The sequence below is a fragment of the Peromyscus californicus genome, unplaced genomic scaffold, assembly GCF_007827085.1.
Source record: "Peromyscus californicus insignis strain IS unplaced genomic scaffold, ASM782708v3 Scaffold_9__1_contigs__length_137607984, whole genome shotgun sequence".
Lineage (NCBI taxonomy): Eukaryota > Metazoa > Chordata > Mammalia > Rodentia > Cricetidae > Peromyscus > Peromyscus californicus.
The window spans coordinates 17,129,944-17,190,891 of NW_026294617.1; the positions used below are offsets into that span (position 1 = coordinate 17,129,944).

Genomic DNA, 60,948 nt, shown 5'->3' on the forward strand with positions numbered 1-60,948 from the left:
TAATTATTAATTTGAAACCTTGTAATTAAGAAATAAATCAGGAGGGCTCAGCTTAGTCCCCATCCCTGGGCACCAGTCACTCTGGGGAAGACCTGCCCAACTTGGCCCCAGGTTCTGGCCACTGGGCAGGTTCCCTTCTAGCCCTACCAGGAAGGCTCCACTTCTCCAAGACCCCTGGCAGACCCTGCAATCTCCACACCCTGCCCCATGCCCATCAGGCTGAGACCCCAGCCACTTCCTGAGACTTAGAGACTGGCCCCCAGCTCCCATCCTGCCCCTGGACTTCCCTTCTGGACAAGAGCTCCCACCCTACCCCGGACTTCCCTTCTGGAAAAGAGCTCCCATCTTACCCCAGACTTCCCTTCTGGACAAGAGCACCCATCCTGCCCCAGACTTCCTGTCTGGACAAGAGTTCCCATCCTGCCCTGGAGTTCCCATTTGGACAAGAGAGCTCCCATCTGGACAAGAGAGCAAGACTTCCTGATTCTGTCAGCTCTGTCTGAACCAAGTGCACTGATAAGAACAAGAACGAACCACAAGGAGATGGGCAGATGTCAAGGCAGAAGTACATACAACAAATTTAAGAGCAATACAGCATCACCAGAACCTAGCCCACCTCCAACATCTAGACCTGAACATCAAAAATTGGAAGAAGCAGAAGAAAACAGCCTTATGAATAACATCATGAAGAAGGTAGAGGCTTACATAGAGGAAAAGACAAAAAAAAAATGGGAAGAACGCTATAAAAAACTAGAGGAAAGGACAAATAAAGTAGAAGAAAACAATAAAGTCCTGGAAGAAAACAATAAAACACTGAAAGAAAATCATGAAAAAGCAATGAAACAAATGAAGGAAACAGTCCAAGACCTGAAAAGGGAAATAGAAAAAATGAAGAAGACACAAACAGAGGGAATGTTGGAAATAGAAAATCTGAGTAAACGATTGGGAACTTCAGATGCAAGTATAACCAACAGAATTCAAGAGATGGAAGAGAGGATCTCTGGCGTTGAAGATACGGTAGAAGAAATAGGTTCATCAGTCAAAGAAAACACTAAAGTCAACAAAGTCATGAACCAAAATATCCAAGAAATTTGGGACACCATGAAAAGACCAAACTTACGAATAATAGGGATAGAAGAAGGAGAAGAAAACCAACTCAAAGGCACAGAAAATATATTCAACAAGATCATAGAAGAAAACTTTCCCAACTTAAAGAAGGAAATGCCTATGAAGATACAAGAAGCCTATAGAACACCAAACAGACTAGACCCACACAAAAAGTCCCCTTGCCACATAATAATTAAACAACTAAATGTACAGAATAAAGAAAGAATATTAAGAGCAGCTAAGGAAAAAGGCCAAGCGACTTATAAAGGCAAACCCATCAGAATAACACCTGATTTCTCAATGGAGACTTTGAAAGCCAGAAGGACCTGGACAGATGTAATGCTGACACTAAGAGACCATGGATGCCAGCCTAGACTAATATACCCAGCAAAACATTCAATCATCATAGATGGAGTGAACAAGACATTCCAAGACAAAGCCAGATTTAAACAATACTTATCCACAAACCCAGCCCTACAGAAAGCACTAGAAGGAAAATTCCAACCTAAGGAAGTCAGATACACCCTTGAAAACACAGGCAATAGATAAAACCACAGCAGTAAACCCCAAAGAAGAAAGTACACACACACTACCACCAAAAAATAACAGGAATGAACAATCACTGGTCATTAATATCCCTTAATATCAATGGACTTAATTCACCTATAAAAAGACATAGGTTTACAGAATGGATTGGAAAGCAGGACCCATCTTTCTGCTGCATACAAGAAACACATCTCAAATTCAAAGATAGACACTACCTAAGAATAAAAGGCTGGGAAAAGACTTTCCAATCAAATGGTCTTAAGAAACAAGCGGGTGTAGCCACCCTGATATCCAGCAAAATAGACTTCAAACTAAAATCAATCAAAAGAGATCAAGAAGGGCATTACATACTCATCATAGGAAAGATCCACCAAGATGAAGTTTCAATTCTGAACATTTATGCCCCAAACACAAGGGCACCCACATATGTAAAAGAAACATTACTAAAGCTTAAACCACATATAAAACCCCACACATTAATAGTGGGAGACTTCAACACCTCACTTTCACCACTGGACAGATCTCCCAAATCGAAACTTAACAGAGAAATAAAGGACTTAACTGATGTCATGATTCAAATGGACTTAATTGGTATCTACAGAACATTCCATCCTAACAAAAAAGAATATACCTTCTTCTCAGCGCCCCATGGAACCTTCTCTAAAATCGACCACATACTTGGCCACAAAGCAAATCTCAAAAGATACAAAACAATTGGAACAACCTCCTGTGTTCTATCAGACCACCATAGTTTAAAGTTAGATTTCAACAACAACAAAAACTACAGAAAACCTACAATCTCATGGAAACTGAATAATGCTCAACTGAATCACCAATGGGTTAAGGAAGAAATAAAGAAAGAAATTAAAGACTTCCTAGAGATCAACGAAAATGAAGACACCACATACCCAAACTTATGGGACACTATGAAAGCAGTGCTAAGAGGGAAATTCATAGCACTAAATGCCCACATAAAGAAGTCAGAGAAATCTCACACTAGTGACTTAACAGCACACCTGAAATCTCTAGAACTAAAAAAGCAAAGTCTCTCAGGAAGAATAGACACCAGGAAATTATCAAAGTGAGAGCTGAAATCAATAAAATAGAAACAAAGGGAACAATACAAAAAATTAATGAAACAAAGAGTTGGTTCTTTGAGAAAATCAACAACATAGACAAGCCCTTATCCAAGCTAACCAAAAGACAGAGAGAGAGAGCATCCAAATCAACAGAATCAGAAATAAAAAGGGGGACATAACAACAGACATTGAGGAAATCCAGAGAATAATCAGGTCATACTTCAAAAACCTCTATTCCACAAAACTGGAAAACCTAAAAGAAATGGATAATTTTCTGGATAGGTACCACATACCTAAGTTAAATCAAGACTTATTTAAATAGTCCATTAACCCCTAAGGAAATAGAAACAGTCATTAAAAGTCTCCCAAGCAAAAAAAGCCCAAGACCAGATGGTTTCAGCGCAGAATTGTACCAGATCTTCAAAGAAGAGTTAATACCAATACTTTCTAAATTGTTCCACACAATAGAAACAGAAGGAACATTACCAAACTCCTTCTATGAGGCTACAATTACCTTGATTCCTAAACCAAACAAGGATACAACAAACAAAGAGAACTACAGACCGATCTCCCTCATGAACATTGATGCAACAATACTCAATAAAATGCTGGCAAACAGACTCCAAGAACACATCAAAACAATTATCCACCATGATCAAGTAGGCTTCATCCCACGGATGCAAGGGTGGTTCAACATATGAAAGTCCGTCAATGTAATACACCATATAAACAAACTCAAAGAAAAAAAAAAAACGCATGATCATCTCACTAGATGCAGAAAAGGCATTTGACAAAATCCAACACCCCTTCATGATAAAGGTCTTGGAGCGATCAGGAATATAGGGAACATATCTAAACAGAATAAAGGCAATTTATAGCAAGCCAACAGCCAACATCAAATTGAATGGAGAGAAACTCAAAGCAATTCCACTAAAATCAGGAATGAGGCAAGGCTGTTCACTCTCCTCATTCTTATTCAATATTGTACTTGAAGTTCTAGCCAGAGCAATGAGACAACATAAGGGGATACAAATTGGAAAGGAAGAAGTCAAGCTTTCCCTATTTGCAGATGACATGATAGTATACTTGAGTGACCCCAAAGATTCAACCAAGGAATTGATACAGCTTATAAACACCTTCAGCAACATAGCAGGATACAAGATCAACTCAAAAAAATCAGTAGCCCTCCTATATACAATTGACAAAGAGGCTGAGAAGGAAATCAGAGATACATCACCCTTTACAATAGCCACAAATGACATAAAATACCTTGGGGTAACACTAACCAAGCAAGTGAAGGACCTATATGACAAGAAATTTAAGTCCCTGAAAGAAGAAATTGAAGAAGATGTCAGAAAATGGAAAGATGTCCCATGCTCATGGATAGGCAGGACTAACATAGTAAAAATGGCAATTTTACCAAAAGCAATCTACAGAATCAATGCAATCCCCATCAAAATACCAACACAATTCTTCACAGACCTGGAAAGAATAATACTCAACTTCATATGGAAAAACAAAAAACCCAGGATAGCCAAAAGAATCCTGTACAATAAAACAACCTCTGGAGGCATCACGATCCCTGACTTCAAGCTCTACTATAGAGCTACAGTAATAAAAACAGCTTGGTACTGGCATAAAAACCGACATGTGGAACAATGGAATTGAATAGAAGACCCTGATATTAATCCACACACCTATGAACATACAATTTTTGACAAAGAAGCCAAAAGTGTACAATGGAAAAAAGAAAGCATCTTCAACAAACAGTGCTGGCATAACTGGATATCAACATGTAGAAGGCTGCAAATAGATCCATATCTATCACTGTGCACAAAACTTAAGTCCAAGTGGATCAAGGACCTCAACATAAATCCAGCTACTCTGAACCTGCTAGAAGAGAAAGTAGGAAGTAGTCTTGAATGCATTGGCATAGGAGATCACTTCCTAAATAGAACACCAGTAGCACAGACTCTGAGAGAAACAATCAATCAATGGGTCCTCTTGAAACTGAGAAGCTTTTGTAGAGCAAAGGATACGGTCAACAAGGCAAAGTGACAGCCTACAGAATGGGAAAATAGTCTTCACCAACCCTACATCTGACAGAGAACTGATATCCAGAATATATAAGGAACTCAAGAAATTAGACATCAAAATGCCCAACAGTCCAATTAAGAAATGGGCTATAGAACTAAAGAGAGAACTCTCAACAGAGGAAACTCAAATGGCTGAAAGACATTTAAGGAATTGCTCAACATCCCTAATCATCAGGGAAATGCAAATCAAAACAAATCTGAGATACCACCTTACACCTGTCAGAATGGCTAAGATCAAAAACACTGAAGACACCTTGTGCTGGAGAGGATGTGGAGCTAGGGGAACTCTCCTCCACTGCTGGTGGGAATGCAAGCTTGTACAACCACTTTGGAAATCAATATGGTGCTTTCTTAGAACATTGGGAATCAATCTCCCCCAAGATCCAGCTATACCACTCTTGGGCATATACCCAAGGAATGCCCAATCATACCACAAGAGCACTTGCTCAGCTATGTTCTTATCAGCATTGCTTGTAGTAGCCAGAACCTGGAAACAACCTAGATGCCCTTCAACAGAGAAAGGATAAATAAAATGTGGTACATATACACAATGGAATACTACTCAGCAGAGAAAAATATTGACATTATGAGGTTTGCAGGCAAATGGATGGATCTAGAAAAAAATCATCCTGAGTGAGGTAACCCAGACTCAGAAATGGTATGTACTCACTCATAGGAGGACACTAGATGTGGAACAAGGATGACTGGACTGCTACTCACATCACCAGGGAGGCTACCTGGAAAACAGGACCCCAAGAAAGACACAGGGATCGCCCAATGACAGAGAAATGGATGAGATCTACATGAACAGCCTGGACATGAGTGGGGGTAGTGAAGGGCGAGGGTCAAGGGAAAGAGAGCTTGGGGGAGCGGGAGATCCCAGCTGGATCAACAACAGAGAGGGAGAACAAGGGATAGGAGACCATGGTAAATGAAGACCACATGAGACTAGGAAGAAGCAAAGTGCTAGAGAGGCCCACAGAAATCCACAAAGATACCCCCACAATAGACGGTAGCTAGAGTTTTCCTGCCTGGCTCACAGTCAGGACAAATCTCTCTCACCTGCCAGTCCCACAGATGCTCAGACCCAACCAAGTAAACACAGAGACTTATATTGGTTACAAACTGTATGGCTGTGGCAGGCTTCTTGCTAACTGTTCTTACAGCTTAAATTAATCCATTTCCATTAATCTATACCTTGCCACATGGCTCGTGTCTTACCGGCATCTTCACATGCTGTTTCTCATCGTGGCGGCTGGCAGTGTCTCTCTGACTCAGCTTTCCACTTCCCAGCTTTATTCTCCTCCTTGTCCCGCCTACACTTCCTGCCTAGCCAATGGCCAATCAGTGTTTTATTTATTGACTAATCAGCAACACATTTGCCATACAGAACATCCCACAGCAATAGACTGCTGGCAATGGTCAAGATACAGCCCGAACTGCCCTACTCTGGTGATGGGAATGCCAAACACCCTAATTGTCATACTAGAAACCCCATCCAATGACTGAGGGAACTGGATGCAGAGATCCAAGGCTAGGCCTCAGGTGGAGCTCCGAGAGTCCAGTTAGTGAGAAAGAGGAGTGATTGTATGAACGAGAATTGTTGAGACCAAGGTTGGATAAAGCACAGGACAAATAGCCAAACAAATGGAAACACATGAACTATGAGCCAATGGCTGAGGGGCCCCCAACTGGATCAGGCCCTCTGAATGGGTGAGACAGCTGATTGGCTTGATCTGTTTGGGAGGCATCCAGGCAGTGGGACTGGGTCCTGTGCTCATTGCATGAGTTGGCTGTTTGAAACCAGGGGCTTGCTTATACAGGGTCACTTGGCTTGGCCTGGGAGGAGGGGACTGGACCTGCCCGGACTGAGTCTACCAGGTTGATCTCAGTCCTCAGGGTAGGCTTTGCCCTGAAGGAGGTGGGAATAGGGGATAGGCTGGGGGGAAGGGGAGGGGGACAGGAGGGGGGAGAAAAAAGGAATCCGTGGCTGATATGTAGAACTGAATTGTATTGTAAAATAAAATTAAATTAAATTTAAAAGAAGAAATAAATCAGTATCAAAAATGTCTACATGACAAAGAAGATATAGAAAAGGCAGCACTGAAGATATCTAATGATTTGTGTTGACATCGTTATATCATGTTCATTGGGTATATACATATATTTACAAACAATTCATACAATTTGTGTATACATGCATTTCCATGTCACATACACAGAGCTTATTGTGCTCTAGTGGTACAAATGCACTTCATATGTGCTCACTTAGATGGAATTTCATTGGAAAATACAAGAGCAGTGGCCATATATAGACTAATGTAATCTGTCAGATGACTTCTGAAAGTGGAAGGAGATAGAAATTTTTCATACATAGGGTAATCAGGTATTTCTCTATGATGTTTATTCATTTATTTAAATATTAATGGATCACAAAAAGACATTGAATAAATAAAAAGAGTTTTCAAGTCTCTTGCAGGTATTTCAGCAATGGTCTTAACTTCTTGATGATGTCATTCACTGTGTCCAATTGTGCTGCTCTTACAGTGAGCAACTGTAGAAAACACAGAGAAAAATGTTACTAATTAATAATGTCCATGAAATACCTGATTTGATAGCTATTACTCCCAGCATAATACACATCACATAACCAAAGATCTAATCAGATACTGGCAAAGAAAAACACATATAAGGCTCAAATCATGAGTATGATTTTCCTTTCCTTTGCATAACCTGAGGGAAATAATAGGGATTTTAGTCTAATATGTATCTCTTTAAGGATTTGGATCAGTCAAAATATAATAGGATGGGCACAGATGAACTGGATTATAGGGGATGATAAAACAAAAGTGCTTTTTCCCCCCAAGCCATATGACACTAAATAGAACCCCGGAATATTCGTGATAGAATGAGAGAAGCAATTATGGCTGTATTCTGAATTATACATCACACACACACACACACACACACACACACACACACACACACGCTGACATGCATAGACATAAAGATTGAAAATGAGATTATATTTTCAAAAGAGACACAAGCTCTGATTCTCAGCTATACACATAGCATACACTGCTTTCACAATGGGAGGGAGGTAATCTGAAGAGATGGGGAAGCATTTTCTTGTTTTAACACAGTGTGTTTATAAATTGGTTTATTTCATTACACACCATGTATTCAGTTCTCACAAACTCATATGAACTGCTACAGAATTTAAAACACTATGCAGTGATGATTTCTCTGTACTTGACTTCATGGTTAATTTGGTTGCTACTGTAATCTATTGATGAATGAAGATTTTGGTCATTAAAATTCCATCCCTAAACATGACAATGACTAAGGTCTCTATAGTAGGAAATATCTACTGCACATTACAGTTAGAAACTGTCCACAGAAAAAAAGATATTTCCAGAATATTACTATTGTACACAGCAGTCAGTCAACAAGAAAGTTAACTATGTTTACAGATTTTTTATAGCCGATGCATCTGCGTTTGCAGATGTGTCCTCTGGAAAACAGCACTTAGAGAAGAAAAACAGCAGAAATGACCCTTTCTAAAAACAGTAAACAGTACTAAAGGGAAATCCTTTCAGAATGAAGTAATCTTACATTAATTTTGTGACATTGAACATGCTGCACACCACAGGCTAAAAGATAAAACTACTAGGCCAAAGAATGGATGACTTCTACTGGAGTTGTTGGACAGTGTGGCCCCATAGTCCCCCTAAATACTTGGCTATTGTCATTGCTCTTGATTATTACTCAGAAATGAATGGCAAATACCTTTGGCTGAAGATACTACATACTTGAGTCATACAACAAAGAGGTAATAAATTTGGTATTGATTTGGAAATTCATGCCTATTGTCTAACTCTAACAATACTCGAGTTTGGGATACATGCTACTGGAAGACAATAGCAATCTTCACTCTAATCAAGCTGTGGACCCTGTGATCCACAGTAATGACTAGCCTTCCAAGACACAGTCACTGGTGCAATGGTATCTAAGTAAAATTGACTTCCTAAGATATCAAGGTATTTTTCTGTACACATGCACAAATGTTAAGCATTTGCCACAGATGAAATCAAGTAGGAAGGAAAGAACTTTCTTTCAGGAAGATCTGCTCACCTCTGCCTCTCTGGCACTCTGGTACCAAAATCAAGTGAGAGCATTCTCCTTGCTATTGGACAAGATACACTTTAATTCTTCCATTTGTCTCTTTCACTGTGATGTTGTCTAGCATAGAAAGTTTGTACAGAACTAAGGATAGAATGCTTAAAATATTTTTTTCATCATGAATATATTAGTTACTATACCACACTTTTAACACCCCAATTCAATGCATTTGTATATGAAAATCAAGCACATGCATATCATTTTATAGTAATGATTCCTTTTGATTCAATAATTCCTAGGGGTCTCATATAAACAAAGACCTCCAGATTTCTGAATCTCACATAACAGATAAGTGCAATACCTGACCCACCAGTGGACTGTTCTCTAGAATAGATGGCAACTGGAACTTGAGTGGGAAGTTGAAATTCCATAACAGATAGAGGTGTGCTTCAGTGAATAGGCAATTGGTTAAATTACAATTATCATAACCTTGATCCATTCAAGGGACAAGAAACTGTTTTTGCATTTGAGCTGCTCCAGTCCCTGAGTACCAAATATTAGCAACAAAACCTTTCTCCCAATGCCTCCTCATCAGTTTAGGGGGCCTCTTCAGTTTCTCCAATTTGATTTCCTGACCAATCTAGCGCATTACTTCTAATACTGTTCAATTGCTCAAATGAGTCTCTATCCCACAGCAGGGAAATCTCTGAGGCAGCTGTTCACCAGGTCTCCTATGTCATATGGGCTATAACAGATTAACACTATGCTAGCAAAGGTGACCTCTACATCCAAGATATAGTGTAGATAAATGGCCAAACACCCAGCCAAAAACAGATAGGCATTCCTTGGCTGGATTCAGAATAATTAGAACTCACAGAGGTCTGGGAAATTTGTGCAGCAGGTTTATCAGGAAGCTGGGAATCATTCTTTCCATTCCCAGACTGCAGGATGTAACATTGGAGGATCAGGAACACAGGTTCAGCAAATCTCACTCCAGTTCCTCTGGGGAGCATCAGCAGCTACAGTGTCATCAGGGCCAGCATTCCTCTGTTCCACACACTGCAACAAGTGCTCAGGCAGCCATTGAGCCTCATCTTCCTGTGAAAAAACACAAACATGCACTTGACCCCATATCAAAACAGGGTTGAGATCCTCCCATAATCCAGTGCAAGGATCATTTTATTTCACCTGAGCAAAAGTCACTCTGGCACCATCATGCCAAAATCTTTCCACAGCAGATTGCTCATGGACATCTACATTCAAAAAATTCAAAATGAAGAGGGCATGATTATTTATGCATTGACTGAGGTTATCACTCCCCCCTCTTTGTTTTCTGAAGCTGTGTCTTGAGATTGCCTTGGGCTCACTCAATGATGCTTTGTCCTTGAAGATTATAAGAAATACCTGTTTTATGCTCAATTTTCCATTTGGAACAAAATTGCTGACATGCTTTACTAATTTATCTGAATCCATTATCTGTTTTTATAATTTTAGGAATCCCCATATATGAAAAACATTTTAAGCAATGAGCTATCATGTGCTTGATGGATTCTCCAGTTTGTACAGTGGTTTATCAAAAATTCTGAATAGGTATCAACTGCCACATGCACATAATTTACTTTGCCAAATTCCACAATATAAATAACATCCATTTGCCATAAATGATTAGGAGGAAGGCCTCAAGGATTTATCCCTAAGTGAAGGCATGGGAAAATACTGTGGGCACACATTGCATTGCTTAACAATCTTACAAGCAACTTCCTTGGTAAGGCCAAATTGTTTTCTTAAACTTCTGCTATTTTGATGATGAAGGGCATGTGACTGTTGAGACAAATCTACCTGATATAAAGTGACCATCAGTGTCAAATTATCAGCTGATGTATTGCCATTAGGTAGAGGGCTGGGAAGACTGGAATGAGCTCTAATATGACCCACAAAGCATGGCAACTTTCTTTGATGAATGGCATCTTAAATTTGCTGAAACAGCATCCTAACCTGACCATACTAGTCCTAATGCAGGTTAACAGTTTCTATAACTTGAAGGGCTCTGAAAATGTAATGACTATCTGTGTACAAATTAAATGAACTATTTACAAGAAATTGGAAAACCATAGTTACAGCTCACAATTCTACTATCTAAGCTGAAGCTGGAGTTGTTTATTTTCTTCCTCATTTTTTCCTCAACAGAAATGATCACACTATGACTCAGCTCTCATTCATGAATTCCCCTTGCCTACTACTGTCTGCTTCTTCCCAGTTAGAGAGGCAATGCTTAAACTAATACAGCAAAGCACTGACATCCTTGACTCCTCCTTCAGTGCCATGTGAAAGATGGAGGTGTGCTGTGGGATAATGTTCTTGTACAGTGTAGAGATTTGTCACTTGAAACCAGAACAGCTTCAGAACTGTTGCCTGAGATGATCCAGCCTCAGCGACTACTCCAGCCAAGAGTTAACCATTATCCTAAATTTTCTCAGGGTCCCCCAAAGATTACCAGCACCCCCAATCAGCAGGAAGTAGTCTAGAGAATTATGTCCACATTCCCAAAAATAAATTATGGATATTTGTCATTGTTTGGGGGGGGTTGTTATGAGTTGTTATAGATAATGGTCAGGAAAAAAGCTAAAAAAAGAAGATTAGATTTGGAATCTTGTTCTGAAAAGAAAAGGGGGTATAGAAATAATAGGATAAAAGGGTAGATTATTGAATCTACTTTAATTCAAAACACAACTATCAATCTTACATATTTTACATTAGTAAGGATTTTGGTTTATTGTTAACTTAAAGTTTTACATGAAAATGAGACACATCTGTTCCTGGCAGCACCAATTTACTTTAGAGAAGAGGATGGACATTGAAGATACCCCTTACAGAGTTTGCTTTCATTGTGACAAGTTTAGCCACTGGGCAAAGAAACTATTCTTGCCTTTGACTGCTGACAATATGCTGTGCAGACTGGACATGAAGGACACATAGGAAAAAAGAGGGTTGAACTTTGCCAAGACAAGGCAGGACAGTCCTTCACAATTTCTGCTTCACAGAAGAGTCTGTCAGCTATTCTGCAGGACACAAAAAAAAGTGACTGACAACCTTTGCCAACATAGGTGACACAGTCCTTCAAATTTCCTGCTTCACCAAAAAGTCTGCCTGATATCCTAGGCCTACAGGCTGAAGATGGATGCCCAAAAATTACAAAAGAACTTTCTGTGACTGCCCAGGCAGCCAGATGTCTCTGTAATTTCTAGAGTTTTGGAAGTTGCTTGCAATGTACTTCCTGTTTACTCAGGTAATATTACATCCTTATGAGGTCTGATGGAGTTGAAGACTAGATAGTTATAATTATAGTTTTCTTTAGTTATAATACAAAACTTTAGACTCACCAAGATAAGATAGATAATTAAGTATTTTGTCAAATTTTGTCAAATGAAAATGGATTGGACATTGTTACGGTAATTCTTGCTTGATAACTGTCTTGTTACATGTAATTTTACTATGTTAAATTTAAAATCTTACTTTTTGATTAGATAAAAATGGGGAAATGCTGTGGAATAATGCTCTTGTACACTGTAAAGATTTGCCACTTGAATTGGTTTAATAAAACACTGATTGGCCAGTAGCCGCCAGGCAGGAAGTATAGGCAGGGCAACCAGACTATGAGAATTCTGGGAAGAGACACAGTTGCCAGCCAGATGCAGAGACTGCAAGATGAGAATGTTGTACTGAGAAAAGTTGGCTAAACATAGACACGAATTATGGCTTAATTTAAATGGAATAGCTAGTTAGTGATACGTCTCAGCTATTGGCTGAGCATTAATAAATAATATTAAGCCTCTGAGTCAATTTTTTGGAAAGTGGCTGCTGGGTATTTTGGGGGTTGTGGCAGGACAGAAACTTCTGCCTACAGAGAAGGTAATATGTTTCTGTGGTATTGAATCTCTGTGAGGCACTGTTGTTTGAATTTTTAAAAGTATTACTAATTGAAAATCCTGAGCCAGATATCAGGGTGAAAGCTGAAAGACCAGAGAAACAGAATAACCAGACACTAGTTCTTACTTCTATGAAATCTTCAGCCAAAAGTGTGTGAGTTCCTGTTTCCTCACACCTTATATACCTTTCTCTGCCCTGCTGTATTACTTCCTGGGATTAAAGTCATGTGTACTTCCCAAGCAAAGGCATGAGATCTCAAGTACTGTGATTAAAGATGTATGCCACTACTGCCTAACCTCTATGTCTAATCTAGTGGCTGGATCTTTCCTCTGATCCTCAGGAAAATTTATTAGGATATACAATATATCACCATAAGGCACACCTGTGAAGGCATTCAATCCCTGAGCTATATCTCAAGCACTTTTTGAGATAGGGTTTTAAGTAACTCAGGCTAGCCTTGAATTTGGATTTAGCTAAGGATGAGCTTGAATGGTTGCTCCCCCCATCAAAAATGCTGAAATTGCAGGTGAGCACCATCAAACTTAGTTTATGTGGTGCTAGTGATTGAACCCAGGGCTTCAGTCATCCTTGGTAAGCAGTTACCAGTGGAGCTACAGACCCAGCTCCAACTCCTGTGGTGACTTTCATAAGAAGTTTTTACTTTGAGACAGGGCCTCCCTTTGTAGCCCAGGTAGGCCTTGGGTTAAAAAAAAATTATTATTTTATTATTTAAGTGTGTGTGTGTGCATTGCACATGCATAGTTACCTGAGGAGGTCAGAAGAGGGTATTGGATTCCCTGCAGCTGGCATTACAGGCAATTGTGAGCTGCCCAACATGGGTGCTCATAATCAAACTCCAGTCTATTAGAAGAGCAACAAATATTCTTAACTACTGAGCCATCTTTCCAGCCCCCAAAGCCTTGAACCTTTGATTCTTCACCTCAGTGTCCCAAGAAGTTTGGATTACAGGCCTGCACAGTAAGAACACCTTTGAAATATATTGAACACATGTGCCCATGTATCATATAGAGACTGTTCAATAGCTCTCAGCTAGTGTTTCCACAGGCTAGGGTACTGTGGCTTCTTACTTCTTACCCTGACACACCTTTTGTCTGACAAAGTACTATCCACTTTTTCTAATGCTTCAGATCCACTTGGTTTACAACTTACACTTTATTAAACTGAAGTCCTTGTTATCTTCCAAAACTTCTTGGTCTGTTCCTATACCATTGTTCTGCTCATGTGATACCCCATTGTACTGGCTACGTTCCTGTTGCTGTGATGAAACATCCCAACTAAATTAATTGAGGAGAGAAAAGGGTTTATTTGACTTTGAATTCCAGGTTACAGTCCATAATTTTGAGAAAGTAAAAGCAAGAACTTAAGCAGCTGGTCATCTTGCATCCAAATCTATACTGTGGAAATAAACATACAACCCTCTCCTCATACACATAATAAATATGTCCTAATGGAAGGAAGTTTTGTCTAGGGGAGATGGTTCAGAAGGTGCTAGGGGCACAAGTCTGTCAACTTGAGGTCAGATTTCCAAGAACCCATATAAATGCCAGACCCAATAGCACATCTATAATCTCAGCACTATTCCTATGACTAGACTAGAGGAAGGACAAGAGACTCTTCAGAAGGTGGAGGGCCAGCTAACCCGGGGTACAAAGCACATAAACCAACAATGTGGAAAATCCTGCCTCAAATATGATGGAAGGTGGCTGTTGCCCTCTGATCACTACACGCAATACAAACTCACACATGAATGTGTGAACATATACACAAAGTAAATATTTTTAAAAGGATATTTGGACTCAAACCCCATGGAGCAGACAGCATATGAGGAGTAAGCAGAGGCTGGAGTAATGCATGTACAAACCAGAAGATTTTCCCTCTTGGGCTCCAAAAGGAACCCACTTTGCAACCCCCTTTTTTGGGACTTCTGTTCTTAAGAACTGTGACCCAGGAAGCCTTCATTGTTTTAAATCCCCAGCTTGTCTTCAGGTGTTATGAAAGCTCTAGGAAAAGCACACCTGCCAATCACAATGAGAAGTATGAAGGAAAAGATGGTATCTCCTTTTCTAAACCACTCCACCCCTCACTTTTCAACTGCCTAAGAATCTCTCTCTCTCTCTCTCTCTCTCTCTCTCTCTCTCTCTCTCTCTCTCAATTTACCCACTGTTCTTTCCTTCTATTCTTAAAGGATAGATGAGGGTCTCTCTCCCATGAGAGAAGCCACTCCAATTTAGAATCCTCCATCCACACACATAGGGGCACACACATTCTGTCCACATATGCTCTGCCAGCCTTCCCTCCTTACATCCACTCAGGATTGGGGTTCACATTCCCAGAGGTCCTCCTTTGTCCTTTCTTGTCTTCTCATGGGAACAAATCATTGATTCATCTTGGGACCTGTCAACAGCACTCCATGGCTGGCATTTTACAACCTAGCTTCTGACAATGGCCCACCACAGAAAATGATTCTCTGTGCTGGCAAAATGACTCAGTCATTAAGTGTGGAAGCTGCTCTTGCAGAGGAACTAAGTTTGGTTCCCAGGGCCTGCATCAGACTGCCCATGGCTGCCTGTAAGTCAGCATCAGGACATCTGACACCCTTCTTTGCTTTGAACAGGCAATGTCATAAGAATGAAAAACACTACTCTTTCACATTAACCTGAAACCACCTCAGAGGTCCTGCCATGGTCCCTCTTCCAGCATCCCCTTGTTCTGCCTCACACCATCTTCCTGTCTTTCCTCTTAACACACCACACTGCAGTGGCTGTTCCATCTCCAGAGCTACCTCTAGTCTTGTGCCTATCTCCCCATGCAGTTTCTCTCCTTCAGAGAAAGTGTTTGGGAGCCAGACTAGACATGTGCTGCCTCTGTCCCTCAGCTGCTTACTCACCTTTCCTGAGCATCCAGTTGTACCACCATGTACCACCCACCATGGGGGTACACATCACTCTTCAGTAGAGTCCTTAGAAAAATTAAGTAATAGGACTTCTCCAAAGCCCTTGACCATACCCAGCATCTTGCAGGCAACGAAACTCACTAACACAGCACTCTACAGGCAATTTCTGATGCTTAGAGTGCTTGACTGAAATGCTGGCTTTGCAATACACCAACTGGGCTTCCAGGGGCCAGTTTCAGCAGGTGACAAGTTCAGACAGGGTGCAAGGTGTCAGCAAGGGAAGAAGTGAGTTAGGCACTGTGGCCCGGAGAATCTTGTAGCATGACTGACTAACAGCCAGAGTGTTTATTTATTTATACAGAATTCAGTAAGCATAGATCATATCAACTTTGTTTGGACGTGTTTCACTTCCTCTTGCAAATCTTTTAATCATCATTGATAAACTATGATAGTACAGAGTCATTTATTTACAATTATTTCCCCCCAAGTCTAATTGTCATTAATAAACAGTTATCTTTTATAACCATTTTTACTCAGCTCCATAACCCATTTTTTAAGAATCTAGAGGCATATGACAGCCTGTTCTCAGGCTAGTAGCTTTTGTGTCTTCAAAGGTGCTAGACCAATACAAAATCTCCAAACCATCCCAGGCAGATTGCCACATGCTATTATTAACTCCTAGTGGCCAGAGTGCCCGAGAAAAATCCTCAGACCAAAGCTGCTGCAGTTATTATTCAAATTCTTGCATAATACAATGCTTACATTTTATGTCTTTATAAATTTTGTTTACATGTCTAGTCCTGGAATTCTTTTATTCTTTGGTCATATGACACCACAGTGGCTCTGCATGAGCTAACTTTTGTAAGAAAGGAAGGTCCTGACATCTCATTCTTTTGTCATCTTTCTATATCTTTATTTGCCCATAAATATAAGTCTCTGTGTCAGGCAGAGGTAACTTCAGCTAATCTAACTTTGTTGCTGTATATGCCACTTAATTGCCTGAATGTATGGTAGGAAGAGGCTTGTAATCTGATCTATGGCCAACTCCTCTGGTCCATTGAATCTTGTTGACCTTTTAAAGTTTACTTTGTTTTGATTATCTTGTTCCTGATTAAGTACAGGGACAGATATTTCAAAAATATCTCATAGCCTCATAAAGAGACTTCTGGCTTCGTTACGTGTCACAACCTCCAAGGTGTAAGAAAGACCTTCAAGTAGATAAGGATAGCTCCCTAAAAGTGGGAGGGGCAATATGTTCAAGACTTTCCTGGGAAGCTTAGAAGCAGTAATCTTGGGAGAAGGCATAAATGATTGTGGTTGATATATTGTGCACCCCAATAAACTCATCTGGGCATCAGAGAACAGAGCAGCCACTACAGTAAACATGGGTTTAGGCAGTGGTAGCACATGCCTTTAATCCTAGCATTCCAGAGGCAGAGATCTGTCTGGATCTCTGTGAGTTCAAAGCCACACTGGAAATAGCCAGGCATGGTGACACATGCCTTTAATTCCAGGAAGTGATGGCAGGAAGCAGAAAGGTATATAAGGCGTGAGGACCAGGAACTAGAGCCTTGTTAATCTTTTAGGCTTTTAGCACAGTTCAGATGAGATCCATTTGGATGAGGACAAAGAGGCATCCAGTTTGAGGAGACAAGATTAGAAGAGGAATTGGCAAGGTGAGGTTAGCTGTGGCTTGTTCTGTTTTTCTGATCTTTCAGTGTTCACCTCAATACCTGGCTCCAGGTTTGTTTTTATTAATAAGACCTTTTAAGGTTTGGCTACAAATGATTCATAAGAAAATTTCCATCAACCCAATATCCCCAAATAGTACAAATATTAAAAGTGCCCCAAGTATACAACAGGTGGAGATCACAACCAGAACTGGCATGGCAGCCATCGTGCAGCTCAGTTTGCTGGGTCTTGGACAAGCAGCTGTGCCGGCTTTCTAACTTTTGCCATTCCCATCAGATGTGGCTGTGCCACTGGGTAATGTTGTCTAATTTAGATTCCATGACTCAGATTTCTGTGTGTGAAACAGAGGCGACGATGACAGTGGTATCAGACTGGTGGTCAGTCTGAGACAGGTTATCTGCTGGTCTCCCTGAGAGAAGGACGGCCTAGAGTCAGGCGGTGTGCAGGAAGGTTTGCACAGATGATTTCAGTTTCTTGTGGGAATAGTTACAGCCTCAGAACTGAAATCTTTCCATTTAGCTTGTGTTCAGGTAGTAAGTGTTGGGATGGGACTATCTATCTTATTCTCTGCTCTATCCCCCTCCCATTGTTCCTTTAGGTGTGTTAAAACAAAACATGAACTGGTCACAAGGAATGATGGAAAGGAATAAGGGAATGGGTATGTGGGATGTGCAGTACATGTTATGTACCAATGGATTTTTGAAATTACTCAAGGAACATCTGAATAAATGAAAAAACAAAATTGTTTTCCATTGAGACCATCTTTTGTGGGACAAGGCAAGCAGCTTAGTGGTGAAGTATGGGCTTGGTTTATAAGAGGCCTTAAGTTTGATCCCTAGGATCATGAAGAAACAACAATGACAATAAAAATAACTAGTAACTAAAAACCCTAGAAGGATTATAGGAAAGGAAGCCACTACAAAATGGAGCATTAGATGTGGGGAGCCAGACCTACCCAGAGGCCCTGAGGAAAGGACAAATAGAACTTTATTTCTGTCTTTACCAGGAGTGGACATAGCAAGGCTGGGGTAGGGTTGAAGCCAGTGTCTCAAAGGACTCAAGGTTGTGGTTTGTGGGGAACTAACTCTTCCCCCTGGTTATCAGTTCTTAGGCAGCTGTGTCTGAGGTAGCCCATGTTCTCTTTGCTGACATTGTCTGACTTAGCTCGCTGCAGACCTTAGTCATTTCCCCCCTGTTCAATAGTCTATATGATGATGTAGTTCTTAATAAACCTGCTTGGCATAAGACACGTTTGTGTAAGCCCTAACAAAGAAGCTTTTATCTTTTCTGTCTTCTATCTTCTCCATCTTTTTAATGCCCTGGCACCTCCCATCATGATCCTGTCACTACAGTATGACCTGCTTGTCCATGTTAGTCAGAAGCAACCCTAGTAAAGTTCGCAAACATTCTCTGATGACCCAGAATGCGGTGGCAGGTTGGGGGCTTGGGACAGCAACAATAATTATCAGAGCAGCCACCCCTGGGGTGCAAGGCAGCAGCTGCGTTCCTCTTCCCTCCCTAGCCGTGAAGTGGCTTGGGGACAAGCTCTGTCCTCCCATGTCATTTCTGATCTCTGGGTTCAGGGATGGAGATCTGCACCCTGCCTCTCTGAGCCTCCTTTCTTCTTGAAGGAAGCTTCTCCCTCCAGGAAGAATCTCACTCAGACTGTCGTCCAGCACAGAGGAGCACAGGGGACCTCAAATCTCAGTGCTAGTCCAGTCTCAACAGCTTCCCGGCAATGACTCTCAGTTCTCTGACATATGTGTTTTATCAGCGTGTCTGCTGAACGGTGGGGAAACTGAGTCATGCCAAGGCCAATTAATGTGGTGAAGGAGAAGCAGGATGATAATTCAGCTCTGTGGTAGAACACTTGTCTATCATGTTCAAGGCTCTTGGTACAGTGTTCAAAACTGAAAAAAAAAATCCAAACTAAACCAAAACACATGCATACACAGAGGTGGGGGGCAACAGAGACAGAAATAAAGACAGAAAGTAAAGACTCACCTGCTCAAACCACAAATCCCCAAACCCCAAGTCAAGCTTTTTCCCTTCTCAAGGTACCTTCCTAGGATTTTTCCAAGGGAATTTATAAACTGAATCTCTGGGGTGCTCCCAAGTAGAAAAATTCATTTACATTTCAAAGGAATGAGGGGTTCTCATCTAGTCTGCATCCATTTGGTTCTTACAAGCAAGTAGGGCTTCCCAGACAATGAGATATACCTTACTTCAGCACAAAAGTGATGTATCCCCAGACTATGCATGTGACACTCAGTCTTGTTGACATTCAGATACCTGGGCCTTGGCCCAGATTCTCTGCCCAGGCTCTCGGGGATAATAAGCCTGCTTCAGCACACTGGTCAACTTATCAGTAAGACTCAAGTGAGCCAGGGTACCATAAAGTTCCCACTAGAAAGAGTCAAATAACCTTCTGACTGACTGCTTGTATTCAAGCTAGGAGAGTTTCTACCACCTTATACCTAAGGCCTTTATGTCCCCAGGCCCAGCAAGTGTCTCCATGGCCTTGGCTGTGCTGGGTGGTGAGGGAAGTGTCTGCCTCCCTCTGTAGGAAATCTAGGCTGGTCTATTAAACAGAAAAAGCTTTCAGCTTCCCAACTCCTACATCTTCTGAAAGCCATGTCCTGAGAGCACACAGGGCCAAGCCAGGCCATGTTTCCACAGATTGCTCTGGCAACCCTCCCACCATTATGGAGACAGGTTCACTTTTATTATGGTTTTAGATATGGTGTCATGTAGCTCAGGCTGGCCTCAGACTGCTGATCCTTCTGCCACAACTTCCCTGTTGCTGGGATCAGAGGTATGTCACCACACTGCCATGCTTAGTGTCTTCTCCTTTTTGAATTTTCTCCTAAGTGATATCCCTCCTTGCCTGTGGAGACTTTGGAGACATTCTGTAATTGTCAGCTGAATGAACAAATTAAGGGCAGAGGAAGACAGACTTGTTCACGGCTGACAGCAATTCAAGCTGCATGGGTAAGTGCTAGGTGGTCCTGGAATGTGCCTCAGCAAGCAGGAGGGGAGAGGGGAGAGACATTGTCTCCCCTCTGTTGTCATAACACAGTCACTGCTCCCTCCCTTAAGGTCTCTATCCATTCAGAAATCATCAGAGTGGAGTCTGTATACCGTCATGCACAGACCCAGGTTTCACTCCCTCCCTCCTCTAGTCCCCTGGCCCCATCTCCCCCAGATCCACTACACTCCTCTTTTTTCCTGCAGAAAAGAGCAGGCCTCCACTGATATCAACCAAACATGGCATAACAAGTTACAATAAGACTAGGCACAAACTCCATATCAAGGCTAAAAAATGAGGCAGCCCAGTAGAAGGAAAAGGATCCCAAAAGCAGATAAAAGAGTCAGAGACACCCCCACTCCCACTGTTCGGAGTCCCACAAGAACACCAAGTTACACATCCATAATATATACTCAGAGGACCTCGGTCAGACCTGTACAAGTTCCCTGATTTCCAGTCCAGTCTCTGTGAGGACTTACAAGCCCTGGTTAGTTGATTCTGTGGACTGTGTTCTTGTGGTGTCCTTGACCCCTCTGTCTCCTACAATCCTTCCTCCCCACCTTCTGCAGGACTCCCTGGTCTCTGCATCTGCTCCTATTATTTTCTGGATGAAGCCTCTCTGATGATGATTATGATAGGTCTACGTGTATAGCAAGTAGAGCAGAATATCATGGAATCATTTCATTGATTTTTTTTCTTTTGCCAGTTGTATTTGGTTCTATCCAGAGAAGACTCCTAGAAATGGGAGAATACAGAGCCTGACCTAGTCACCACACCAGCCCAGCCACAAAACTTTTGACCTATCATTTGTCCTGCCTGAAAGATGTGCTGGGGAAAAGGTGCCACAGAACTCGTGGCAGTGGCCAACCAAGTGGTCAAACGTGAGACCCATGCTGTGAGGGGAGCCCATGTTTGACACTTCCTGGAGGGCCAGTAACATGAGGCTGGACAGCCCAGAGACCTAGGAATAGAATATTCTTATTTCCTGAGAGGTATTAGAAAACATAGGTATGTTCTCAATTAGCTGGTCTGCTTGATCTTGTCATATACATTTGTGTGTAATATACCGTATTTATAATTAGCTAAGTATATGAAGTTAGGGATACAGTATGGATATGAATTCTATCATAAGGTGGGTATCCGTGGAATAGGCAATGCCATATCCCCTCAAGACACTATTGTACTATGTAACCTTGGCTGATGGGGAAGTCACAAGGGAGCCCAAACCCCCCTGGAACTTACATAAATACTTCTGTTTGTGCATTTGGGGGTTTCAGAGGTATGACACAATATATGAATAAAAAAAGATGGTCTTAAGTGTACAGATAAATGCTTTTTCATGCATAAAAATACAGTCATTTAACTTAATAGGGAATACAAAATGTCAGTCAGTATATACCACCTTAGCAAATATCACATTGACAAGAACAAAATAAATTTTAAAATAAATAAATAACAAAACCTCAAACCAAAAAGCAAACACCAAAAACCCAAACAGAAAATTAAGCTAAGGAGTATTCTCTTGTGTCAGACTTAGTGACACTCACCCATAAGCCATGGCTGCCCTTGGACACCTGATAGGAAGGTAGTTATGGATTGTAATAGCCTTTTCAAAAATATAAAGTGTAGCTATGCTTCTTTAGGGCTTTGTAGGTATGAACTTCTGGGGATAGAGTGTGGGGCTCATGATAAGGGGCTCATAGGCTCAGGGTTTCAGGGTGCGGGGCTCATGGGCTCAAAGTGCTGGGCTTGAGGGTCACAGGTATGGGGATCAAGCACTCAGGGCTCCGGTAAATGTGCATGCATGTGGATCTGCTTGGCCTGACAGAAGGTGCCACTGACGTGCAATCCTTGGAGAGGAGGATAAACACCACCTTGTGTGTGCCCAGGCAGAAGGGGCAGTCCATGCCACCAGTGCTCTCCAAGTCCTTGAGTCCCTTCCAGCTCTCATCCTCCACGTGCAGGACACACACTGCTCACAATGCCAGCTCTGGAGTTTCTTCAGGTTCCTGCAGGGTCAGGGCCTCAGAGAAAGAACTTGTGGGCTCTGGAGGCCAGGGCTATGAGGACTGAGGGCCACCCACAGCCCAGCATGCATGACACCTCATCCTCCTAACCCCCTTTACTGGAAGTTACTCCAAGCAGGGCTGGTGGTTCCTTCTGCTCCCTAGGGGTGTGGGGATGGCTTCCTGCTGTCCAGAGATTACCACCTGCACTGTATCCCTCCCCATGTCGTATCTCACTGCACACCAGGCTCTGGCAGGTGTATTTACTTCTGCAGTAACGTGGGCTTCAGCAGGAAGCCATCAATGGGCGAGCTGAATGCACCCTCAATCCCCACTTATTAGGAGCCAAGTTCTAGGCACCGAACAAACACAACCTATGACTGTCTAGGATAAGGTAGCCAACCTCTTATCCTGGATCCCAAAAGAAGAAGCTTATGAGAGTTTGTACCCCAACGTGAAAACGTTAGGAACCAGCCATGACCATGGAGTTCATGTGCAGTGCACACAAAACCCCAGACAGACACCTCCAGCAAAGGTTCTGCTGTGAGAAGACACTACAGCCTGATGATACTTAGGTCTGGGGCCAGCATGGTATGCCTGCATGGGTAAGTCTAGGCAGTCATATGGTGTCCTCACTTGGGAAGTACACCTTAGTACTGGGTTTGAGTCAATAAAAAGTCTGGGGTGTGACCCAGGGGTAGAGCTTCTACCTAGAATCTCCCAGTGAGGGGCTTGTAGAGTGGCCAGTGGGTGGAGCCCTTGCCTGGAATCTTCCAGGGTGGGAGTGTAGGCTTGTCTACCATGCACAAGGTCCTGGTTTCCAATCCCAACACTGCAAAGAAAAAAGGAAAAAAAAATAGTGTAGCTGGTTCTAGGAATGCATCATGGGCTGACTGGACCCCAGCCAAAGTCCAGTATGGAATACCAGGAGAACTGTGGGTGTCTATTGGCCCAGACACTGCTGAGTGACCTCATTTCTTGATGACCAAGGACCACAAGGCTGTGGGCAAAGCATAGGAGTGTAACATCTAGCCAGAGCTCTCAGTGTGAGCCCACATGGAGGGCACCATGGGCCAGTGTGGAAGTTGGTTGAGCTGCTTGCTGGGATCCACACCTGCTGGGAGCCTTGGAGTATGAAGCTTTTTTGGAAGAAGGTTTTAACAGAAGCCAGGGAGTAAGAACATATCATAGGAAGTTAGACAGAACAAGCTCTAAATATACTGTCTGGAAGTCTTAAAAGACACAAGGTTGGCATGGCTGCACAGTCATGTGTTCACAGCACAGTGAACAAGCCTGGGCTTTTGCTCCTCAGCTTGTGTGGGTTCCTGCCCTTCCGATTGAGTGTGTTGAGACTCTGCCATTCCTGCATGGAGACACTGCAGGTGCCCAGCAGCCGCCGTGCTCACTGAATCCATGGTGTCTGTGAGAAACTTGACCTCCTCCTGGGCACAGCTACTCCTCATTCTGTACAGGCTGCCCAATGGTGCTGACCACAATCAAAGCAGACGAGCATAAGATATACTTCTTTTCCAACCTGTAAGACAGAAAACCAAGTTTGAACTGAGGTGAATGAGCAGGAATTCCTTGACTCCTCATGCCAATGAGGGATTCGTCACTGTAGCACTGAGAGTCTGACTTGGGGCTGGAACCTACCTCACAGTCCATCTGAAAAAGAAAAGAATTTACTGGTTAAGTCCATAGTGCTGAAACTTTTGCCTATGAACGCAACTTCTCTTCTTTCTTTTAAAAATACATGGGCAGTTATGGCAGATGTGTTGCTACATGCCTTTAATTCCAACATCTGAGATGCACAGGCAGGTGGATCTCTGTGTCCTAAGCCAGCCTAGTCTACATAGCAAGTTTTGAGACAGTCTGGGCTACCTAGTGAGATTCTGTCTCAAAAAACAAAACAAAACAAATTACTTCCAAAAGGTAGGGCATGGTGGTACCCTCTTTTCCTGCAGCTCCTGGAGGCAGAGTCAGTTGGATACCTGTGAGTTTGAGGACAGCAGGGTTTACAGACAAAATGAGTTCCAGCACTGTCAGGAATACAGAGAGGGAACCAGGTTCAAAATACAACAAGAAGAAAATTACCAGAAAAGCCATAACACATGAACTCACACATGAGAATAGGTTGTGAGGGTGTCAGTAAAACATAATACTCGACACATTTAAAATCTTCATTTTTATTTTATATGTGTTGCTATTTTGCCAGCATGTCCATCAGTACAGCACATTTTTGCAGTACCCCGAAAGACCAGAAGATGGCAAAATATCACCTGGAATTGGAGTTAGGGTAGGTCGGGAGCTACCTTGTGGAATGGAAGCTGGGTCCTCTGCAAGAGCAATCATACAGTGAACGTTTTACTAATGTATTCAGTAATGTATCCAAAGTTGCATCTTTTGTACTTTGAATGACAAATGCCAGAATATTCCAAGTTCAGTGTTCCTTGCACTGTGCATTCAGCAGATGTTACATTTCTACTGGGAGCAGTGCATTCATTAACCACCTGAGAAATTAGTATGTATACATTGTGCACATGCACACTTTCAGATATTAATGCTTCCTATCTATGTGGAAGCATGCTGATATTCATGTAACAGTGTTGATACCAGGCTAACATTTTTATTTTAAGTATTGTGATAATCTAGTTTTATATGCATATTTTTATTTCAGTTGTTACCTGAGAAAATTCTGTTCCTGGAAGGATGTCCAAAGTTCAGCCAGAGGTGAGGGCTGCAAGCCTCAAGCAGGAGGAATTTGCTCAGACTTAATGGTAAATGTTCACAGAACACATAGACTCCTCTTTTAAAGCCAGAGAAGGACCGGGCAGATAATTCTGTTGGGATGTTTATAACTGATGTCAATGCAGATCTCGGAAAGCTCAGATCTGCTTTGTTTTGTATTTTATTTAGAAAATAAAAGTGCAGGTAACATAAATGCCTGTAGTTGCTAGGGTGCATCACTCAATAAAGTTAAACACAGATGATGTCTGCATTAGCCCATTTTTCAATGGTTTAATAAAATCTCTGGAAATATGAACTATTGAGAGGAGACTTTGAGCAAATGGAAGCCACAAGTTGGTTTTTACTAAAGAGTAAACACTAAGAAGAGGAATCTGTTGCAGTCAAAGAGATCAGAAGTTATGTTGTGGGTATAGGAGTTTTCTTTGCTAGGCAAATATACAAGCAGAGATAACACATTTACCCAGCTCACAATCTGAAAGGCTTTAAGAGGCAGTGGACAGGGAAAGAGCATGGGTCCTTCCTGTCAGCCCAGGGCTGATATCAAGCAGGATGGTTTGCTTAGTCTGGTGACCATGTTCTGGCCCTGCATGTCATCTCCAGCAATAGCAAGGCTCTAGAATGACAGGCAGATAACCTGGGAATCTTCACATCACCTGAGTGTGAACTCTGCCAATTTCCCCCCGGCTTCTGAGGACAGACTTGAGGGCTCTGAAGTGAAGCTGTATCCTGTAGGGTGAGGAGGCTGTCCCCTGGGTCACCTGGAGCCTGTGAAAGGAGGGAGAAGAAACCAGCTGACCAGGGAGACACTCCCCACCCTATACAGAGATGAAAGTTGACATCTACAGAGGGGTGAGTCTCAACTCAGAACTTTGAGACCAGCTGAGCAGAGTCTCATCTGTCAGTCTCCTTTCTAAACACAATCCAAGTGCCAAGGGTGGGCTGAGATGAAGTGTTGTGAGGGGCAGGTGCTGTCTTTTGTCAGCTGGACTTCAGGGTGTTTGGAAGAACATTAAGATTCCTCAAGTATAAGGGATCAGTGGGATACCTGACAGGAAGATACAAGAGGGTTTTCTGTGTATATTTGGCTGGGGTGGATAACTGTATCTCCTGGGATTGGGACTTGGTTCATGAAAGTGTGATGTCTCAAGAAATACTTTAGCCCTGAACCCAGAACCCAAGAAACACACCCTGAACCTGAAACCAGAGCAAAAGAAACACAATTTGGCTTTATAACCAGACCAGTGAAAGAAATACTCCCTGCCTCTAAAATTGGAGGCACAAAGTGAAAAATGCCTAGTGAAAGAAACACAGTATGGCCCTGAAATCATAGCCAACTCTGCTCCTGACCAACTAAACCAACCAATCCCTGGGCAGGAAAAGTAACCAACGCTTGAGCAGAAAATCTTCTCCCTGGAGAAACTCTGCCCCAAGAAGCCCTATATAAGCCCCTCTGCCTGTTCAGTTGGGGCTGTCCTTTCCCACCCTGGCAGAGGCAGCCACTCTCCTGGATGCCTCCTTCCCAAATAAGTCTTTCTTTCTTTCTTTCTTTCTTTCTTTCTTTCTTTCTTTCTTTCTTTCTTTCTTTCTTTCTTTCTTTCTTTCTTTCTTTCCTTCCTTCCTTCCTTCCTTCCTTCCTTCCTTCCTTCCTTCCTTCCTTCCTCTCTCCCTGCCTGTCTGCCTTCCTTCCTTCCTTCCTTCTTTCTTTTTTTTTTTTTTTTGTCCAGCTAGGGTTTCTCTGTGTAGCTTTATGCCTTTCCTGGATCTCGCTCTATAGACAAGGCTGGCCTCAAACTCACAAAGATCTGCCTGCCTCTGCCTCCCAAGTGCTGGGATTAAAGGCATGTGCCACCAATAAAAACTCTTTCTTAAAAGAGTTTTGGGTGAAAATCTTCTTCAGTGGATGTTCCCTTAAGGAGGCTGAGCAGAAAGAAAGTAATATTTTTTTTCCTGGAGCCAGAGGAGATTGCTACATTTCTGCAGGGATTTTTCCTTTAGCAGAGTGAAGCAGAAGTAACATCTGGGGCTGGAGCAGAAGGAGAAACATAGAGCTCTGCTAGGATATTCCCATAAAGGAACTGAGCAGAGCTCAGTTGTAATGGCTCTCTCTAGGAGAGGGCCAGGATTAATACATACTTCAGGGAGACCATCCCCCCTGTACCCCGCTTCAGATACAGCCTGACTTCCCTATAAGTCAGGATACCATTTCCTCCAGAGCAGTAATGCTCACAATAAAGACACTTTTCATACCATTTGAGGCAAATGCTTTGCTCCTCCATTCTAGTGTAGCCTCAACTTGCTGGACTCTACGAGACCATATTCAGAAATAAAGTTGTCACCCCCCTTTACTGGGTCAGGGCTTCAATGTCTGAAAACATACAGATCACCAAGCAGCATCCTCAGGCCTAGGTTCCAAGGAAAACACTTTGGAGAAAAAAAATCCAGATCTGGAGAACATGCACTCCAGGTTGATTATGTGCCAGGTCCACTTTACAGGGCCTCTCAAGATAAGTAAGAAGGTGAGGTGTGACTTAAATAAAGCTTTGTGTTGCATGAACCCTGAGCCTCTCCTGTTGCCTGCCCCTGGCCTGTCCTTTTCATGTTCTAATAGATACTGTACCCAGAAATACCAAGGCCACTTTTAAAATAGCATGGAAATTGTCACCAGTGGTTCAGACTAGGGAATTTGGCTTTTGTTGATTGAAACACCACAGCAGAGAACTACATCATGTTCTCCCCTTGACAGAGTGCTGGTTGGTGTATGTGTGTGTGTGTGTGTGTGTGTGTGTGTGTGTGTGTGTGTGTGGTGTGTGGTGTGTGTGTTCTTTTTCCTCCTGATGCCTCTACACAGTCCAGGTTGATCTCTTACTTACCACTATTCTTTTCCTCAGCCTCTTGGTTCCAGGTTTGGGCCTTCATAAGCTTTCTGGGAGTGTTTGCGTTGACATCTGAGGACTCACCTTGGCTCAGGTGGCTCCAGGCAAACCTGTCAACAGCTCCTCACATTGTCACTAACAGCTTTATGGCTGACATGAGCTCTGTTGAAGCTCTACAGGAAAATTTTTATCATTACATATGTGATATCTCTTTGGTTTGATGGCCCCCAGCTGTAAGAGTTCAATGATCTTGCCCAGGTACTTGTTCACTTCAGGAGATGCAGCTTTCCTCAACTGCATCATCCTGACCTACTTTTTCAGGATCTTTTATTTCTCATCCTATTGAGTATGGGTCTTAAGGAAAGAAAGGGTAAATCCTGGGCAGTGTTTTGAAAGTGAACCTTCAACTCCCCACAGATAAAAAGTTTCTAATGGAGCAGAGAGTTAGATCTCTGGCTTCGGGAGGAGGAGATACTGAAGTGTTTACCCTGGAGAGTCTCCTTGAAAGGGTACCTGTTGGGGTCCTGGAGAAGTCCCACAAAGGACCACCATCCATATATGCAATTAGCAAGAGCATTTTTATTATTCTAGTATACTGGTAGTCCAAAGGCAGAATGTCAGCGACCCCGGGGAAGGGGTGATGGGTCCTTTTAAGCCTAATTTTGGGGAATGTCTAAGGATGTTACTTTGTCTTAGGTATAATTAGTTTGTGCGGGTGGCAATTATTGTTATTAATGTCTATTGGCTAAAAGTTAGCTAGACACTGGTCAGGGTTATAATCTTTTTCTTTGGACAAGTCTGGATGTTTTTCAGGCTTTGTACTTATTTGGTTATTTGTCTAAGCCTGTGTACTTGCTGTTCCCCTTGTCCCTGTAATCTGGAGCTTCAGTGATTAATGGCTTTTTGTTTTTTGAGAAGCAGGAAGTGGGGTCTAGTGAGGCCTAGTTTTTGACTTATGTATCTAGACTAGATATTTTTCTGGCCTTTTCATACCTTGGATTAAGGTCAGTTTAGGGTGAGCTAGTTAGCAGGGAGGCAAGGACTATACAATATGGCATCAGCAATCTCTTTCTGAAACATTCTATTGTATCCTTGAGAGCCCTGGCATCTCCTGTGATGTCACCAGTGTTGTGACAACACCAAATGCCAGTGGGGCATTTGTTCAGTGCCTTTACCATTAATCCATAGACATGCTTGCAAGACTGTGCAGGATGCTTTGGAGAGAGAATGGAGAGCATAAGGAGACCAGAGAGAGTCAGAAGGAAGCTGGCCTTCAGCCTCAGTGTCAGACACTGGGAAATAAGTGGTCATGGAGAAGGCACAGTGAATTCTGGGCAGGGGATGGGTGCTCTTGGAGGATGTGGGACTCAAGCTGGCTCTTCCAGGAGTGGGGCTCAGGAACTGGCAGCTTCTGGTGAGCAATGAGCCTATCCTGCTTCTCTAGGTTCCTAAAAAGCAGACCCATAGTCAAGGATTTCTTTTTTTTTTTTTTACAGAGCTGAAAACTGAACACAGGGCCTTGTAATTGCTAGGCAAGTGCTCTACCACTGAGCTAAATCCCCAATCCCAGTCAAGGATTTCTCATGGTTAGTTTGTTAATGTGTCAGGGATAGTCAATGCTGAAGCTGCAGTTCTGGGGACCCTCTGCTTTCACAGTAAGTGGGAAGGATGCACTGAAGGACTAATGAGGTTTCAGTACCAGCACTCCACTGGAATCATTTACATTGTGTGTCATTAATAACATGGAGTTAAAAGTCCCCTGGTCAAAGCTGGAGGTTCTCATACTTTACATTATTGCCATCAGCAGACCAGGAAGCACCAAGTACTGCTGCATGCCAGTGACTCCTAAGGCTTCTGAGTTTTCAGCTGTGAGTGACACAAAGATCTCCACTGATGCCTAAGAGCTGTTAGAGGCAGTGGACTATGACAGAGACTGTCCCCTTCCTACCAGCTCTGTGCTGTGGAATGCCGTTCTATATGCTGTGAATGTGTGTTGCTGATTGATTGATAAATACAATGCTGATTGGCCAGTGGCCAGAGAGGAAGTATAGGTGGGACAAGCAGATGAGGAGAATTCTGGGAAGAGGAAGGGTTGAGTCAGGAGTCTCCAGCCAGACACAGAGGAAGCAAGATGACAAACCAGAACTGAGAAAAGGTACCAAGACACGTGGCTGCATATAGTTAAGAATTGTAGGTCAATTTAAGTGTAGGAGCTAGTCAAGAATAAACCTGAGCTGATGGCCAAGCAGTTTTAATTAATATAAACTTCTAGCGATTATTTTATAAAAGGCTGTGGGACTGTGAGTGAGAGATTTGTCCTGACCGCAGGCCAAGGGGGACATATGAAAACTTCCAACTACAGCTCTGGTAGTCCTGGGCTGTCAGTGAGGACGGCTTTGTGAATCTGGTGACCATATTGTGCCTCTGCATGGCTTCTCTATCACAACATGAAGGTCTGAAGCCCCCATCAAGTGACTTGGGCATCTGAACACCATCTGAGTGCTTGTGAACAGTACAAATATTTTCCTGGCTTCTGAAACTACATGGCCAAGGACTTTGATGCCAAGTTGTATCCTGTGCAGCTGTAAATAAGCCAGAGGAGGTTGTTTTAACCACTCATCCCAATGGCACAGGTTGGGGTGGGTGTAGATATTACAAGACAGGAGTTCTAGAACCTCCCAAGACCCTGAGGATATGCCATCTTGATAGACCCAGTGCAATCAAGGCAGAACTGCATACAGATGTCTTCACAGAGCGGCTGGAATCTCAAGTGAGAGTGTAATGACCATCCTCAATCCCTCTTCTGAGGAAATGTCAGCAGTCCACAGGCTTCTTCTGTTGGTCTCTTGCAAGTGGGCACAGATAATCTGATCATGGTAGCTGTTTTGTTTGGAGGACCATACTCCAGACTATTGTCTTGAAATGTTACCTCCCATGTTGCATCATAAGTCTTAAATTTGATTATCTAAGGCTTAGATCATACTTGACTAACAGCCTATTGGACCCCTGCTTTGCTACAATCCACTAGGAAAGAACTCTTCTGGTTCATGAAGACCATTTGGAGCCCTGCCCCTTGGAGGTCACCTTACTGGTATCTGAGAATGGCTTGGGCATGATGCTATAGCCAGTTTCTGTTGAGGACCTGGCCACTGGCTCTATCAAGATGGATGAGGTCTTGTTGACTGAGCCTGGGCTGACAAGACACTGGCCTGTCAACTTGGCCTTGAATGGACTACACATGATGTGGTTGGGCCCACCATATTTGACACTAATCCAGGGGAAACGGGAGTGTACATGACTTTGTAATCTTCTGGGGTTTCTTGGCAATCCACTCTGACCTTGGTGGTTCTTCAGTGGCAACAGATAATGTCTTTGGGCCTGCTTGAGTGGTTTTGATGAAGAATTCTGATTGGATACCTGCAGTACCCTCCTTAAGCCCGGCACCTTAGGCCGACACTAGAGCAGGATTCCTTCCCTGTTTGGCCAGGCCCCTCAACATGCACTTTGAAAGGGATCCCAACCACATGGCTCCCATTGAACTCAACATTGATTATCTGGCTCTAGTTTAGACACATGGCATTCCTCCACTGCTCCTGAGGGTTTATGCATCTTTGCATCAAGCTTTCTTTTTGCATCATTCAGCCTTATAGAAAAGGATGCTGGCTGGTTAAATTTTAATCCTGATTCCAATGGTTCATAACAGTGAGGCAGTGAGTGTCATCTGGATGTGATGATGAGCATCAAGTAGGGTCTATCAGAGATGGTCTCATGGTTAAACTTTATAGACACCTCATAGTTACCAGGCTCTTGGATAATATAAGAAATACCACATGACCCATTTTTATGGTCATCAAATGTAATCTCTGCCTTTCTAGGCCTTCAACAACAATGAAGAGGCCTTCAGCACCTGCTTCTCAGGTCCTGATGCTGAACTCAGCTGGGATGGCTATTTCTCCTCTCTCCAGGCCAGGGCCTCCTGCCTGGATCTTGTGAGCACCTCCTTCACCAAAGGGCCCGTGTGAACTGGAAGGGGTTTCATGTTACATTCTGGCTATGGTATTTTACACTGATTGTGTGAATGCCCATTTCCTGGGACACAAATTGGACACAGTGAGAGTTTTTCCCCACAGACACCTTGGGTAACATGGACCGAGGGGCTGGTGACCTGGGCAGATATGTCACTGCTGTTTTCTGGAATCTTCAAGTTCACATCACAGATACTGCCAGCTATGGCCATAGACAGAGCCTGGCTGGTCCAAGTGATGCTCTCTTTGACTCTTCCCTCAACACTGATCTTCACAGTGAAGGGACTTCTAGGCACATGCTCATCCACAAATTTGTTGGAAATGATACAGACTCCAGGCACAGTGGGGAGGTAGGATACCTTGTGGACAATGTCCTCCAGGTAGTCTATCTGGATTTCCACATCGCTGGATCATTCTAACACCAAGAATATGCCACCATAACCTGCATCTCTTGTGTCCACAATGAAGTCAGATATCTCTAAAGTCTGGCCTTCTGACAGGCCTTGGTCACATAGACTTGGGTGCAGCACAAATTGTCAGTTTCAGACTGGATCATGATAATGGATATGGGATTCCAGTAATGTGGTTGCCATTCTTCTTGATGCTGACTAGATGTTCACCCACCTCTCATAAAATGAAAGAAATGCCAATGTGGTTTTGGGGCAGCTTCTTCAGCAGACAGGGCTTGTCATGTCCAGATGGGACTTGATACTGACTGTCATGTATTAAGATCAGTCTCACTGATGTCCAGAAGGAAGTTGGCAGCTGATCCTTGTGGTGATATATTGTGTACCCTATCAAATTTGCCTGAAGTTCAGAGAACAGAACAAGCCACCAGATTAAACATAGAGACCAGACAGTGGTGGCACACACCTTTAATACTAGCACTTGGGAGGCAGAGATCTGTTTAGATTTCTGTGAGTTCAAAGTCTCCTCAGACTACATGAGATTGACTCAGTTTAGAAGAGAAAACAGAGCCAGGCAGTGTTTGGATACACCTTTAATCCCAGTACTGGGAAGCACACATGCCTTTAATCCCAGGAAGTGATAGCTAGGTGGAGAAAGGTATATAATGTATAAGGAAACAGGAAGTAGAGGCTCCTAGAGGCTTTTCAGCTGGAGGTGCTTTTGGCCGAGGACACCCCTTTCAGTTGAAGGCTTTTTGGCTAAGGAATCTCTTTCAAGTTCAGGAGTTGGTGAGGTCAGAGGTGGTGGCTGTGGCTTGCTCTGCTTCTTTGATCTTTCAGCTTTCACCCCAATATCAGGCTCTGGGTTTTTTATTATAAGATCATTTTAAGATTTAAGTTACATCTGGCATCCATCTTTTGGGGTATGAATTCACTCAGTCTGGAAGCTATATGTGGTCAGAATCTCCACCACACCTGGACAAGAGTCCCTATCCTGCTGGCTAAGTTTTTGTTGCAGCCCTTCTGCAGCAAACTTCATAGGTTTTGGGGCTCCCAAAACAGCAGGAGTTAGCTACTTTTCATATTTTCTTCATTCAGATGGCTGGATCATTCACTTCTTTCCTCTCCCAGTGGGTTTTGGCTTTCTCTAGGAACCCTCCTCAGGCTCCTGTCACACCATCATCTGAATCATCATTGTCAGCAGATTTCGTGAGTCAATTGGGATTTCTTTTTTTCTTTTCTTTTTCTTTTTTTTAAAGATTTATTTATTTATTATGTATACAGCATGTATAACTGCAGGCCAGAAGAGGGCACCAGATCTCATTACAGATGGTTGTGAGCCACCATGTGGGTGCTGGGAATTGAACTCAGGACCTCTGGAAGAACAGTCAGTGCTCTTAACCTCTGAGCCATCTCTCCAGCCCCCAATTGGGATTTCTTAAAGAGAGGAATTAGTTAAAAGAAAGGTTTTTTTCCCACATTAAAAAGGGAAAACATTTATACAATGTATTTGGTCTCTGTTTGATAATACAATGATAGACAGTCTGAAAATGGAACAATTAAATGAGAGGATAATTAATGTTGTTGGGATTTATGTAATGTTAATTATAAATATTATTTGTTTGATCATTTCTGTTTTATCATTAAAAAAGTTGGTTAATATGAGTGCCAAGATAAAAGTTTTAGAAAGCCTGTTAAAACAGATCATAGAAATATTCAGACCCAAACAGAAGAATTAAAAGAAGAACTAATCTCAGCATTGCATTATAAGGTTACAGAGAAACAGCCTAAGTCTTTCAAACAGCCAACATTAATCTATCCAGTAACCTTATAGGAATTGCCAAATGACATATATCCTCAAGGCTGTGTAAGAGCTCACTCGACTCTGTGCAAATGCTAGATTTGAGGAGAGATTCAAAGAAGCAGTAGTTTCATATGGTATCCAGTAATCTTTTGTGAAGCAGATGTTAAATTTGTGGTCAACTTCTAATAGAATTATTCCTCAAGACTGGAGAGATTTGGTTACAGCAGTTTTAGAGGCTGGTCCCCAATTACAATGGAGGACCTGGTGAAAAGATGAGGCTATGACCATTGAACAATGGAGTAGAGCTCCAGGTTTTGAAATTTGCCAAGATCAACTTCTTGCAGAAGGCGATTATGCTGATATACAAAGACAATTATTTATATGATGACCACACCCTGGCTTTCACTGCATGGGGCAGCCTTGAATGCTTGGGAAATAATTCAAGAATTAGGAAAGGAAATTGAGTCATTTACAAAAGTTATACAGAGCCCAAAAGAAACCTTCACTGATTTCTTATAAAGACTGACTTCAGCAGTGAATAGAATGATACCAAATTCAGAAGCTGAACAGATATTAATTGAATCTCTGGCTTTTGAAAATGCCAATGAACAATGCAAAAGGGTAATTAGGTCATTAAAGGCAAGATCAGCACCCTTGTATAAATGGATCCAAGATACAATAAATATTGAATCTCATGACTGTGATGATGCTTGCGTAGGAGAGGTGATTTCCAGAGGTTTGAAGAAAAATAGTAATGTCAAATGTTTCAAATGCAGTAAACAAGGTCACTTAAAAAGGAACTTAAACAAGACACTCCTAAAGTTAATGTTTTTTCAAGGAATAATCCCAATAGAACTCCCCTTCATTCTAGATTATACAGGAGGTTTGGCAAAGGCAGACATTGGACTAACGAATGTAGATTAACAAGGGGCGAAGTAATCCCTTGCCTTTGCCATTGGCAAATGCCCTGAGGAGCCTCTTGAAGAACCCCTCATGTCAAATCCATTTAGTCCTTTCCTGTCATCCTGGAAGAAACTTCTTCCCAGAGCAATTAAAGAACCTAGTGCCTATTGTAAAAAACTATATAGCTCTGGATGATAGAACAGCTATAGAAGAGAACAAAAAATCAGGAGGAACTATAAATCAAAAGTGATAAAGATTAGATTGGGAACCTCCCCAAATTTAGGGTTGGGGAAGGGTTTTATTTTTGTCTTTCAGGAAAATGGAGGCTAAGGAATCTGAAGACCACTGGACAAATGAGACAACTGAAGAAAAACAACAAATCATGCAGAAAACTTGTCTGAAGGAAAAGATTTTCTGTAGTGAACCATGACCATGCCTAATCATGACTTTGAAGTCTCCCAAAAGATGATGGGACCCTACAATGATGATTCCCTCAGGACTATGATAACACCACCAAACTGACAAACACCACCAAAAGATTGGCTTTGGACTATAAACTGCTCAGGACAATATTGAGATGGCTAGCTGAGGTGATACAGCCTCACATTCTACTCTAGCCAGGACTTGAGACAAGTACTTTGGCATTATACAGAGACTGGACAACAATGATCCAGCTACCTCTCCCAGGACTTGACAATTAACCCAAAATATGTCTTTTCAGGATCCCCTAAAAATGCCTTTGCCCCAAGACAGCTGGAAGTAATTTAAAGAACATGACACCCACATTTGCAAGAGGTGGGGTGGGTGGTTTTTGGTCATTCAATGAGTTATGGATATTTGTCATTGTTTAGGATGGTTGCTTAGAAGTTGTTATTGTTAATAGTCAGGAAAAAGCTGAACAAAGGAAATTAGATTCAGGGTTCTTATTTGAAAAAAAGAAAAGGAAAGGGGAAAAAGAGGATATATATAAAAAGGTAGATTATTGAATCTACTCTGAAAAGAAAATATTGATATGATAAGATAAAAAGGTTAAATTTACTTTTAAAAAGCAACTAATAGGCCGGGCGGTGGTGTCGCATGCCTTTAATCCTAGCACTCAGGAGGCAGAGGCAGGTGGATCTCTGTAAGTTTGAGGCCAACCTGGTCTACAAAGCGAGTTCCAGGAAAGGCACAAAGCTACACAAAGAAACCCTGTCTCCAAAAAACAAAAACAAACAAAAATAGCAACTACTAGTTTTAAATATTTTACATTGGATTGAATTTTTGTATATTGTATACAAATTTTGGATATTGATACAAATTTGAGATTGATTTTGCTAGAATATACTGTACATATATTTCTAAACTTGTTCAAGGTATTGTGTCTATACAGTTCATTTAACAATGTAATGCAAATTTCTAGTCCTTGAAAGTTATTATTACCAACTAATTAGTATATAAAGAAGTGTAAGTTAGTAATTAGTCATTACAATCAAATTTGTCATCCAGTTAGGTATGTTTTCAATGTCAAACAGATATATTTTAGATAGGTCATCTTCAAACACTTTAGAGATCTACAGATTATGGCATTTAAGATGTTTTAATAACATAGATTTTTTTATGTAAATGAGACATTTCTGCTCCTAGCATCACCAACATACTTCAAGAAGATGATGAGCATTGAAGAAACTCCGTATGGAGTTTACTTTCTCTGTGGCAAGTTAGCCACTGGGCAAGAAAATGCCCTTGCCTCCACTGCTGACAGTATGCTGTCCAAAATGGACAAGCAGGACACAAAAGAAAGAACTGTTGGCACCTTGCCAAGACAAGGTAGGAAGGCCCTTCAGAAAATTCTGCTTCAGAGAAAAGCCTGTCAGATATGCTCAGTCTATAAGCTGAAGATGGATACCCCAATGTTGCAGAGGAACTTTGGGTGACTCTTCAGGCAGCCAGCTGTTTCTGTCATTTCTCATATTTTTTGGAAGTTGCTTGTCTGCACTTCCTGCTTACTCAGTTAATATTATTTCCTTCCGGTGTCTGAGTGAGTTAAAGATTAGATAGTTATAGTTTTCCCTGTTAACAAATTCAGAAAAGAAACTAAAGAGGTGTAAAGTGTGTACGTTTGAAAGACATCAAAAGATAGCTTGGGGTTGGTAATACAAGTTAGGATAGAAAGTGAATTAGGTACAACACTTTGGACTCACCAAATAGGATAAATAATGGAGTATTTTCTCTGAATCTGTCAAATGTCAATAGACTAGACATTGTTAATGTGATTATTGATTGTATATATGGTATATACTTATTGTACTTATGTATATAGTTTTTCTTATGTTAGTTATAATGTTCCTTTATTATTTTAGACAAAAAAGGGGAATGTAGTGATACATTGTGTATTCTAATAAATTTTCCTAAAGATCAGAGAACAGAACAAGCCACTAGATTAAACATAGAGGCCAGACACTGGTGGCACACAGCTTTAATGCTAGCACTTGGGGGGGGGGGCAGAGATCCAACTGGATCTTTGTGAATTTAAAGGCTATATGAGATTGACTCAGTCTAGGGGATAGAACAGAGCCAGTGTTGGAATACACCTTTAATCCCAGTACTGGGAACCACATATGCCTTTAATCCCAGGAAGTGATGGGTGGGTGGAGAAAGGTATATAAGGCGTAAGGATACAGGAAATAGAGGCTTTTTGACTGGAGGTGCTTTCGGCTGAGGAAGCCTCTTTTGGCTGAAGGCTTTTTGACTAAGGAAGCTCTCTCAGCTGGAGCTCTTTCAAGCTGAGGAGTTGGTAAGAGGTGGTGGCTGTGGCTTGCTCTGCTTCTTTGATCTTTCAGCTTTCACCCCAATATTAGCTTCCAGATTTTTATTTAAAGACCCTTAGAAATTTGAACAACAGATCCTAGCTTCACATGTGAGTAGCTTGTGCTTGTCATTATACTTGAGCAGGGTGCTATAGTCACCAGGCAGGGTGGGCAAGTAGGTCACTGTATATGTACCATCTTTGTTGTCAATGTAGCTGATGTCTGCTTTTGAGGGTCAGTCCTTCAGTAGCAAAATTCAAACCACCTTCTCCTGCATCTTCTGTGACAATGGTAAATGAGGCATTTTTGTTGGCTACTCCATACACAAGGCCTGGACCATATGCAGAAAGGCTCCCACTGTTGTGTAGTTCACACAGAACAGGAGAGGGCTTTCAGGGATGTGGCTGCCCATGTATTTGATGTGCATCTTGTAAAGCCTTACTTCAGTGTGGGCATATCTAACAGTGACCATGCTATCTTTGTTGTCCATGATCTCAGGTGTAGATTTCTTCCCAGAGACACATACACCTCTCCTGTGATTTCTCCTTTCTTGACAGCAAATGAAATTGTAAGTAAATTTGTTGCAACTCTGTGGATCTGGTCCCAGATTTTGACACCAAAACGTGAGTTTTGCAACTCTGGGGAAAGGGAATGCAACACCTTGAGCTTCATGGGACAGCTCTGAAGGCTGAAGGAGACAGTTCAGCCCTGGAGGGCGAGGTATCCTGGACACCTCAAGCTGCTCAGAGCAGCTCTGCCCTGAAGGTGTCCCAGACACCTGAAGCTGTTTAGCACAGCTCTGATGGCTGGAACTGCAAAGAAGCAGCCCAACCCTGGAAGGGAAATTTTTCTGACTTCTTAGTAAAGTCAGGCCTGGAACTGCTTCAGTAGGTAAGGGTATCCTGACTGTTCGGGAAATGCAGGGTATCCTGACTGTTCAGGAAAGTCAGGCTGTACCTGGTGTGATGGGGGCTGGTCTCCCTGCAGGATATAGCAATCTTGCTTCTCTCTTGGAGAGCCTTTACAGCTGAGCTTTGGTCACCCCCCACTTAAGGAGACTTCCTAGAAGAGCTCTGCTTCTCTAGCCTAAGAAATTGCAAAATGTAGCAATCTCCTCCCCCTCAGGAGAAAAGTGTTACTTTTTCAGCTCTCTCTTGCTCTGTCCACTGAGGGACATCTCAGCAATGGTCTTCTGTTCAGAGCCCCCTTGCTCAATCCACTATGGGACATCTCAGCAATGTTCTTCTGTTCAGCTCCCCCTTGCTCAATCCACCATGGGTCGTCTCAGCAAGGTTCTTCTGTGCACCAGTGAATGAAGGTCTTCACACCCAAAACTCTTTTGAGAAAGAGATTTATTTGGGAAGGAGGAATCTAGGAGAGTAGCTGCCTCTACCAGGGTGGAGAGAACAGCTCACAACTGACCAGGCAGGGTGGTTAATATAGGATGTCCTAGGGGTGGAGTCAACCCATGATTGGTTAGTTTTTTCTGCACAGGGATTGGCCAGTTTTGTGGGCTAGGGACAGAGATGACCCCGATTTCAGGGCCAAACTGTGTTTCTTTCACTGGCCTTTCTTGGCTTTTTGACACTACCTTGAAGGTCAGGGCACATTTCTTTGACTGACTCTGATTCTAGGGACCAAGAGTGTTATTTTAGCACTAGTTTCAGAGTCAAGGCATGTTTCCTTGGTTATGGGTTTGGGGATAAAGTGTTTTCTGGCTCAGGTCCCAAATGCAGGCTGTGTTTCTTTCCCTGACCCTGGGCCCTAGGGCCAGGATTCTGCTGTCCTGCTTTGTGATTGGTTGGACTCACAAGTCAGTTGGCCAGGGGCTGAGATGGCTCTGATTTGAGCCAAACTGTGTTTCTTTCACTGGCCTTATCTGAGCCATCTTGCCCTAGTTCTGGGCTCCAGGGTCAGGGTGGGTTTCTTTAGCCAGCCCCCTTTCCCTATAGAAATCACGCAGTCAAAGGGATTAAAGCCTAGGCCATTCACTGACTGGAACATAGGCCTCTTCAGTCACCTAGTACCTAAAGGACATGCATTTACTTGGGCCTGCTCCATGGCTATGACTTCTCTATCAGTGGCCATGACTGTGAAGAGGCTGTTGGGAATATCAACACCACAAAAGAGCACGTGGATCCCATAGGTGCCTGGCTTGGCAGCAGTGTAGAAAATGTCATAGGTGCCATCTTCATTTCCGATGACATCAGCCTCAGCCTCTGTGACATTCAGAATCATGCAGGACACTTTCCCCTTCCCAGTAGTCTTGGCATCCAGTATGAAGCCCATTTTCTCTCCAGTTTTCACAGTAGGGGCAATCTCAGGACCTGTGGCCAGGTACTTGCTGGATCCACCTGTCTGCATGGCCCAGATAAGGTAAGGAGAATGTTGTCTCCACTATAGCCAACCCAAATTACATAGTGTCTGGTCTTATCAGAGATATAGGTAATGGCATATGTGGCGTTTTTATTGTTGTGGGCAGTGGCTCTCTGAGGCTTTCCCTCTTGGTCTGTTGTGGGAGCCCATTCTCGGGTTCCTCGTGGCTTTACCCAGCAGGTCCACATAGAGGATGATTAGGACCACAGGCCTGAGTGCAGGTGTCTGAGATGGTCTGTACTTGGCTGTGCTGGGGGAGGAGGTATTTTGCTCCACCCCTTGGCATCTCTATAAAAACCCTGGGGCAGAGACAGTCGGGGGCCGTTGGAATAGGTTCCAGGCCCTCTTGAGGCTATCCTTTATTTTCTATCTGTTTATCTCCGTGATATTCTCCACAATAAATCCTTCTATCTAATATTTCCTGCTGCTCGCACTCAAGAAAACTCTGGGGAACTGTGGGAGTGGTTGGGTAAATGCCCCACAGAATGGCGCCATGAACAGGGACTAAAGAAAAAAAAAGGGACTAAAGGAAAAAAAAGGGGGGACTAAAGACAAATGAACAGGGACTAAAGACAAAGTAATAGGGACTAAAGATAAAGGAAAATAATAGTCTTATTACAGAGTTTTTGGCGAAAGTGCTGAGTTCAACCCTGCCAGTGGATAAGGCATGCCGGTGTTATGGAAAATATATATTTTTTATATATATTATTGAGAGGCAGGGGTTTTATCCTTGAGAGAAAAGGAAAGCGGACTGGAAGGATGTCCGATGCTGCAGCGAAATTCTCTTTAGTCAAAATTTTCTATCTTCTATCCCTTTCTCAATTTCTATCTGTAAAAAATAAGTATAAGGCATAGGGTGGTAATATAGTGTAGGAAAAACTTAAAAGTGTAAGATTGTGTAGGAAAAAATAAGTAAGGCAACTAGACAGAAAAACTCTACAATTTTCTAACTTTGGGGGCTATAAACGCAAACTGTGAAAAAAATCTTTCTTTGGGCTTTACAGGTAGTAAAAAAGCTCTTCTTTGAGCTTATGGGGAAGAAAAAGTTTCCTATGGAAGCTTTTGACCTGGGGACAGCTGAAATGCTAAGTCCAAGTGGCAGGAGAAAGTGTTTTCTCCCTGAGGCAAAAATGGGGATGTAAAAAAGTCAAAGTTTAAAGTTCAGAAGTTTTGGGGTAAGTTGGTCTTTCTCTCTTGGGGGAAAAAAATTTCTCAAAAGCTTTCCTTGGAGAACTTGGGGGGAAAATCTCTCTAAAAAGCCTTAATCTTTCTCAAAAGCTCTCAAACTTAAAAACTAAAGCTTTTAACTTTCTCTCTCAGAAGGACAAAAATTAGAATCGCCTGAAGATATTAGTATGGGGACCACCTGTGATTAGCTCTAAGGGAAAACAACAAACCTGTTAAGACAGCAAAACCTCTCTAAGTTCTTTCAAGCTTTAACAATCCTCCCTGCAATGCAGGAGGTAGGGACAAGTTCCTAAAAAACCTCTTCTAAGCTCTGTCTCCTTCAAGCTAGTAAAAGACAGCAGGTCAGAGTACCCTGAGGGAAACGCTTGGGAGAGTGTGGGTAAAGAGCTACAGAGAGCCCAAAAGGGCCGGAAACTTTACTGGGAAAAGCAAAAAAGTCAAGCTTTTCCGTTACAGCCTAGCTGAGGCATCAAGGGTTTTGTTTCTGAGTGAGCGTCTTTGAAAAGGTGCTCCTAATCTTCCTAACACAAAGATCCCATTTGCAATCAGTGACCCCATGGTCTTGCCAAGTGGGGTTTTCCATCAGAGAGTTATTTGTCTGATGGGTCAACCTGCTCAACACTAGTTATCACCTGCTGTATACTCCCACAGACTCTGGAACCTCCCCCTTTTGCTTTAATAAAAAAAGAAGCATGTAAATCTCTCTAAGGGCTGTGAGTACTGTGGATAATTTGAAAGTCTGAAGATGATTGGAACAATGACAAGCAATATTGTAATAATTCTGAAATTAATAAGAATAATTTATATTGATGGCAAGCTGAGAACTAGTGTAAACACCCTGTAAGTATAGTTGTTTATGATCCCAGAACATTTCTGATTCAAGAAAGGGCAGAGGAGTAACATAAAAATCTATAATAGTATGATATGATATTGTTAAGTGTGTCTAAATATTATGTTTGAGTTATCAAAAAAATAGTTTTGTTTAGAATATACACTTTTGTATATTAATCTTTAATTAATTTGTTTTGAGTAACTAAGGTTAATGAAGCATTTTTAGATAAAGAGTTACCTGAATAGCAGTGTGCATCTATACCACCAAGGCTGTAGCTAAAGTTGACCTGTAACTCAAATTTGTAACTAAACAATAATAAACCATTTGGCTATAAAAGGGGCAGTACCAATTTGTCTCAAAGTATACACAGCAAGATTTTCATAACAGAACAATTGTCAGAAGTACATATGGAGACTGTCTGATAAAATATACATAACAGGACCATGGGCAGAATTTATATGATTAGTAATAGAACATTTTTTAAGGGCAATCCAGTCGCTGAGCGTGGGAATTCTATAGTATAGGAATAGGGGAGAATGACAAAGGGGTGTAGAAATCGCTCATGGTTACTCCATGCTGGCATGGGCACAAGGCTGGGGCTTCTGAAAGCTGGAATGCATGGAAGCCCAGCAAGAGCAGACTGTTTCACTTGTCCAGGCTCTGTGAGAGGTGTAGGCAGCTTTGGAAGGTCTGCTTTGGGAGGGTGCAGTCAGCAAATGGATCAGTCTGTGCTGGGACATGGCCTGGAGAGTGCATTGGGGGCCCCTGGAGTGTGAGCTGGAGGGCTGGGTGCAGGGCTGCAGTGAGCTTGTGGCAGAGAAGATGATGGGGTGTAAATAACCTTTTTAATGATTAGGAATCTACTGGAACAAATACATATTAATGGACATTTAAAGAGGAAATTTTGGACTTAAGTGTACATTTGGAACTTTTAAGTGCATGGTTTTGGCAGATGTGAAAGGGGTATTCCAGGCCAGGAAGAGAGAAATCCCCACCCCCACTACCCCAGAAAAAAAATAGGCAGGTGAGAAAACAAACCACAGCTTGGTAGTACTTTTCGGAAGTCTGTCTTGACCTGTGGGCATTGGTGTGTTTAGAGCTCCTGAAGCTTATAAGAACCTTCTTAAAGAGACAAAAAGTTCAGATATGTTCATTATTATTATTTGTAGTCTGTATTGAAATCTATGTTGTAGAAGAGGCAAGGAGACTCATATTTGGAGTCATAATAAAAGTTTGGAAACCTAAAATTTATTTTGGTTAAAAGCATTTTTTTTTTCTATCCAGAAAAATTGGATGAATGTAGACTATACACATGCCCTCAACATAATGAGAAGCATCCTCAAGCCCATAAATAGTTAAAAAAACAATCAAAGGGAATTTAAAATCCCAAGCCTGTGGCTATGATAATGGTAGTAGTGCTAGATTAATAGCTTATCAGAATTTTATTAATTAATGTTAAAACTAGGAACCTTTGGAGTCTCAATATAACAGCAGAATAGCAAGAGAAAGAAATCTGAAACATGTTTCATTTCCTTATACATCTCAAATCACTTTTCCCCATCATCTTCGAAGCCTTTTCATCCTCAGACCCTCATAACTTCCATTTACATATCCAAACAACTTGTCCCAAAGCATTTTTCATATTTAAGCCTTTATATATCCCCATACCTTAAGTCTTTTATTTTTATCTTACATCTCAGACCCAAAAATCACTTATTCAAACCTTAATGTCCTTACAAAAACTTTACATCCTAAAACATCTTCTTAACTTGCCAAAAACATAAGTGATTGATTATTGAGGGAAGTCATTGTAAGACAATAAGTTACTTTGAAACCTGTATGGTGAGCTTATTTTTATTTGGGATCTGGTAGCAAGACAACTTGTTCTCAGAATTGGCATTAACCCAAGGAAATGAGGCCAATTACTTGATTTTTGTTCAATGAGAGAAGTTGAGAAGGCAGCTGAAGCTTTGGGAAGGATGTTTGTTATATATAACCACAGCTTTACTGGAGGCAGTGACTAGAGATTTTAGTTGTCATAAGGAACAGTATAGGCCTTTGGCTGTTAAATTTAGGTCTGAAATTTTTCTGTAAAGAAGTAACTTGGTGAATAGACTGCTTTTTTTATCAAAGCAAGGCAACTGATTCCAAAGTATATATAATTAAAATAGAGCCCTGGTAGCAATTAAGGCGTGGCATAGTTTTATCTGTAGAGAGAAGCTTAAACATTTTTAAATGCCAGGAAACTAAGAAAGGAATTGATCATATTAATATTTAGCATGTTTATAGATAAAGATTTGAATAGAGAATACGATCATTTCCAGTATGATTAAGCAGCAAATTGTATCCTTTATTTATCTTTAATTGCCTATAATTTAAGTAAAACTTATCCTTAACAGTTTATAGTTTAAGTTACTGGGTAGATGACTAGTCATTACGTTGTGTTTTTAATTATTTTTATTTTTTTAAATTATTTTTAATAGTTTATAATTTAAGTAAACTTATTCTTAACAGTTTATAAGTTTGTAGCTAGATGATTAATCATTAAGTTGTATTGTTTAGTTATCCTTAATAGTTTACAATTTTAGTGAACCTATTTTTAACAACTTATAAGTTAGTTGTCTCTATAAATTTAGAACTTTGTTTCATCCTGCTAGATTTAGCCTTAAAAATAATAAGCTTGAGTTGAAATTCTTTTAGTATGGAAACAAAGGCTCTTAATCATGAATCAGTAAAGAAACAAAAATAGCTGTTTTATGAGTGAAGAGGGGGAAAAGTTTATTTTTAAATTGTTAAGAGGAAAGATTTTTAGAGCTGATGAGAACTGGAGAGTGTAACTGAAGAGGCAGGCAGCAGCAGGGTGTCTGTTTAGGGCAGCCAGCCACCTGGGACCTGAGGGGGGCGGAGGGGAGTGTTGGAGATGCAGACAGGCAGTCAGAGTTGGAAGAAAAAGGCGGAGATGCAAAGAGAGTAAGTGTCTATGCAGCAAGGTTTTTCAGTTCTGGGACATCTCCAATCAAACTGAAAGACCTTCAGAATTTTCCAACTCAAAGGGAAAGTGTCCCCTCCCCAGTGACTTGGTTTGAATGAGTTAACTGGACAGGGCCATGATTTTTGTAAATAAACAGCTCTGTAGTAACAATTAACCCAGAAAGAGAGAGGAGAGGAGGGGAGGGGAGGGCAGGGGAGGAGAGGGGAGGAGATAGGAGAGGGAAGAAGAGAGGGAGAGAGGAGAGAGAGAGGGGAGGAGAGAGAGGGGGGGGAGGGGGAGAGGGGGAGAGGGAGAGGAGGGAGAAGAGGGAGGGGGAGAGGGAGGGAGAGAGGGGGAGGAGAGGGAGAGGGAGGGGGAGAGGGAGGGGGAGAGGAGGGAGAGGGAGAGGAGGGAGAGAGGGGGAGGAGAGGGACAGGGAGGGGGAGAGGAGGGAGAGGGAAAGGAGGGAGAGGAAGAGGAGGGAGGGGGAGGGGGAGAGGGAGAGGTGCTGGGTCTGAGAGTTAGGGAATCTTCTCTTGAGTTTTCAAACAAGCTAAGGTGTCTAGGACAGTGCAGCCAAGTCTATCTGCCCCTTAGGGAAGCTTGTTTTGTTATTTAAATGAAGAGCTGTTCCAGCTCCACAGCACAAGCAGTTTGCAAGTTAACCCTTTTGTTTCCGGTGAATCATTTCACTGAAAGCTCTGATTGTAGCAAACCTCACCAGTTTTATTTACGTTCTCAGGCAGTCACATGGAGTGACTTATAATTAGGTAGAGCAGAGGAAGCCAAATAAGATTGTAGTACCTTGCTGCCTCTTTTTTATGTCCCAAAGGAAATAGCAGCGGGATTCTCTCATGAAGGGAGGGTATAAAATCTCTGCCTGCCATTGTGGGTCCCTGAATCTGACCTACAAAGTCAAGGAGACTCAGAGGTCCCTTTGTTTCTCTTTATGTTTCTTGAGGAGGGGCACGTTTGGGATTATGATACTCCTTTGCTTCCTCCTCCAAGTCAGTTTTCCCTTCAGAGGTTCATTATTCTATGCCTGATTTCTTAGTACCCTCTTGAGCTGTCTTCTTTGGGATCCGTTATTACAGGGTAAGCACTAGATTCTGACTCATTCTGAGGGGAGAAACTATACAAAGAGAATGCTTAAAAAAAAAGAGAGGCTTAAGAAAACAGACTACTCACCCTTTCAAAGGCTCTGCAGCATCCAACCAGTGAACACTCTCTCTAAGGCCCCCAGTGCAGTGTCTCTCTGGATTGCTTCCAGATGGTGCTTCTTGGGGCTGACCTCCAAGGGGACCACCACCCTTCTTGCAGATAGTCTCCTTAATTGTCTCCATGCCTTTCCCTGGTTCTGGTGCCAGATAGGGGGTTTGAGAGTCCAGCTCTCACGCTGCTCCCCAGGGTTGCTAAGAGAATGCCTTTCAGGATCAGGGCTTAGAAAAACTTCTTAAGCTATAATAAATGCACGCAAGCCAAAATAGGAGCTGCTCTCAATAAGCAATATTTTTGATATATTATCATAATTGAAATTGCTTTGAAATACTTTACTTCTGACTTTCCAGAGTATTAAGAAACAAATTTTAAAACAAAATAACTATTTATACTTGATTTCCTTAATACTTTTGAGAATACTAAAATTTTTACTTTTATTTATTTTATTTAGGGTAGGTAGGAACAGCTAGAGTAATTCACTATGAAAATCTTAATCTTCTTTGAACCTGACATGCTTCTTATTTCTCTGTTCAGGCTTTTTGGAAGATGTTCCTTCACTGTGACTTATGCTTAAAAGTGATTATTATCTTACTATGCACATAAAAAACATTTAGCAAGTGTTCTAAATCCTTTAATTTTGTGTCCCTATATCTTATATTAGATATTTACAAACAACAACTTTCAGATACAGGATCTCACTATGTAGCCCAACTTGAACTCACAGAGATATGCCTGCATTTTAACTCCTGAGTTCTGGGACTAAAGGCATGGGCCAAAACATGCCACAAACAACTTTGAATTCATTCTTCAACAGTTGATTATGATTGATGACTGCTGTCCTTATTATCTTTTTTCGTTTAGAAAGAGCTAATCAATCTCATACCCAAACTGTTGGCAAATAGCTACCTTATTGAAGAGTGTTTAGAGGTCATCATCCTGGACACTGATGTTGCAGTTGCTTTTATTTAACAGCAGAAACACATCTGGATGATTATGAGCACATACATAATGCAGTGAAGTCTACAATTTGAGAGGACATTTTAAGAAATTACAGAATACTATGTCAAAGCACATTCAAGTGTAAACACTAGATAGGATGTAAGTCATATCCTCTCAGGACAGTCCAACAGAGCCAACAGGCCTATGAGAATTTTGTTAAACTTGTTGAAGCTCTTCATTGTAAGCTGGTTTGTTTTGCTTCCTAAGTAATTGATATAGGATGATAATGGTGGCTCATTTATGCTGGGGAAATAGAATTCTGTCAGATGGACTCAGTCCAGGATGATACCAGACCTTAAAAAAGAAAGCAATGCCAATGCTCCTCAAATTGGCAACTGAAGGAACATTTCATGACTCATTTTACTAAGCCACTTTTACCCTGATACCAAAACAACACAAAGACCCAACATAAAATTATAGACTAAATCCCCTAAGAATATAAATGCAAATTTCTCAGTTCAATACATTGAAACCCAATTCAAGCACACATAAAAAATTATACCACAAAAACATGAAGATAACAGCCATAACATATATGCAGACTTCCTGGTGAAGTCTCATAGAGGCCCTGTGCTTGCCTCTTCAGTCAATGTGAGCCTATGTGAGTCCTGCTTAGTTGATTCAATGGGTGTGGTGGTTTGAAAGAAAATGGCCCCCAAAAGGAGTGGCACTATAAGAGATGTGGATGTTAGGCTTTATGGGAGGAAGTGTGTCACTGTGGGTGTGGGTTTTGAGGTCTTTTCCTCAAGCTTCACTCAGTGTTACAATTAGTTGACTTCCTTCTGCCTTCTGATGAAGACATAGCCAGCACCATGTCTGCCTTCATGCTCCCGTGCTCCCTGTCCTAATGATAATGGATGGAACCTCAACTGTAAGCAAACAACCCCAATTAAATGTTTTCTTTTTAAGAGTTGCTGTGGTCATGGTGTCTCTTCATAACATTAAAAATCCCTAAGACAGAAGTTAGTACCAGGACTGGGGTATTGCTGTGATAGGCCTGACCGTGTTTTGTTTGGATGAATTTGGACTTTGGTACTTGGGATTTGGAAAGCAGTAGAAGGGTTTAAGCCCTGTTTGATGGGACATATTAGTAGGAGCATGGAAGACAATAGTGCTGATAATGATTTGAAATGTCAGGAGCTGGCTCAAGAGGTTTCAGAGAAGAGTTTTAGTATGTTGTCTAGAAATGGTTCTTGTGATACTTTGGTGAAGAGAATGGCTATCTTTCCCCCTTGTCCAAAGAGTCTTTCTGAGGCTAAAGTCAAAAGTTTTGGATTAATTCCATTGGCAGAAAAATCTCAAAATGGCCTAATATAGACTCTCATGAAGATTTAAAATGAAAGGGATCAAGTGGACCAGGGTAAATTACAAAACGAAAATTTTGAGAAGGAAAAGAGCACCAGAAAGTGGAATAGAGCTAAATTCTGTGTTCAAGGAGATAGATGTATTAAGAAGGGAGGCAGAGGCAGGTGGATCTCTGTGAGTTCGAGGCCAGCCTGGTCTACAGAGCGAGATCCAGGAAAGGTACAAAGCTACACAGAGAAACCCTGTCTCTAAAAAACAAAAAAAAAAAAAAAAAAAATGGAATAAAGGAGTAGTGACCTCAGGGCAAGATCCCACTCAGCTAAGTTTCCAACTTGTGCAAAGGAACTAAAGAAAAGCTTAGAGCCAGGTGTGGTGGGGCACACCTTTAGTCCCAGCAATGGGAAAGCAGAGGCTGGTGGATCTGTGAGTTTGAGGCCAGCCTGGTCTACAGAGCAAGTTTCAGGACAGCCACACTTAGGCAATGAAGGAAAAGAGAAAGCTTGTGAAGATGTAATTAAACAGGGGCCATGCACCAGCCCTAGTAAGCAGCAAAACTTAGTTTCCCTTCAATTCAGATAAAATAGATTTTTTCTGTATATTTCCTCAAATCAAACAAATATTATCAAGCCATGGAAAGCCATCTATGACCCCCATCTCCACACTGCACAGTGAATTACTGTGTGAACTCTGTACCTACCCCTGAATGTGGTGTCTATTGACTTTGGGGATGTGCTAGCCTATTTATCATATTAATGTGTTCACTGTAGTGGATCCTGTGTCATTTAATATTTGCACCAATGCTAAGCATTTAATAAGATTTATCTATCAAAGGAGATGAAACCAACAATATTGTTTTTGGACAAACATAGCACAGTTTGTAGACACTGGCCCAGGACTTTATCCTCCAGAATTTTGAATATTAAATCAAAGCATCGTTTCTAAATCATCTCTTCAAAAATTAATAATTTCAACAAACCAGATATCATGTGTGGCCTATGAACCAGAGATAAGGAAGGTAAGAAATATAACAGGTAATATTCTGGGATCAAGGGCTTCAGTAGGAGCATTTCAGTACTATATGTATATATTTCTACATGCATATGATGTATATATGAATGCATATGTATATATCAGTATGTGTATATATAAAATGTTTTTGTATATGTATAATTAAAGAATGGTTTAAGAAACTTCTCCCATGTTGTAATAGCATAATGTATCTTAGTGCTTCTGTGATGTTATTTAAAGCTGTTTTAAATCAGGGAAATGATATCAGCTGTCATTTATTTGATAACTATTAAAAGCTTCCCCTTATGGTAGGACCTTTCTCCAGACAGATCTTTTCACTCTGCCAGCCATAGTTGTCATCACTGGCAACACTCACTTTATCAGACTCTTCAACCTTATGCATGGTTGCTCATGGAAACTGATGATGCATCTTCCCCAAATACCCCCTGAAAATTCTCAATGAGAATTTGAACAATAGCAACGGGTAAGACCACAAGGCAAAAACAGAATGCTCTGTTACTTGACATAGTTTCAATCATATTTGACATCATACACTCAATATAAAGAAAATGTGAATTACAGAATTGTGAGAAAAGAAAAGATACTATTAAAATTATATGAGACTGTGAAAGGGCTAAGAGTGTTATGAACATGTTTTTAATATTATGGTGAATACAATATATTATAATAAAATAGGAAAAGTTTAAATGATCTCATTGCAATGAATAATGTTTTATTTTTACTTTTAATGGTGTGTATGTGTGTGTGTGTGTGTGTGTGTGTGTGTGTGTGTGTGTGTGTGTGCGTGTAGCCCTATGAGTATCTGTGTGCCTGTTACTGTAGTGGTAGCCTCCACGCTACCACCACCCGTTCACCATGTCCGAGCATAGGGCTGTGGATCAAAAAACAGAGACAATAACAGCGGGTCATTAGTCTCAGCAGAATGCCAAATGCCTTTTATTGAGAGGGAGGAAACTTTAAATACAGGCTTACAGCACAATGGGAGAACCCTGGAGGGCAGAAGTTTGCTACTGATGTTCTACATTCTTACATCTAAGCTGTTTACACCAATTGTAGGATACACAAACAAAGAACCTCCAGTGAGCATTCAGGAGGAAGGAAACTGGCAGGGAATCAGTATAGGGAAGACATCTGGTCAAGGTCAGCAAGCAAGGCAATAGCTAACCAAAAATGGGGGGCTAGGGCCCCAACATGTTACCAGTAGCACTAGAAAAGGTTATCAGATGACATGGAACATAGAATTCAGGTAGTTATGGAACATCAGACTTGGGTGATAGGGTACTCAGGTACTCTGCAAGAGTCCTCTTAAACCTAAGATATATATAAAGCCTTTGGCCAATACTTATTGTTAAACTGATTAAATTTGTGTTTTATCTTACTCTCTTTCTCTTACTCTCTCTCTCTCCCTCTCTCTGTGTCTTATATCTGTCTCTGTCTGTCTGTCTGTCTGTCTCTCTCTCTCTGTCTCTCTCTCTCTCTCTCTCACACACACACACACACACACACACACTTACTCACAGAAATACTGGAATCTCCAGGTGTGTCTGCGTGAGTATTTCCACACAGGTTTAAATGATGAAAAGAGACTTCCTGAACATGTGTGCACAATCCTACTTATAAATGAGTAAATAATGTGAAACCAGCTAAGTACCAGCTTTAGTTTCTTCATGCTTAACAAACATAAACTCCGTCCTGTTACGGGAAGTCTCTGTATAGAACGGATAATCTAGAGTCTGTGCATCTTACTTAATATGATTCTAACTGCATCTATATTGCAAAGTTTCAAGGACACATTAGAAAGAAAAGTGAGATCTGAGAAGCTGCCAGAAGGAACTCTGAGTGAATAGCATTAAATTGTTGAAGATTGATTGATTATTGATTATTGTTTTCATTGTCCTTTGGTGGAGATGAAAAGGAGGAAGTCTTTCATTGTGGTAGTTTGAATGGCATACCACTCATATTCCAGGCATCTCAATATTTGATACCCTGTTCTTGACACCGTTTGGGTGGTTTATGTGGTTTAACCTTTCTGGAGGAAGTATGCCTTGTGCTGGAACTTAGGGTTTCAAAACCCATGAACCATTTCCAGTGCACTCTCTCTGCTTCATGTTTGCTGTCTAAGACAAGAACCTCAGTCTCAGCTTCCTGTTTTAGTTGTCCTGCCTGCTGGCAGTCCTGCTCCTCTGCTGTGATTGTGAAGGACTCTAATACTTCTGTATCTCTAAGCCCCAAAGAAACACTTCCTTCTATAAGTCTCCTTGGTTGTGGTGTTTTACTAAAGCTGTAGAAATGTAACTAAGACAAAAGACCTTAGTTCCAGGAGTAGCAAATCCATATCAAAGAAGAGGGAATCCTAATTGAGAAAATGCCTCCATAAGATTGGCCTGTAGTATAGGGAAGTCTGTGAAATATTGTCTTGATTAATGATTTAATTTTCAGAGACCAGATCAATAGGATGGTGTCATCCCTGAGCTATTTGGTCCTGGGTTCTAGAAGAAAGCAGGCTGAAAAATATATGAGGTGCAAGCCAGTAAGCAGCATCCTTCCATGGCTTCTGCTTCAGTTCCTGCCTCCAGGTTCCTGCCCTTCTGCAAATTGACCCCTGACATTTCTCAGCAACTGATTGCTTAATGGAAGTTTAACATGATGTGAATTCTTTCTTCTATAACCTGCTTTTCCTCCATATTTTTTCATAAAAATAGTCCAAACTAAGGCACTTGCTAAGTTGAAAACTGCTGGTTTTTTTTTCCTGAGATGGTTAGAGTTCTTCGAGAAACAGATCATACATAAATGAATGTCTCTCTCTCTCCATATATATGTATGTATGTATAGATAGATAGATGATTGATAGATAGATAGATAGATAGATAGATAGATAGATAGATAGATAGGGAATTTATTACAATAGCTTTCATAGTGAGGTGGTGGTGGTTGAAACCCGTAATACCAGTATGTGGGCAGCAGAGGCACTTGGATCTCTGAGTACAAGGCCAGCCTGGTCTATAGAGTATATCCAGGTCCATCTGGCTCTCTGGACCAAGAGGGATGGATGAGCAGAAAGCTGAGTGGTCCTAGCAGCCCAGGACACAAGATCCTCACGAAGGAAAGCAGTTCCCAGCTTCTTTCCCTGAAGGAGGAGAGGAAACCATGGCATTTGTCAGGAGTCCTGGTCCAGGCTAGGCTAGCCAGGCCATACCCTGCCACTTCTTTCCATGCAGCAAGGCTTCCTTTCCAGAGCAGGAGGGTTGGGGTTAGGGTGGACCTGAGGATTAGGGAGGGACATGGAACTTTTTAAGCAAGAACTATTCATGTCCCAGCTCCTCATCTGCTGCCATCCCTCCACCAGCCCTGTCCATGCAGGGAGCCTGGGTACTGCTGCTGCTAGGCCTCAGGCTACAGCTGTCCTTTGGGGCCATCCCAGGTAAGGAGGCACCCTACCTTCTTGTACCCACTCACAAACACAGACTTCCCGCTGACACCTACCTCTTCTGCCCCCTGACTAGTGGAGGAGAAGAACCCAGCTTTCTGCAACCAAAAGGCAGCAGAGGCCCTGGATGTTGCCAAAAAGTGGAAGTCTGTTTAAACACCAGCCAAGAACCTCATCATCTTCTTAGGGGAAGGTGAGCATACAAGGCCTCGCCACCCTGGGGCCCTTGCTCTCCAGGTACCCAAGATCACTTATAGGTCCACGAAAACCTGAGGTTCAAATCTGTCCAGATTCTGTTCCTTCGGGGATGGGGGTACACACAGTGACAGCCACTAGGATCCAAAAGGGACAGTTGGAAGGCCATCTAGGACCTGAGACACTCCTAGCCATAGACCAATTCTGATACATGCCTCTGTCCAAGGTGAGACTGGGACACATCTGGGATGGGGTGGGAGTGGGGGCTGGAGATGGCTGGAGGAGGAAGAACCCAGAAGAACTAGATCCCACTTTGGCAACCAGGACAGTGCAGACATGTCCCAGGAAGCAAGGACAAATGTTTACCAGTAGCACCAGCTGAGAGTGTCTGTGTTCTCAGACATACAATGAGAACAGACAGGTCTCAGAGAGTGCAGGCACAGCCACAACCTATCAAGACCAACTACAAGACCATTGGCTTGAGTATAGCTGCACGATCCAACCAATGCAACACTGCATTTGGCACCGAAGTCATCTCTGTATCGTGCAAAGTAAGCAGGTAAGCCAGGCGTGGAAGTGTGTGCCATTAATCCCAGCATTCAGAGGTCAGAGTCAGGCAGATCTGAGTTCAAGGCTGGCCTTGTCTATATAGTGATGTCCAGACCAGCCAGAACTACATAGTGAGGATTTGTGCAAAACAAAGCAACAAAACCCCCAAATAAGTGTTTTAGCGCCAGGCTAAGGAGCTAGAGGAGGCTTGGAGCACTAGGTGGCCCACCTGATTATTGTCATTTCCAGGAAAGTCTGTGGGAGTGGTGACCATGACATTGATGCAGCATGCCTCTCCAGCTGGCACCCACACACACATAGTGAACATGATTGGTACTAGGATGCAGAAATGTCTGCCTCTGCAGTGCACTACAGTTGCAAGGACATTGCCTCACAGTTCATCTCCAACATGGACAATGATGTGAGCTCGAGCAATGAGAGAGGAGGGCTGGATTGAATGTTGTTCACCACAGTATAGGCAGCCAACAGCCAGAGCTCTGAGTCTTCATTGGTAGCTGAGAAATTTGTAGGGGGAGGGTGTTGAAATGCAGCCCAGGAGAAACCCTTCCAGCAAGATGAAGTCTGTCTGTCAGGAGGAGACAGAGGGACCCAATTCCTCCTATCCTGACCTTCAGATCATAGGTGAGCCTCTGTGGGGGCCGCAAATTCATGTTTCCCAGGGGGACACCAGACCCTGAGCATCCAGACAACAGAACTCAGTCAAGAACCAGGCTGGATTGACAGAATCTGGATCAGAAGTGGCTGGCCAAGCACCAGATGACATGGGTACCGGGTAAGGGTTTAGCAAGCACTGGGGCAGTGCTGTGACTTTTAGCAGGCATCCCATGCCTGATGTTTCTATGTGACTCCTAGCATGCACCCCACTCCTGATGCTTTCCCCTTACTATAAAAAGGGGCCAGAACTCGCCACCATTGTCACAGCCTCAAAATCCAACTCTGGCTGTGGTCTCAGGTAGCTGATAAGTTTTTGGGCCCCGCAGTAATTTTTTTCTTCTTTCTTTTTTTTCTGGAATAAAGTTTACTTCTGTTGTTTTGTTTTGTTTTGTTTTAAGGACACGGTACCTGCCTTGCAGGGGTTTGGTGAAGATGGTCTATTTGCCAGATTAAGGTGAAGATTGTGTTCTATATGGGAAGCAAGCCACGACAGTGGCAAAATATGTCTCTCTGTGCAGGGGTGGGACCCTCCTTCAATGGTCTGGATGGCAAATCCTTTACCTCCATCCTATACAGCAATGGTCCTGGCTATAAACTCCAGAAAAGTGTCTGGCCAGATGTTACTGACAAAGAGAGCCTTAAGTTTTGTGGGGTTACCACCCATGAAGTGGAGGGTAGAGGGGACTGGGGTCAAAGGCCTTCTGCAGTGAATACCTTGTTTCTGTAGATGACCCCAAATGCAGGCAGCAGGCTGCTTTACTCCTGTTATCAGAGAAACATGCTGGGGAGGATGTGGGAATATTCGAGAGTGGTCTGCAGGCAAACCTGGTGTTTGGAGTGCAGGAACAGAACTACAATGTGCACATCATAGCCTGTGCAAGTGCCTGGAGAGGTACACTGACTGCTGGTCAGAGCACCTCAGCGAGCAGGGGCCAGACCTCCCTCCACACTGTTGGCAGAGACAATGTTGCTGCTGCTGGTGGTAGCTGAACCTTGACTAACTAAGCTCACTTGACTCTAGTCCAGGGTCCCACAGCTGGCTCCATCGTCCCACGCTATTGCTCTCCTCAGGCTCCTCCTGTCCCTCTGGTTCCCTGAACCCTGGCTTCAGGTTTCTAATCTCAGATCTGATTCAGGTTGCCAATGCTGCCACTCAACCATGGGCTCTGACAACAGACCTCACTCAGAGTGTCACACCCAGCCTCAGAACCTGCAGCACTTCCCTCCCAGGCCATGGCAATCTAACAGGATGCCCTGCAGACTGAGGGGATGCCAGTCACAGCCACCCCTTGGCCAGCTCTCTCTGGTGTTTTTCACTGATCTCAGATCCCAAAACATGTGATGCCATGCACTCAGTCAGAGATCAGCCTATGACTGAGAAAGAGGACCATGTAGTCCCTTGATGTCCCCACAGGGCAAGGACTGAATGTTCTGGCCTTTCTTGACTCAGTGTCTACAGCCCATCCAACATATCCTGCAAAGGCTGATGAAGCCAAGATAAGCAGTGGCTCTTGGACTGCCACCACTAAGCCTCAAACCAATGATATTCCTGACGACCTCCAGGGAGCGGTAATTCATAAATGTGCCTCTATGCCTGGTTTGCACAGTAATGGCCAAGCAAAGAACATTTTCTTCAATCTTCTGGGAGGTTTTGGAATAATAAAATGAACTATTATACAATCTAATGCCAGCAGTGCTTTCCTGAAAGAAAAGCTGAGTGTTCGGGTCGAGGTGGGGTGAGAAATGGAAAGCAGAGTGACAGAGAGGAGCAGACTGTTGGAGGGTCATTGACAAACTGAGACTTGAGCAGCACAAGTGGCCCTGTACAAATGAGGGAGGAGTCATGGTTTGCAGGTTCCACCTCCTGGCAGGGAGCTTCAGGTTTGCAAGGATCAAACAGCTTAGCCACACAGTGCTTTGCCATCGCCTAAGGCTCCACCGCTTAGCCAGCTTTAGATGTAGGGCAGGGGCTCTACAGAGCAGGTAGTGTATAAGACAAAAGTATGCAAAGCTTTTCCTGAAGTGTCCAAAGCCCCAGTGACACAGAACATGGCCCTGCTTCTGACTAGGAAGGACCCTAATGGGTCATGGCAGTACAGTTTCCCGCCTCCCTGTAAGCAGGCCACTGCAGACTCACAGGGGCTGCCTTGGAGTTAGCCTTGACTGGGCTCAGATTTCAGATTGGCAGAGGCCAATATGCTCTCTCCAAGGTGTTCAGGACAGATGACTGTGGTCACACCTGCCCTGGAAAACATCCAAACTTTCCACCTCACCATCCCAGGATGCAAGAGCAGTTCAGGAGGACCCCAGACTTCCCAGGCTCCATTGAATAGCAGTGAGCACCAGCATGAGACCCAGGGATCTGGTTTTATGCTCTAGTGATGCCAGCTGCCTCCAGCAGAGATGGGAGTTCAAAGGTCACCAAATGGACAGCTCTAGGATGTTCATAGAGGGGCCCTGAGGCAAGGAGCCTGGAATGCATGAGTGAGGGACCTGCAGCCTTTTGGGTGAGGAGGATGAGCTGAGACATCTGCTATAGGTACCCCACAGCTAGCAACACCTCATCCTCAAAGAAGTCCTCCTGGAAGATTTGGTCCATCATTCACTGGAGCATTTTCAGAAATGTCACATAGTAAGAGGAGCAACCAGAGCAGCAAGAGTACACTGGAGTCCAGATGCACAGAGCCCTGGTCTAGCTCTGGGGAAGCCTTTTCCCATAGCCTTTACTGCCCACCATGTCGAGGTCACTCTGCAGGGTGCTAAGTGTCTACACATGCCCCAGCAACACTGTTGAACACCTTTACATGACAAGGTGATCTGGAGTGGAGAGCAGCCTGGCCCTGTCGTGCTCCAGCTCCTCCCAGCAATCCCCTAGTGCCTGCTGCTCATATAGGCCAGTGTGAAAGGGGCTCCAGCTGCAGGATCTAGCTCCTGGCCCTTCTGCTCTTTAGCACTGGTCCTCAGAAGGCTGAACAGTTGACCTAGGAACACCCTGCAGGTGCCCAGGTAACAAAAGCTATTGGGGTCCAGCCCCAAATAACCTTCTCCCAGAGTCCCTGGAAGAATCTACAACCAGCTGGGAAATCTACTTATCTATGAATAAATATACTTATCTGAGGGTATATCAATAAATCTATTCACACAATGCTCTTTCAGTCCATCACTTTATAGTTCTAAGTAAGCTTCAACTCTGCCTCTGATCTCTCTGCTGTTCTCTTTTTTCTACCTCTTCTCTAAATCTACAGCTTCCTTTCAGCTCTACTTCTTATCTCCTCTCTTGCCTGACTTTTTACATTTCCAACAGGAGACTCCTTGCAATCCTGAAAAATGTTCCAACACCCTCAAGTTCATAGAACAATCGTAGAATAGATAATAAGGAGCACAGCCATTACTATAGTAACTCAAGTTTCCAAGGTCCCAGGACCAGAGGGACGGGGCACACTGCCCAGTGTGACAAACTCTGAGACATAGCTTTTTATCAGCAGACTTGGCAAGTGAAGAATTGGCAGGCTTTTCTTAGGGTGTTTTGTCTTAGTTACCTTGGTAGACTCCTGCGACTCTGACCTTGGGCATAACTGTAATGTTTTAAACTTGTCTCTATACAAAGGCCTTTAATCTAGTTTGAACTTACTCTGAGATAAAAAAGAGCTAAATTCATGCAGTTTGTCTTAGACAGAGGAAAGATTATTATTTTTCTGCATTAGTCTGAGCAAAAGGAACAAAGCAGTTTTTGTCTAGAGTCCCATGGAGCAATGGATATGGCTATGAAGCATATCCTAGTATATTTTCTATATATCAAAATTATACAACTAAATGAAAAGTCATCCTCCTGAACACCCACAGATATATGTGCTCATAATATTGAGATAAAATCATGATATTACATTTTTATGAAAATGCATGGTAATGGGAAGATATCATAGGTGCTATTGCATAAGAAGTTTACAACAAGAAACAGCCAATTCGGAGCTGGTGTGCGGCCGCAGCGGTGTTAGCGGCGACCGCAGCAAAGTATTTGGTGCGATGTCTCACACCATTTTGTTGGTACAGCCTACTAAGAGACCAGAAGGCAGGACTTACACTGACTATGAGTCTGTGAGTGAGTGCATGGAAGGTGCTTGTAAAATGTATGAAGAACATCTGAAGAGAATTTATCCCAACAGCCCCTCCATACGATACCAGTCAGTTGTTTGACTTTATCGATGATCTGGCAGATCTCAGCTGTCTTGTTTACCGAGCTGATACACAGACGTACCAGCCTTATAACAAAGACTGGATCAAAGAGAAGATCTACGTGCTCCTTCGTCAACAGCCCAACAGGTTGGGAAGTAGTTGAGTTGGAAGCATTGGGGGCTGAGGGTGGGCTTGGAACAGGTGCATACAGTGTGCTGTAGTGAACATTTTGTATGATAGTAATCCTGTTTCCATTTTGTTACTAGAGCCAAGATTGAATGTATGACATGATAGTGAATGATCTTTTCATTCTGAAACCACCATTGCCCCTTTGCTCCTTTCCTTTTTTTACTTAAACATTTTTATGATAATTAAAAGAGAAAGTGTTCTTTGCCAGTTAAGGTTGGTTCCAGTCCTGGAAACTGTTTGTATCTGCTTTACAGCAGTGAGTGCACCAACCCTTTGTGGGGGGTAGGGATGGTGACAAACTTAGTTATATCCTCTGGGAAAGTCTTAGTGAAACATAAAAAATGTTCTGTAGCAAAAAATAAAAAAGAAAAAAGAAAAAAAGAAAAGAAAGAAGAAAAAAAGAAACAGCCAATTCATTCAAAAGGCCATAACCTCAACACGTCACGTCTGGAGTGACGGCTTAGTCCTCTACCAGAACCCTTATTTCTCTTAGGTTGGCCTTTTGAACACTATTTGTCCCTTGTTGTACACTCCCATGACCTTTTGCTACCAGCAGCTCTCAATTTCTCCTCTTTTTTCATTTAATAAAAAAAGAAAGAAAAGAATTGGTAAATCTCCCTAGGATAGTGACTAATGTGAATAAATTAAAAGTCTGGAGAGGATTGGAAGAATGATAGGTAATGATTCAATAATTAATATTGATATTTAATCAATATTTGTATCAATAATTTATATTCATATTTAATAATCGATATTCATAACCAATAATATGTATTCAAAGAACAATCAATAATCTATATAGATAGTAAGTTGAGAATCAGTTTAACCATCTAGTTCTTGTATGCTTGAAAAGCAGTCACACAAGACTGTATATTTACACAGGCTTTAGGTGACAGCAATTGTTTTATTAAGTTTATTTACATGTATTTATGAGATCTTAAGATGACTCATCAGGGCAAAGCACATTGCTGTATAAGCGCAATAAGCTTGTTCCTGGGAACCCATGGTAGAGAGATCCATGTCCTGAAAGTTGTCCATTGGCCCTTACATATGAAGTGTAGCATGTACCTACACTCACACATCAAACAGACACAGACATCACACACACCTCTCTCTCACACATATACACAAGTACACATGAAGCACACAAAAATGCACACATATCACACACATAAACACACACCACACACACAAATACACTCACACTCAAACACAAATACACACACTCAAACACAAACTAAACATATACACAAACACACACATACACACAAATATACTCAGAAACATAAAGACACACACACACAATCATGCACAAACATAAATAGATACATATCACACAAACACACATACATCACACACCCCCAAACACACAAATAAACACAAACACATACACACAAACATAAATACACACACACATGCACACACACACACACACACACACACACACGCACGCACACACACACACACACACACACACACACACACACACACAGAAACTTTCCAAAGCAGTGTTAGTATTTAAAGAACCTTTAGGATATGTGTGGTGAATGAATTTACACAGGACTGGATTTTTTGTTCAATTTTTAATGTAATTTGTATGACATAACAGTATGTTCTGAAAAGTTCTGATTCATAGAACTAATCTGCTCTTGTATCCATAAAAGTAATATTGTCAAAGTATGATACTTGGAGTACTTTGGCTACTATGAGGAGAGGGTGAATAAATTGTTTTTTCATTTAAAAGAATTATTTTAAG

At 42.3% G+C, this 60,948-nt stretch overlaps 1 protein-coding gene, 1 long non-coding RNA gene and 2 pseudogenes across 2 annotated transcripts; 2 read left to right on the forward strand and 2 right to left on the reverse strand.

Annotated features, from left to right (window-relative positions):
• Positions 1 to 21,824: 21,824 nt before the first annotated feature.
• Positions 21,825 to 46,856, reverse strand: LOC128105577 (uncharacterized). Its single transcript, XR_008216371.1, has 2 exons — positions 46,622 to 46,856; positions 21,825 to 24,051 (listed from the first exon to the last, which is right to left on the reverse strand). It is a non-coding gene; the product is annotated as an uncharacterized LOC128105577 (long non-coding RNA).
• On the reverse strand, positions 39,786 to 40,559 carry LOC128105568 (filamin-B-like). The gene is given in 3 exon segments (XM_052730817.1): positions 39,786 to 40,056; positions 40,058 to 40,085; positions 40,088 to 40,559. Coding segments are annotated over 3 exon segments (486 nt in total). The 5' UTR covers positions 40,431 to 40,559; the 3' UTR covers positions 39,786 to 39,941.
• Positions 46,857 to 53,338: 6,482 nt separating the features above from the next.
• On the forward strand, positions 53,339 to 55,820 carry LOC128105931 (intestinal-type alkaline phosphatase-like; annotated as a pseudogene).
• Positions 55,821 to 58,853: 3,033 nt separating this feature from the next.
• On the forward strand, positions 58,854 to 59,277 carry LOC128105569 (enhancer of rudimentary homolog; annotated as a pseudogene).
• Positions 59,278 to 60,948: the final 1,671 nt, after the last annotated feature.